At 36.7% G+C, this 72089-nt stretch overlaps 2 protein-coding genes and 2 pseudogenes across 2 annotated transcripts in view; 3 read left to right on the forward strand and 1 right to left on the reverse strand.

Moving 5' to 3' along the window:
• Positions 1 to 18028: 18028 nt before the first annotated feature.
• LOC116105592 lies at positions 18029 to 24857 on the forward strand (annotated as a pseudogene).
• A 1506-nt stretch (positions 24858 to 26363) lies between these two features.
• LOC116105604 (legumain-like) lies at positions 26364 to 29532 on the forward strand. The gene is made up of 9 exons (XM_031392013.1): positions 26364 to 26692; positions 26780 to 26944; positions 27620 to 27776; positions 28015 to 28100; positions 28182 to 28381; positions 28553 to 28601; positions 28686 to 28895; positions 28981 to 29184; positions 29266 to 29532. Exons 1-9 carry the CDS (start codon positions 26498 to 26500, stop codon positions 29449 to 29451), a joined length of 1452 nt encoding a protein of 483 aa, XP_031247873.1. The 5' UTR covers positions 26364 to 26497; the 3' UTR covers positions 29452 to 29532.
• Positions 29533 to 37153: 7621 nt separating this feature from the next.
• LOC116105597 lies at positions 37154 to 37635 on the reverse strand (annotated as a pseudogene).
• Positions 37636 to 70403: 32768 nt separating this feature from the next.
• The window catches only part of LOC116105603 (NAC domain-containing protein 7-like), a 5493-nt gene continuing 3807 nt past the window's right edge, over positions 70404 to 72089 (forward strand). The window contains exon 1 of the mRNA XM_031392011.1: positions 70404 to 70719. The gene's annotated coding sequence lies outside the window, so the exon portion shown is untranslated. The remainder of the gene's footprint in view (positions 70720 to 72089) is intronic.

The following is a 72089-nucleotide window of genomic DNA, read 5'->3' on the forward strand; positions in this document are numbered from 1 at the left end:
TTTCCAAGTCGATTTCACGCGATTTGGAGCAGGCTAGCGGACACGTGGGAGCACCAGGGCGTTTGGCAGGCCTGACGTGCGCTTACCGTTCTGACGGAAGCAGGCCACGTTTCATCACGCAACTCCACGTTAGCCTTTGATTTCTTAGTCATAACAGTTTATATATTGATAAAGTGATATTATGTTAAGGTTATTAACGTATAATTCATTAGAAGCCTTTTTTGGTTTATTATGTTGTTCAATTATTATTCCATACTATTGTGTAGCAATTTGAAAATGGTTTGCGATACTTTGGGTATAAAAAAACTGCTTTTCTTTGTTTCTTGACATCTTAATGTAGGAGAAATGAAGCGTCTTCCAAGGATTGCTTACATTAATTTTCTTTGTATTTTTGAAAAAGTTAAGTTAGGTTGTTATTACGGGAATAGTATTTAAAAATTAATAAAAATATTCTCTATATTTATTAATTTAGCTAAACACCACTTACAATAAAACATTAAAAATTAACAAAAACACATCCACCTACTCATTAAATGTCGACAGTTGACCACCACCGTCGGAAGGTGGTTAGAAGTCGGCAGAATGATGCACGACCGGTTGGATCTGGTCGGTCGTGAGCCATTTTGACAGATTCCAACCACCTTCCACCGGTGGTAGCCGACTATCGGGAATATGTGGGTGGGTGGGGGTGTTTTTGTCAATTTATAAATTTTTATTGTTGAGAGTGTTTAGTTAAATCAACAAATCTAGGGGGTTTAAAAATCTAAATATTTTGAATTAAATAGAATAGGATTGGATTTTGAGAATATTGAAACAAATATGTATTTTGAGTAGGTTATGAATAGGATGTGATAGGAATAGTCTACACAAAAAATTTTCTACTATCAATTTTCTTGAATAAGTCACTAACACTTCATAGAAGAAGTGAAACTATCGATTTTTTTCATCAATCTCTCTGAATGAGTTTCCCTATAAAATAGGAGTTCATTACAAGAAAACATATCTTTTACGGCTGTAGTTTTCTATTGTAAAAGGCCTTTCATGACATATTTAAATTGTTATATTAGGGTGGATAGTAAGAGTAATGCTACACTTATACCATTTTTTTACATCATTTTTATTACATCATGATGTGTCATAAACCACAACTACACAAATTCTATTATAATATTAAAAATTAAAAATAATTAAAAATTTGTGTAATTGTGGGATATGCCACATCATGATGTAATGAAAATAGTGTAAAAGAGTGATGTAAGTGTAGCATTATTCTGGATCGTAAAAGGTTTTAGGCCCCATTTACAACAGTAAGTTTACCATCATATATATGTATTCTATTTACGACAATATTTATTACAATAATTACGGTCGTTAACATCCTTTTACGACAATTGAAACCTGTCGTATAAAACCTTTTTAGGATGATACAAAGCAGTTGTATAACCTAAAATAAATTGAAAAGCTTTTAAGAAGGTAATTTTACCATGGTAAAAAAGTTCAATCATATGTATTAGAATTTTGATCATATTTTACATGATTCTTTTTTTATTTTCCTTCATTTTCTATTTATAATTAACAATAATACAATTAACTACGTATTCCAAAAGGAATTATTCTTATGGAAGTATTAATTAAAGCACAATTAATAATATTTTATTATAAAAGGATAGGTGTATCTAGAGCTAACGGTGGGCCGACTTAAAAAAAGAATATCACGACACAAAAGAAAGTACGGCACGACACGATACGACAAGACCCACGATCATGCAGGCCGTGGCGTGAGCCTAAAAAAAGGCATGCAAGCCGACACGGCATGACACAAAAAAAAAAAAAATGAAAAAATAGCAATTAATAATGTTATTGAACAATGTTCTGGTATTTATTATCCTACAACTTATTCAGTCTTTTATAGTATAACGAAAATTAGTTTTATTTTTAAAGAATATAGAAATTATGCAGTTTTTAGATATATTGCAAAAAAAAAAAAAAAAAATGGAAAAAAATTAGAAAATATTGGGAAAAAAAAATGCCTATATTGTTTGTTTTAGCTATTGTGATGGATCATAGGGTAAAATTATTAGGAGTAAATAATATGATAGAAGAAATTTCAGCAAATCTAGAGACTCCTTTAAAAATTTCTTTACATAATGTTATAACTTTATTACTTCAAATGTATTTGAATTATGAAGTCAAATGTGGAAACACGACAAATATACATCCACCATTAAGGTCAAGTTCTTCCAGAGGTAAAGAGTGTATTTGGTCTATCATCACTAAAGGTATACAACCAGTAGGTGCAAGCTTTTCATATAGTGAAATTACAAATTATTTTACCATGGATCTTTTGGTTGAAATTATGATTCAAAATTATCAATTTGATATTCTTCGATGGTGGAAAACACATCAAAATATTTATCCTATACTTTCTATCATCGCACGTGATTTACTAACGTCTCTAGTTTCTATTGTAGTATCAAAATCAGCTTTTAGTGTAGGTGGACATGTATTGGACGAGAGAAGATCAAGTTTACATCCAAGTGCTGTTGAAACCCTTATGTGTATGAAAGATTGAGTGACAACAGATTTCAAGCTTCAAAATCGTGTTGTTGAAGATATATTTAAAGATTTTAAGTATTTAGAAATTATTGAAAATAAAGATGTATGATAATTCTTAATCCTGATTTCTAAGTTTGTATTTTTAATTTACAATTATAAATTATAAGTAATAAAAAATGTTGAAATTCAATTAATGTTTCAATGTTTCATTATTTTATTATATTTCATAGTGATTATATATTTGTTTAATTAATACAAATACAAAATATCACTAAATATAACATATAAAATATTTTTATAATAATTATTAATAATAAATCGACCACAATTTATAAATATTAAAAAAAAAATTATAGATTGGCCCACAAAGCACGCGGGCCGGCCAGTGTGCTAAGCCCATGGCACAACATGATATATAGCGAGCTGTACTGTGAACCTTCAAATTTGGTGGGCCGGCACAGCACGACAAGAGACAAATTTCTGCGGGCATTGGCACGACAAGAGACAAATTTCTGCGGGCATTGGCACGACATGACCCACGACACGACAGACCTTGAATTTTTAGGTACGGTACGACCTATCGCTAGCTCTAAGTGTATCAAATAAAAGAGTAATGTTATGCTTACTCACGATCTTACTAACCATTTTACTATCCTTTATAAATATAACGCATAGTACGGGTACCATACGCATAGCACGGGTACTATATGTAATTTGAACAAAGGTAATAAGGCCGTTAATAAACTTGTGAGTAAGCATAGCATTATTGTAAATAAAAATACCATTTTTATACCGCAACATAGTAACACCTAAATGCATCTAACAACCATAAACAAAACCCTATGAATATAGAAATCAAATCTACAAACACTACTCCAGAAACAATACAGAAATGTTTCCAAGAGACTCAAAAGCATATGTGTTGCTCTTCCTTACTTAATATTCGAATATCAAACCATTGCCCCAAAAAATGAAGAAACAAACTAATTAGTATAATTAAATTTAGTGCAATAATTAAATTAATGGGTTGGTGCTTCGAGTGGGTTGCCTTTAAATGAGAATAGTTAAAAAATAAATAAATTAAAGTATGGAAATAAGGAGAGAGAGACATCCAAAATGAATTTTGTCAATGTATTTAATGCACAAAAGTGTAGAATATATTGTAAAAATTTGTTAAAAAAAAAAAAGAAAGGGGAATTGAGAAGTGAGGTGGTGGAATTAGTGAAGCCACAAGTAGAGTGATATAGGTTAATAAAATTGAAAAAAAAAAAAAAAAAAAATTAAACCATAAGTTGAAAAATAGAGAATACGAGGTGTATACAGTTAGTAAAATAAATATTGAATAAGAAAAAATTAACTAAAATAATTCTTATTTAGGAAAGATCAATATACTAGGCCTAGAAAATTCCCAAAAACATTAACTTAAGGAATGAGATTGTTGTTTCACAAAAGTCATCTGTTTGTAGTTAGTAATTTATCATCTGTTTAAAGACTTGGTAAAGATCTTATTCATGAGAACGTCATTGTGATGAGCATGTAGCTCCCTCTTTTTAATATGAAATTCTACCTCAATTTCCAGAAGTTTAATCTAGAAAGTAAAATAGGGAACTAACAGTTTCTTCATGGTTTTGTTTATATCTTTTGTATATTCTTTCCGATTCCTTTTGAAGAGGATCATGATCAAGTGTAGAGACAACCAAGATGTTACCGGGGCTGCATTTGGTATGTTTGGAAGGAATCGGTGTTGGTACCGTCTATATCTAAAAAGTAATTACTAGTTTCATTACTGGTGTATTTTGTTTGCTGGAATATCAATACAAGAGTCTATTAGTTTCTGGGTTATTTGCCTACTGTTTAATATTAGTTTCTGGGTTTTCTTGATTGTTGCTAGCTGTTCTTATTTTGGTTGTTTGAGTTTGTCATATTTTACTTAGAAAACAACCATGGTTATCTCCATTAACAACAACTTTCGGTAGTGCATTGAACACAAAATCACAATTATTCCCTTCTTATCTGTTCACCATCTTAGATCATCTATCATTAAGGATTTGGAAGGATTTTTAGAACAAAAACCACATCAAAACACAAGAAGTTTTCCATCAAAATTCAAACGTGGAAAATTTTCTACATAAAATCATATCTTGGCCATCTTTCGGGTTAATATTTTTTTTTTGTTTTATTTTTGTTGTGTGTGATTTTTCTGCTAAGCTCGGGCCAACTCAAGGATGTAGCTTGACCTAGCATAAGCTCATCGAGATATAGCTCGACCCAGCGTAAGCTAGTCGCAAACAATTCGAGGAATCATTCAATCAGTCTCCAGATTACTTCAGATCCCAGATATTACGGGAATGACTCAATCAACAGCGATCACTGCACAATCACAACATCCAATCATGAGAATATTGAAATCGCGATCCAGATCAATTGTAATCCCTTTAATTTCGTTCTTTTCTTTGTACAAATTTTGTATAAAAAAACCCCTCAAACGATGAGGAAAGGGTTATGAATTTTTGACAAGAATTGCATTGTAAGCTCTCACAACAAGTACAAAAACACAGTGGATGTAGGCTATTAACCTCGCCGAACCACTTTAAAAGTCTTTTTGTTTTTAATTCGTTTCATTCATATTCATTACTGATTTTTTCTAACCACACACACATCGGTTCCGATCTTGACAGGGTCAATTGGATCACGCTGGTTGGTACAGAATTCTGTATCAAAATTTTGATGCTAGAAGGAGGGCCTCCACCAATATTTCAAAATTCTGGCAAACGTTCACCGCAATTTACCTGTCCTAGGACCAAAATGGTGTTCACCAGATCGAAAACTACCATTGGAAATCATGAGAACATGGAAATCACCCATTAAGAGGTGCAACAGGAGAACGCTGGATGTCGACCACCTATGCCGCTAGCCCAGCATGCCGCAAACAACCAGGGGACAAGGACGTCAAATCTCGAGAACGGCCGGCTAATAGAGATGATCAGAACAATGGTTGTGCAGGCAGTGCAATAGAATGTGGCTAAGCTAAGGAACTAACAACCAATTGTCCAGAACCTTGACCAGCCATGCTTCACCAACGCCATCCCAACAGGTATGAATTATGTAGGTGGACAGTCCCCGTTGTTGCCACCGAGGGGCAATTAATGCCTCCAACCTTGCAGGTAGCACTTCACACACGAGCGTGAGTCTCGCAGGCAAACAAACCCCGGGAGGCGACCAAGGAAGAAGCTGTTGAGGGAAAGTGAAGGCGACATACACACCCAAGAATCTCGACAATATCCCCAGCATTAGCGTGCCGGTTTTAACCCATGCCCAAGACAAGATCGAACTTCACAGGCTCGCGAAGGGAGCCATGTGTGTCAATCTAGCTATGACTGACGTCGCGAACAACGTACTGATGAGCATGATAGCATATACCAACCCAGCCATCATAACTCAACCTCGCGCATCAACACGCGTGTCGGAGGAGCTTCACAAGCAACAGACTTGCAAACTCATTTGCTCTAGGTACAACTTAATAGAGCCAACCAGGGTAATCAAAATGAAGACTTAGATCACATGCAAATGATGCCTAACGATCTAAAAGCTTGCTAGAACAATGAGGAGGAGGAGGTAGTAAGTTCCCCCTTTACGGAGGAAGTTCACCAAGCCCCGCTCCCATAACGGTTCAGGGCACTAGAGAGCAAGTTCGACGGAAGAGGGGACCCCAAGGATCACCTTGATAACTTTAATAACCTGATGGAGCTATACCAGGTCAGTGAATTAGCGAAATGCTGGTGCTTCGCAGTCACATTATTTGGAGATACCAAGAGGTTGTACAAACGGCTTAAGGTGAATTCCATTAACTCTTGGCAACAATTCTCTGCACTGTACTTACAACAATTTCAGGCAACGAGACAGTTCACAATGCCGCTCAGCTACTTAAGCAACATCCGCCAAGAGCGAGACGAATCATTGATCTCGTATTTAACAAGGTTCCAGAACGAGCAAGCAAAGGTCGCTGATGCCCCTGAAGAATCCATAAGGACTTTGTTGATTGTAGGGATCAGACCTAACACAAAGTTGTGGAAAGAGCTCTAAGTGAAGACCATGTGAGCCTGGCCAAATTCTACTAGATAGCCGTGAAATACTAGTGAGTAGGAGCTTGTTAGCGGCACTAGCTAGAAGCTCGACACGGGGGGCCCTCGGACAAAAGACATGATCGCCCCTCGGATAAGCGTGGGGACCAAGACCGCAGCTACAGGGATCACAACAGATTTCAAAAGAAACAGAGACTAGATAATCGCAGAGACAAGCAGCCTTTCCCACGATATGCAGAGTACACCCCCCTCACTCAATACATTGCCCACATCTATAAAGTGTCCCGAGAGGCAAAGAGGCTGCCCGTTCCAGAAAGGATGAGAGGTGTGTTGCCAAGCAATGAGATTCCCGACTTTCGAGGGAGTCGCGACAATTAGGAGCTGCATCAAAGAATCTCGAGACTGTTATAATTGGGTTATAAACGCCGCACAGAAATGGTCGCACCCAAAGACAATGATCATCGCATAATCCAAGCTGAACCCTAGACCGCTAGAGGACACTATAGATCCTCGTATCCACAAAGAAGAGCCCACAGCGGGACCAACCGAAGAGCTACTAGAAATAAGTGTTAGCAAGGAGGATCCAACTCGCGTGCTGAAGATCGACAACAGCTTGACCAGAGAGATGGCCGATAATCTGGTTAGATTCTTGAAGAAGAACCTCGACGTATTCGCATGGGTGCACGCGAATATGGTTAGGATAAGCCCCGAGGTGATGTGCCACAAGTTGAACCTCGACCCAAAGGCTCGACCCATAAGATAGAAAAGAAGGGCCATGGATGCAGAGCGCTCTCAAGCGCTCAAGGATGAAGTCGATAAACTCATGGAAATCAACTTCATTAGGGAAGTCATATACCTGGACTGGCTCGCCAACCCAGTCCTAGTCAAGAAGCCGAATGACAAGTGGCGGACCATACCATGGATCGACCAGTTAGTAGATGTGATAGCGAAAAACGTACTATTTAGCTTTATGGACGCGTACTCGGGATATAACCATATTCCGATGTATCAGCCCGATGAAGAGCATACTTCCTTTATTACTGACCGTGAAATTTATTGTTACAAGGTTATGCCATTTGGCCTCATGAATGTAGGGGCAACCTACCAGCGCTTGATGAACAAGATGTTCGCCAACCAAATCGGCCATTCCATGGAAGTATATATCAACGACATGCTTGTTAAATCAAAGGTCACTGAAAGCCATATTGAGCACCTGGGGGAAATATTCGACATCCTCAGAAAATATCAAATAAAGCTCAATCCATTTAAATATGTTTTTGGGGTGAGCTTTGGGAAATTCCTAGGCTTCCTCGTGAACCAATGAGGTATAAAAGCTAATCCAGAGAAGATTCAGGCTCTACTCAACATGAAAATCTTGACTGGCATAAAATAGGTACAGAGCTTGACTGGATGTGTGGCTGCACTCAACAGGTTCGTTTCCCGAGCCAGGATAGGTGTTTACTATTCTTTGAGACCTTGAAGAGGGAAGAAAAGTTTCAAGTGGATAAAGGAGTGTGAAAGAGCCTTCCAAGAGCTGAAGAAACACCTCAAACAACTTCTCTATTGTCAAAGCCCATCTAAGGCAAGCCGCTACTACTGTACTTATCGGTATCGAAGTTCGCTGTCAGTGCGACGTTGGTATGTGAAGAGGAAAGAATACAATAGTTAGTGTATTATATGAGCAAGAGACTGCTTGACATGGAGACGGGGTATCTAGAAATGGAGAAACTCACCTACGCCTTCGTTGTTGCTGCCAGAAAGCTGCGACCCTATTTTTAGGCACACTCTATCCATGTGCTGACAAACTTCCCTTTGAAGAAGATAATGTAGAAGCCCGAGGCAACGGGTAGACTGATCCAATGGACAATGGAGATGAGTTAGCATAACATCAAGTATATCCCAATGACATCGATCAAAGGCCAAGCTGTGGCAGATTTTATATCTGAGTTTTCCTATCAGCCAGAGGCCGAATCAAGCCTGCCAGAGGCAGATACCTCGGGAGAGGTCGAGCAATAGAAACCAAAGAGTAACGACTTATGGCTATGGACTTTGTACGTAGATGGTGCCTCAAATGAAGAGGGACCAAGATCGGGCCTCTTGCTCGAAAGTCCAGAGGGAGATCCAATCAAAGCCGTAGTAAGTTTCGGGTTTAATGCCTCCAATAACGAAGCTGAATATGAGGCATTGCTCGTAGGTATCCGTCTCGCTAGGGAAATGGGGGCAGAGTCCATCAAGATCTATAATGACTCATAGCTCGTGGTCCACCAAGTTATTGGGGAATACCAGACAAAGGAAGATAGGATGGCATCCTACCACTAATGAGTAGAGACCAAGCTCAAACATTTTAGATCATTTTCCATTGATAAATCCCAAGGGAGAGAAACTCGCAGGCAGATGCACTAGCTCGCTTGGCCTTTACAATAAACAATGAAAATGTCGATTCAATCCCAGTTAAATTCCTCCCGAAACCAAGCATTTTCGCTCTACAAGCTCCGGTGTTAACCACAAGTTAAAGGTATAGCTGGATGGTTGCAATCACCGCCTACTTGAAGGACAACACATTGCCAGGGGACACAACCAAAGCTAGAGCATTCTGTATAAAGGCAACTTGGTACATGCTCATCAACAATAGACTGTACAAGCATGGATTCAATGTACCATTGCTACGATGTATTGACTACGAAGATGAAAATTACGTCCTAAGAGAGATACATGAGGGAATTTACAGAAACCACGCAGGGGGCAAATCTCTAGCTTATAAGGTGCTCTGCCAAGGATGTTACTGGTTAACAATTTATGATGATGCAACAGACTATGTTCGTAGATGTGATTGATGCCAGAGATTTGCAGATATTCCGTGAGCTTTTCTGCAAGAATTGACCACTCTGACAAGCCTTTGGCTATTCGCAATCTTGGGCATCGACCTCTTACCTTTGGGAAAAAAGGGGCGTTAAATTCACAGCTGTTGCCGTGGATTACTTCACCAAGTGGGCGAAAGTCGAACCATTGGCGATGATAACGTTAAGCAGCCTGAAAGATTTTATCTATAAGAGCATAATTTGTCGGTTTGGAATTCCCCATACAATAATAATCGACAATGGGAAGCAGTTCGACAATGAAGGTTTCAGGACCTTCTACAAGCGACTCGACATCAAAAAGAGTTTCGCAGCCGTCTACTGGCCTCAAACCAACAGACAAGTAAAGGTTGTGAACAAAGTAATCAAGCACACCATAAAGAAGAAGCTCGACGACCTTAAAGGAAGGTGGGTCGACGAGCTACTAGAAACTTTAGGTCTTATAGAACGACCGCCAGGAGCTCGACAGACGTGACCCCATTTTCTTTGTCTTATGGATGTGAGACAATGTTCCCGGTTGAAGAGGAATTAGTTCATTCTGAAGATAAATCTTTGACGAAGAAGCAAACGAAGTCCTTCTCTGCCTAAGGTTAGACCTAATCGAAGACCATTGGGCCAAACCTCAGTTAAGGCTCGCCTCGTATCAACAGCGAGCCAAGCGATACTTTAATACCAATGTCAAAAATAGAGACTTTGAAGTGGGCGATCTAGTCCTTAGAAAGGTCGTCCAAGGTACTTAAAACCCGAACTTGGGGGCACTTAGGCCCAAATGAAAGGGTCCCTTCAAGATATCGGAAAAGCTCGCATTAGGATCTTTTCACCTGGAATGCCACAACAGCGAAACAATATGTGAGCTTGGAACATCGAGCACTTACGAAGATATTACCAATAAGTAGCTCGGGTTTCACTAGTTCTTATGTTCAGAATCCATTGTAAGGCCATTCACGGCCAAAACACTTGATTAATAAACGAGGTACTATTCATTATTTTCTGCGATTCATTGTTAACATCTTAAGATTGTTAGCGTTTTACTAAATCACGACCTAAGCGATGACGTTCCAAAAAGAAAACTCGGACTCAAGAGTCTAGGAAAGGTAGTTTGTCTTGAACAAGCCAAGCCAAGCCAAAATCCAACTCTTTGAGGGCGAAACAACCTCGAATCGATGAAGATAAACTTGAGCTTTAAAATCAAGGAAAAAACACATCGAAGGAAATCGACCCTAAGCTGGCAACCAAAGAACTTGAAAAGGACAACAATTCTAAAACTGAAGTTTATCGTTACATTAGATTTCCTCGCAAAAATCGGGATTGAAAATCTCAAATCGACGATGTTAAACTTGGAAAAATCCAAGAAAAAGCATGTCAGGGAAATTTGACCTTAAGCTGGCAACGAAAGCCTAAAAAGGACGACAAATCTGAAATCGATGCTAAAAGTCGCAAAAAGATTTTCTCACAAAAATCCGAAAAGCTCTTAAAAGAGTGAGCTACGTACGACTTAAAGCAAATTCGGATCTCAAAGTCCGACTAGGACGAATTAAATGTGTCCGTAGAAATATAACAACCATTACTCAAAAAAGAAATGATGAAAAAATTTCTTTAATTAATTAAAGCTCAATTACAACTGAGCAATTACAAAAATAATATAATAAAAAATAAAAAATGAAAAGAATTTTTTAGGCTGATGGAGGAGCAGGAGCTTCATCCTCAACCTATCCAGGAAGGTCGTCATCGAGAGGAAAAGATGGCTCGTCAGCAGGAAGAATGGCAACTTCCACTCCAAGGTTGGGAATCTCGGTTGATGGGATCATGGTCAAAGGGGTTGGATCCTCGACTTGAAGTTGGGGCTGGGCCTTTTTCTCGCCTCTTTCGACCTCCCTTTGGTCCTTGCCCTCTTCCTCGGACTCGTTCGGGTAAACATAGGTATCTCCCCGGGCTTTGACCCTCATCTTTTCAACTTCCTTTTGATAAGCTCAGGGAAGGAAAGAGAAGTCGATTGAAGGATGGGCTTCCCACAGTTTTCGGACAAGGAAGACAGATGTTTCCGAAGCCCGAGTAGTAATGGCCTCATTCAGCTTGTCAATCCGAAGCCTGAGTTGTCTAGCCTCAGCTTTGGCCTCCTAGTGACCTGCCATCTCCCGGCCAAGGTCGAGCGAAGACTGTTTGGATTTGGTCTCCCAGCTCGTGGCAGCTTTTTGAGCCGAGGATAGCTTAGAGTTCAACTTATTGTTGGCACCCCGCTGTTGTGCCAAAGTCTTTGCGACCTCTGTTGCCTTAGCCTCCGCCTTGGCCCGAGCAGCCTCGCTCACTCTATGCTTGTCAGGGAATTCCCTTTCCTTGACCTAGAAGGTCGCGACTTCCCCCTTAAGCCGCTCGAGCTCAGCAAACTTGGCCTCTTTCTCCTTTTTTGCAAGTTCGGCCCTAGCTATAACGTCTTCCTTCACCGTCTCTGTAGCCTGCCATTTCCGGTGGTTTGCCTCTAAAGTGTTGTTGCATTCCTCGTACAGAAGTCTGCTCGCCGTGGCAACCTGAAAAGAGGAGACGAGGAGTCAGCAAGAAGTAAGAATAACCTGCAAAAGGAAAGGGGTGGCAGACTATCGATACCTTTGTCGCATAGTAGCAAGTTAAGGCAAACATCTACGAGGGAGACGAGTCCCTGACGGCCGCGAATGTTCATGGGGTGACACAATCCCTGGCCACCGCAGCCCCAACACTAATACCACAACTTGGGCCGCTTCGTCTGTTTCCTTGTTCTTTGGCTGGGATGAGCCATGCTTACTCCCCCCAGAAACACCTGCCTTGCTAGCAGGGACAAATTTCTTCTTGGCCAAGCCTTTGGCCGTTTCCTTTTGAAAGTCGTTGACTTGCGTGGCAACCTCTTTGCCTGAGTCAATCTGCTGCTTGAGTGCTTTATTTTTTCCCGAACCTCTAGTTGGTTCAAACGCTTTCTTCGCTGGTCCCTTTCGGAGCTCCATAATGCTTTTCCCACCAACTACCTTAGTAGTAGTCGTGGGCTTCTTCGCACTTGAGCCTCCCCCAAGCTCACCACCAACACGTTTCAAGTTGGCAATTTTCGCGGGTTGCTTCGTCTCCGAAGCAGCAGGAGCCTTTGTAGCGGCCACGGAGGCAGCCGTTTTCTTCTTTTTCAGTTTTTTGGCCTATATTTCTACAAGAAAAAAGGTAAGAGATTAGCAATCTATTTTGTGCTGGAAAGCAAGCGCTAGCAAGCAACAACTTAACATTTCTCCAAAAGTGCTAAGAAATTGGCCTCGTCCCGATAGAAATCGTACGCTTTCAGGTGAGAAAGCGTAAGAAGCTCATTGATGTTGCGTTGATTGTTTGGAAGATCACTAAAACATTGCAGCCTCTGTAAGCTCACGGCTAAAAGATAGTTCTACTTGACGTTAACTGCAAAAACATAATAGAACAGTCAGTTAGAATGTACAGCTTGAGAACAATCCTCACGCGTACACGAGAAGCCCGAGCCTTACTCGCTTCTACAACGAAGACACTAGTCTCCCGAGCTTCGTAGAAGAATAACTGTAAGTTCTAGTGTGGAACTTTCTTCGGGATGTCGATTAGCCCTTTAAAACGTACTCTCCTCGCTTTGGAAAGGTAGTACATCTGGTCTTGCCCTTCTTTGAGCCTATACAAGTGGATGAGCACTTCGACGGATGGCTTGCCCAATTCAGTGATCACGTACGCGATGTACATCGCGATGATGATCATGTAAGAGTTAGTCGTCAATTAGAGAGGAACAATGTCGAATCACCTTAACACGTTGTCGATGAAGTAGTGCGGGGGAATGGATACCCCACACCTAAGGAGAGTCTAGAAAGTTTCTACCCATCCAGATGGAGGGTTCTTTTGGGAATATTCCCCGGGAACTATTAAGGTAAGTTGCGACGCGTAGACCGCTCTTATGCATTCAAGATCCCCGATGGTGATTGACGATTATTGTTCTCTTTGCAGCCTGTGGGCTGGAGACGGCGAGGAATGAGCCAGTTGGATCGAAGCAGGATCGGACAAGCTCGCAACATCAGGGTCTAAACTTCTAGCGACGAATCCTTTAGATATCTCGGGGGACACATCCCCAAGGGCTGTCGAGCCTACTGGAGAATTAAACATACGATCTATTGTACAACTGCTAGACAACGACATGGTTGTAACTCGACTCTGGATACCTGAAAAAAGAAGTGAACATGTGTTAAAGCTCAAACAAATCGACGACCATTCCACACTTGCTTCTATTTCAAGCACCCGAGATAGCTCGCGCAATACAGCGAAAGTACACGACCAACCCGAGACTGCCAGAGACGCATAAAAAAATAAACCCTACTAGAACCTTAAAACATCCAATGTGGCCACTACAGCAACCACCCTTGGACACAAAAATTAGAAAAACAAAAGAGAATAAGGAAGAGAAGCCTTACTGGAATGGGGAAAGTGCTGAGAACTCATGAGAAAAACCATCGCGATGACAAAAGAGCAACAGTGGAGAGCAACAAGAGAGTTGGAATAACTTTCAGAGTGACTATTCTGAGGTTTTTCGCCACCTTTTATAGTGGTTTGCATGGGAGACGAAAGGGTGGGGTTTAATCGTGGCCGTTGACTTAAAGTCGATCATCACCCTTCATTTATCGAGCAATCTTAGCCCTTGGACATGGCCACGTGTCGACCATCCACGAGGAACGACGAACCTTCAGATTGTAGTAATGATAACCGTCATCGCACGTCGCCTCGACTTTGTACGTGAACAGCTGTCGTGGCCCACGCGCGATGAAACGTAACTGACAAAGGCTGCCACATTTAATGCAGCACAACCATGCAAAAATTACCTTTATACCCTAACTGTTCATATTCTGAGTTTTGATAGGAACCGTGAGGAATAAAGATCCAAGTGTTAGGTACGTTGGCCAAGCATAATGTTGATCATGGGGGCTCGGTCGAACACGCACTCGGAGACTCACTATCGAGGCAGAGCTTGACATCAGATCGAGCAATAGTCTTCAAAGCCTGAAACGAGCATCGAACATTAGGGGGCAGATGTTGTGTGTGATTTTTCTGCCAAGCTCGGGCCAACTCAAGGATATAGCTCGACCCAACATAAGCTCGTTGAGATATAGCTCGACCCAACATAAGCTAGTCGCGAACAATTCGAGGAATCATTTAATCAATCTCTAGATTACTTTAGATCCCAGATATTACGGGAATGACTCGATCAATAACGATCACTACGAAATCACAACGCCCAATCACAAGAATATCGGAATTGCGATCCAGATAAATTGTAATCCCCTTAATTTCGCTCTTTTCTTTATACAAATCTTGTATAAAAACCCCCTCAAATGATGAGGAAGGGGTTATGAATCTCTGACAAGAATTGCATTGTAAGCTCTCACAGCAAATACAAAATCACAGTGGACATAGGTTGTTAACCTCGCTGAACCACTTTAAAAGTCTCTTTGTTTTTAATTCGTTTCATTCGTATTCATTGCTAATTTTCACTAATCATGCACACATCGGTTCTAATCCCGGCAAGGTCAATTAGATCACGCTAGTTGGTGCGAAATTTTGTATCAACAATTTTGTTTTGGGAGATCGTTTTGTTCTTTAATGTTTCTAAGTTTCTTGGGTGGCAATGCATTCTAGGTCAAAATCACATTCTACAAGGAAAAAAAAAAAAAAAATTGAAGTAATTTAGCTAAAACCTGTAACTTTGAAATTTTACTGATTTGTTTCGGCAGACGCACTTGATACAACCTATATCAGGCCCTTATACACTGCTTCGCTTGGTTTTCTGCATCTTTGTGGATTTTACTTTTCTTTATTGTTTTTGACTTCTTTGTTTTACATTATTCACTTGAAATATTTTTTTCAAACATTTTCCTTGCACTAACTTATTGGATTTATGGTGGGATCATGGAGGTGTTTTTGTGTGTTAATTTGAGTAAGAATATTGTTGGTGTGAACTTATTGGTGTTTTTGCGTGTTGATTTGGATAAGGATAAGAAGATTGATGGTGATGCGTCTAAGTTTGAAGGGTTGGCTCTCTCTTATTTTTCTTAAAATAATTTATTTATTTATTTTTTTGCCTTAAACTGATTTTTCTTAAATGGATTTAAAAAAAAAAAAACTAATTCTTATTCTTTTTAGAAAAAAATTATTTTTGTCCTTTTAAAAAATTAAAATACTGGTTTCTGGCAAAACCCAGGGATGTCAATGGGAACGGGTTGGGTTGGATACTAAGAATCATGTCTATGTGACTATGCCCACCTCTTTAGCATTCCCAAATCTGCCCCATTCTATTCTAAAAAATGGGACGGCTTTGGTTATATACATAGTTATATATACAATATATGAATTATGAAACTATTCTTAGGATAAATTTTTGATAATAATAATTTTAATTATCTAATATAAAATTTATATTCAAAGTTTAATAATTCCACCACAAAAATCCAAACAAATCATAAACAAAAAAATAAAATAATATTGAACTTAATAATAACTTTTCTATATATCTAATCTAAATAACGTGAAATCATGATTCATATAAATATTCATAACCTAAACTACTTAAGTTGACAATATAAAGAAAAAAATTTACTATAAGGTTAATGTTCATACAATTAAAGTTGAAAAAACATATAATGATAGTAATTATATGTTAAACAAGTTAATTCATCCCTTATTTTCAGATTTGCAAGCGAATAAGGTGACAAAAAATCAATTGGAAATAGTCAATGGAGGAATAAGGTTGTAGTGGCTGGGTTCTCTTCTGTTTTGTTTATAATTTTTAAAGTAAATAATATAATCTTTAATAAACAATACTTATTAATTTTAATGTTAAATATTATATATAATTAGGAGCAGGTTAGGGTCAAAGTTAGCATTCCCATGCCCATTGAAGGATGAAAATGCCGTCATATATAAATAAATCCGAACTCATTCACCCATCTTCTTCGAAGTTAGACTAACCCTTCCCTCCATTGAAGAATTTGAAACCAAAGTTATAAACTGATTCTTAATTCAATTTAATGTTTAGGAAACATGTTAATTAAGATTTTTTATATTAGTGGGTCGTTAATATTGGTTGTTGGATTAATTTTTAACTATATTGTGAATCGAAGAATTTTGATTTTTTTAACGAAACCTATAACTATTATAGGTGGTACTGGTCACTTTTCGTTGCCCAAAGGTTGAAGAAAAGTGTCTGATACCATCTGATTGGGGGGTATCGGACATCTAGGGGTATATGTACTTTTTAAATAGTATTAAAAGTGCATATACCCTTAAAAGATGCTATTTAATATAATTTCTCAGGAAAAATATTTTTTCGAAATTTTTTTTAAAAGAAAAAACTGATTTTTTAAGGAAATTGCTATAATGCTCTTGGGTAGTTTAGGGAATGTTATATTATTAAAAGATAGAATTACTACTGAGATAAATTATCTTGAACATTAAGGGGAATATTATATTATATATGTTTGGTTATTGTTGGGTATAAATAATTAATATATTTGATTGGGAGAATAAAATAGTTACGAGAGAGCGTTTTACTGAATTGGCTTTCTTTTTAAATATTATTATAAACTATTATTATTATTTTATTATTTAGATTATTACTAGTAACCCTCTACATTTAAGAATTTAGGTAAAACACTCCAGTCATAATAAAAGTTTAAAAATTAACAAAATACTCCTAATCACCTAAGACGATTGTCGACTGCCATCGACAATTGTCAAAATGGCGCACGACCGATCAAATCTGGCCAGCTATGCGTCGATCTAGTTGGAAACGGCCATGGATTATTTGTGTTTAAGGGTATTTGTGTCTGAAATGTTAATTAATTATGGGTCCAATAATCTTAAAATACCACATTTTTTCAGTAATTAGATTACCTTCGTTATCACATACAATAATTGCTATTACTATTGGAAGGTTACTGAAATATTTTCTTACCTAACAATCAAACAAGGTCATGCCGGTTTAAAGGATATATTACCGGAATAATCTTTTATTACAACTAATTAAATGGCCCCTTGAGATAATTCTAGCAGGAAAAATTATTCAAGAAAACCTCAGAGGAAAAAAAAAATGTAATAAAACTGAAAACCCTAAATCTAACCTATGCCGTCTCCGCCCTGTTCAACAGCCGCCACCCCTCACTCCCTCCCTCACAAACAATGTCATCTTCACATACCCATACCACTGCAAACCCATATCAAGTCAATTTCCCACAACTGCCTTTCTTTCCATTCCTATCCCATCGTTGCCCCCTTATCCTTCACCAGTCGTCGCCCCTCTCTCTCTCCCTAACCCACAGCCGCTGCCTACATTAAACACAAAGCATCATGAACCTGTATATTTGGTGCAGTCTTCGTTCTCTACTCAATTCTCGTCAATTTGCTTTACCTATAAATATTGTTTCAAAAAACAGGGTTGTTCCCATTTCTTTGATTTAGATCATTATTTATTCTTCACATTAATGAAATGTATTACGCATATGTCGGAAAAATCACAAGAAGGACTTGATGAATGGTGCTTCAAGTAATTTACGTGCAGCAAGTGTGAAATTATGATTACCATCACTACCTCTGCCTCCTTGAACTCCCAGCTAGTATGCAGAAAGCTGCATTTGCACTCTGCGCCTTCAATGTTGAAACTTCCAAAGCTATTGATGTAGCTTCCGATCCAAGAATTGGTTTCATGCGCCTTGTCTGGTGGTAAGAAGCCGTAGACAAAATCTATACTAATAAGCGAATTGAGCACATAACGGCTTAGGCTCTTGCATCGGTTGTATCGGGGTATAAAGTATATAAAGGTCAAGCTCGGATTTATGATGCTAAAAGAGAGGTTACGGACATCCCAGACGATATTGAAGAGTTAGAGAAATATGCCGAGGACATTGTATCTAATATGACACTGCAAGAGGGTTGGTATAATATCCACTGTAGCAGATCATGAGGCATCTCATGTTGGTAAGGCTAGTGGTCTTCTTTTAGTTCTTAAGTCATTACCATACCATGTATGTACCGTCGAAAATGGCAGAAAATCATGGTTTGTTGGTTAAAGAAGGGGATTGGTCAGAAATTCGGTTGGATTCTCGTGAGGGGTTATGTGATGTTGTTTTTGAGATGGCATCAGTAGCAAATGTTCATTTGCTCAAGGCTCATGAATTAGCTGGAAAGGTGCCTATTAAGATTCTAGGTTTATAGAATTATCACAAATGGCTTAATAATGGAATCAAATTGACAAATCAGATCTGAAATCAGAATAATCTAACCCAAATCACTCAAAGCATATAAATCAAAATGAAAGAGCAAAAGGTAAGAGACACAACAAATTTATAGTGGTTTGGCTTTGCAACCTACATCCACTCTCTAAGGCTCAAAATAGAATATTATTAATCATAGTGCCAAGATGTAAAAAGAATTTTAACACAGAAGAAAACAAGGAAGTAACACACCCGATTGGAAAATCCAAGGCTCCTCAATGAAAATTGTATCTTCTTCATCATCCAACACGATTATAAATGCCAAAGCCCCTCTCAAGATCAGCCTCCACTTGTATTTGATTTGCCTAGAACCATGAGATGAACAACGACCTCGAATCTTCTTCATATCCATGCTTTAATCGAGGTGGATAAGAGAGAATGATAGTTTTCCGAGTTAGACGGATCAAAGGAAATGAAATGTAAGTTGTCTTTTATCAAAACTGTGTCACATAGCCCTCTTTTACTTCTTATATTAAAATTGACTCCATTGTGGCAAATAATAAGCCATATCATCACAATTCTCCACTTTGGCTTTTGATTTGACACCCTATATGACCTTGAAAATTTGCTGTTCATTACTTGACTTGGAGGAGGCTCATGCAGAGTCTATGTTTGTCAGCAGTCACAAGTTTGGTAAACATGTTTGCTGAGTTGTGAGAACCTTTCACCTTTTCAATCTTAATTTCACCCTTCTCGATCATTTCTCTAATAAAATGAAGTTGAACATCGATGTGCTTAGTTCTTTCGTGAAATACTTGATTTTTACATAGGTGTATGACACTCTGACTATCACTGTTAGCAACAACTATCCTCTGTTCTAAACCTAGCTCATGTACAAAACCCTTCAACCACTTAGCTTCTTTTGCTGCCTCAGTCAATGTCACATATTCATAATCAATTGAGGACAATGTGACCATATGTTGTAGTTTAGATTTCCAACTAACAACATTTCCACAAATTGCAAACACAAAACCAGAAGTGGACTTCCTCTTGTCAGTATTACCAGCATAATTTGCATCCACAAAACCTTCAACACAACAGTTCTCCTTTTGATTCCTTCTAAACACAATACTCATTGAACTAGACCCTTTTATGTACCTCAAGATCTATTTCAATGCAAACCAATGAACGTTTCTTGGATTACTCATGAATCTGCTCATTAGATTCACTGAGTATGTAAGATTAGGCCTTGAGCATACCACCAAATACATTAAACTGCCCAGTGCACATGCATAAGGAATAGACGCCATTTCAAGCTTCTCTTTTTCAGTTTGAGGNGTGTATGACACTTTGACTATCATTGTTAACAATAACTGTCCTCTGTTCTAAACCTAGCTCATTTACAAAACCCTTCAACCACTTAGCTTCCTTTGCTGCCTTAGTCAATGTCACATATTCATAATCAATTGAAGACAATGTGACCATATGTTGTAGTTTAGATTTCCAACTAACAACATTTCCACAAATTGCAAACACAAAACCAGAAGTGGACTTCCTTTTGTTAGTATTACCAGCATAATCTGCATCCACAAAACCTTCAACACAACAGTTCTCCTTTTGATTCCTTCTAAAGACAATACTCACTGAACTAGACCCCTTTATGTACCTTTAGATCTATTTCAATGCAAACCAATGAACCTTTCCTGGATTACTCATGAATCTGCTCACTAGATTCATTGAGTATGTAAGATTAGGCCTTGAGCATACCACCAAATACATTAAACTGCCCAGTGCACATGCATAAGGAATAGACGCCATTTCAAGCTTCTCTTTTTCAGTTTGAGGAATTTGATCATGAGAAAGCTTAAAGTGTTGGCCAAGAGATGTTTGAACAGCTTTTGCATCCTTCATGTTGAACTTTTGAAGAATCTTTTCAACATAATCGTGTTGAACTAGTTTCAGACTTTCATGAACTCTATCTCTAATAATTGAAATACCAAGTATCTTTTGAGCCTGACCCAACTCTTTTAAATCAAATTTGGTATTCAACATTTTCTTTAGCCGAGATAACTTAGATTTGTCATGACAAGCCACCAACATATCATCCATATACAATAACAAGAAAATATGTGTCAGATCAGAAATTCCCTTAAAATAGAAACAACCATCAAAATTGCATCTATTAAAGACAATTTTAAGCATAAAAGAATCAATCTTTTTGTACCATTGTCGTGGTGATTGTTTTAAGCCATATAATGATTTTTTTAAGAAAGTAAACTGTACTTGCTATACCATTATATCCCTCAGGCTGCTCCATCATAATATTTTCTTCCATATCACCATGCAAGAAGGCTGTCTTTATGTCCAATTGCCTAATTCAAGGTTGAATTGGACAACAAGGGATAACAACACCCTGATGGATGTATGGTTAACCACTGGAGAGAAAATTTCATTGTTATCTATGCCCTCTACTTGTGTAAACCCCTTTGCAACTAATCTAGCTTTATATCTAGGTGGTTCAATAGGAGTTAAGCCTGGTTTTCTCTTGAAAATCCACTTGCATTTGACAACTCTACAACCTTCAGGTTTCTCAACTAATGTCCAAGTTTCATTCTTCAAAAGAGAACACAAATCTTCTTCAATTGCCTTTTCCCATTGCAATTTTTTAGATCTCAAAATAGCTTCTTGAAAGGTCTTAGGTTCATCACTCATTTCTTGTTCAACTTGTAAAGCATAAGCAACCAGATCAACATATCCTAATCTGTTAAGGTCTGATTACTCTTCTAACCCTAACCCTATCCCTTAACAATTGGTAATCTATCAAGTCTAACTCATCATCATCATGGTTCACTTGTTCCACCTGATGCTCACCAGTTTGATCACCCTCAAGATTTCAGGATTCTCTTCCTCACCTTACATCTCATTGTTATTAGCTCCACCTTGATTCAGGGTATAGGCAGTTTTTGAGTTTTGAACTTCCAACTCTAGATGAGCTAATCCCAAAGAGTTCTCCTCTGATTTTTCAGACTCCTTTTCTAGACTAGGTAGAACATCTTCTCTAAAAAAAACATCCTTACTTACAATGCATTTCTTAGATTCTAAATTCCATAATTTATAACCCTTTGCCCCATCTGGGTATTCAAGGAATATGCATTTGATAGCTTTAGGTTTTAACTTATCTTCTCTAACATGGACATAAGCTAAACACCCAAAAACTCTAAGATTTCCGAGGTTCACAGGATAACCAGTCCATTTCTCCAAAGGAACTTTAAAACCTATTGCTAAGGATCGTGTTCAATTTATCATGTAGACTATTGTGTGTGCTGCTTCTACCCAAAACTTGATTGATAACTTAGAACAGGACAAGATACTTCTAACATTCTCTAAAATGATTCTATTTATTCTTTCACAGAGACCATTGTGCTGTGGGGTGTACCTTACTATTTTGTGTCTCACAATCCCATGAGTCTTACAAAAATTGTTGAATTCCTCATTTGCAAACTCCAAACCATTATCAGTCCTAAGTTTCTTCAACTTCTTTCCAGTTTGTGTTTCTACAATGATTTTCCATTCCTCAAATCTAAAGAATGCCTCACCCTTGATTTTAAGGAAGTAAATCCCCACATGTCTAGAAAAATCATTAACAAAGCTGATAAAATATCTACACCCCCCTGGTGAGAGTAATGTCTGGATGTCCCCCAAACATTTGAGTGAACATAGTCAAGTGGTGAACTTGAGTAATGCTAACCAAATCTGAACTTAACTCTACTCATTTTTCCAAAAACACAATGTTCACAGAAAGTCAGACTCCTAGTTTTATCCCCACACAACAAATTTTGCTTACATAACTCTTCTATGCCCTTTTCACTAACATGTGCAAGCCTTTGATGCCATAATGAAGTTTTATCTTGAACTTCTGTTGACCCTACAACAACTCTCCTATGCCCTTTTCACTAACATGTGCAAGCCTTTGATGCCACAATGAAGTTTTATCTTGAACTTCTGTTGACCCTACAACAGCAACCCCACTATCTGTCCTACCCTTTAACACATATAACCCATTTTTATTTTCAGCTTTCATAACTATTAGGGATCCTTTCATCACACTAAGACTACCATTTGCAGCCTTATAACTTAAGCCTATTGAGTCTAATGTGCCAAGTAAGATTAGGTTTCTCTTAAGGTCAGGGATATACCTTTCATCAATGAGTGTTTTAGTTAAACCATTATGAAGATCCAGCCTAACAGTACCTATTTCCTTAATATGACAGACAACATTATATCCTATCATAACTTTCCCACCATCTAAGGGTTGAAATGAGCTAAACCACTCCTTGTTTGGTGTCATGTGATAAGTACAACCAGTGTCTAAGATCCACTATTCACCAATTCTGCCCTCAGAAATAACTAAGACCTCTGAGCTTTCATATCCTTTAACTACTACCCCAACACTACCTCATTCACCCTCTTTTTCATATTTCTTTTTGTTCTTTCTCTCGGGACAATCTCTCCTAAAGTAACCCTCCTTTTGACAAAAGAAACATTTTCATTTCCTTATTTTGGGTTTTGACCTATTTCTAGTTTGTCCTCCATTTTTCCAATTTTTCTTCTCTGATCTCCTTCTAACAATAAGACCCTCTCCATCACTGCTATGCTTATCTCTCATCCTATTTTCAATATCCTTGGCTAAAATAGCCTCTACCACCTCCTCTAACTTCAGTGTTTGTCTACCATATTTCAAGGTTTCCACAAAATTAGAGTATGATTTTGGTACTGAGTTTAATAGGATAACTATCTGATCCTCATCATCAACCTCTATAGAAATACTTTCTACATCCTGAATTATTTTTAGAAATTCATCTTTGTTGTCTTTCAGTGATTTCTTCTCATCCATTTTAAAACCAAACAACCTCTACTTTAAAAACAACCTATTAGGAATAGTCTTATATTGATAGAGAGAATCTAACCCATTGCAGATTTCAGCAGCTGTCTTCTCCTTCTTAACCTCCTGAAGGACTTTGTCACCAAGTCCAAGGATCAAGGAGTTTTTGGCTTTATTCAGCATATCCTGCTTCTCAGACTTTGTCATGGTCTTAGGCAGTTCAGTCTTTTCTTTTAACGCTAAAGCCAGACCTTCCTTTATCAGCATTGCTTCCATCTTCATTTTCTATAGACCAAAGTCATTTTACCTTCTAAACTTTTCCAGTTCAGACTTAGCGGACATGTTTTTCAAAAGGTTCGAAAAACAAAAATTGCATTGTTAAATAACAACAATCGAGTGATAGACTCCCAAAATAAGCTGAATCAAGGACAACTCAGTAAAACCCTAACGAAGCCCTAAACTAGCTCTGATACCAATTTGTTAAGATTCTAGGGTTTATAGCATTATAAAAAATGGCTTAATAATGGAATGAAATTGACAAATCAGATCTGAAATTAGAATAATCTAACCCAAATCACTCAAAGCATATAAATCAAAATGAAAGAGCAAAAGGTAAGAGACACAATAGATTTATAGTGGTTCGGCTTTGCAACCTACATCCACTCTCCAAGGCTTAAAATAGAATATCTTTAATCATAGTGCCAAGATGTACAAAGAATTTTAACACAGAGAAGAAAACAAGGAAGGAACACACCGGATTAGAATATCCTACACTCCTCTATGAAAACTATATCTTCTTCATCAGCCAACATAATTATAAATGCCAAGACCCCTCTCAAGATTAGCCTCCACCTTTATTGGATTTGCCCACAACCGTGAGATGAACAATGACCTCGAATCTTCTTCATACCCATGCTACAATCGAGGTGGATAAGAGAGAATGAGAGTTTTGCAAGAGATACGGATCAAAGGACATGAAATGTAAGTGTTCCTTTATCAAAAGGGTGTTGCATAGCTCTCGTTGACTTCTTATATTAAAGTTGACTCCACTGTGGCAAATAATAAGCCACATCACCATAGTGCGTGCCTGATGAAGCTAGCAAAGTTCTTTTGGGGGCTGTGCCTGCCCAAAGTTCTTTTGGATTCCTTGCGTCGGGTACATTTTGATGTGTTTGATCCAAGGTTAGCACAAGGAGTTCTGGGTGTTTCTCCACTGTGGTACCAATTGGAACTGAAGTGGTATTCGTTGATGGGGAGATACTGAAAATTTTCATTAGTGGGTGATTTTCCTCAGATATGAACTGGAGGTTAAGAGGGTCTGTTTTTTAGTACAAGTCTTCACATTCTTAGTGGTTCAGGAGCTGTGAAGAATAATGCTGATTGCAATTTTTTTAATAAGAGAGTGAAATATTAGTGATGCACCAGAACCGTTAGGCTGAGTAGGCATAGACATGTGGTTTATTTAATTCACTCTCTGGGACGGCTAACAACTTGTGGCTTGATATACAGGAAAAAGTGTCTTTGTGAAGGGATTGCATTTCAGCCTTTTATTTTTTTTATTTTTTATTTTTTCTCTTCTTGAGTTTTGGTGGAATGTAGTACATTCCAGTTTATGAAGACCTTTTAGTTTTTGATACTTCTGGTGATTTGCATTTGCAAGAAGCTTTTGTGTTTAACTATCTGAAATTCTATGGAGGGTCTAAGAAAAGTCTTCTTCTATACAAATCAGTCACCTGTTGTTTCATGATTAATGGGTTACACGAATATTTCTTACACTTATATGAAGTTTTTTGTCCTTTAGCTGTTATCCATCGTGCAAAATTCACATGACTAGCATTGAGTTTGTTTAAGCTTAGTCTAAGCTTATAAGGTTAAACTAGCTTATAAGCTCTAAAATTAAGCTGATCATTTTGTTTATAACTTTTTTCAGTTTATAAAAAAATAATAATAATAATAATAATAATTTGGGGGAGGTATTTTTTTTTTTTCTTATAAGCTAGTTTGACCAAATATATTACCATATTATCCTTGTTTAATTTTAAAATTCTATAGTATTGTTTTGTTTAATATAGTATATTTTTTAGTCATTTTATAATAAAATATATTTATAAGCCACATTTTACCAAATACGTCAACTATTTATTAGTCACTTATAAGTACTTTAACCAAATACGTAATTGCTTAAAATTTCAAAAGCTTATAAGCTAATTTTCATAAGCTCAGATAAACACCCCCCAGTTTAGAACACGCTTGACAAGTTTTCAAGCAAAATGCTGATAGTCTTGGCCCATTTGGCCATAAGCCTCACTGATTACAAATAAGGATGTACGCTCTTAGTCTCGGCCCATTTGGGCCATCAGCCTCACTAGTTATCAATAATGGACAATCACGAAGTAACGGACAAGGAACAAGCGATGATTTGATCTTTACAAACGCAATAAAAATCATCAATGAGACAGCCGATGGCCTAGCTCATACTATATCATACATCAATCTCACAGAACGCTATAACACTCAGAAGTAGGAAACAGAAAACATAAAAGAATACCAACCTTTGCTCACGGAATTGGTGGCTTACTATAGACAAGCATCCTAAGCAACCAGTGCTCAAAACAATCAACTAGTAGCTAGCACAGATTCCCATGAGTAAAGTTAAGTAAACACCCAGTTGTCGACAGTAGAAGACATTTGGACCCACTTTTCTAAGTGGTTCAAACGTGTCAATCCCTTCTTTTGCATGACATCTTTACAAAGTTTAACACCTCCACTTAAGCCTTAACATATGCAAAGTTTCAACACCTCCACTTAAGCCCTAACATTTCTCTTTTAAGCTATCTCTCCCTTTCTCTACCTATACTTCTGTTTCTTCACCATCACTGATTTTCTCAAATCGGTTCAGTCTCTATGGCAACCCATCGTTTTTTATTATTTTTCTTAGTTTTAGCAGTTTTTGGAGGTGGTGAAGGTGGTCGGTTGAACCAAAGGGAGTCAGCAATCATAAAGTTGCCAACAGAGAAAGAAGAACCGGCGGAGGAAGTTGGAACAAGATGGGCTGTTCTAGTTGCTGGATCATCTGGGTACGGAAATTATAGGCATCAGGTGAGAACTTTAACTATAGTGATTAAACTGGCTAGTTTTGTGTTTTGGGTAACAAGTAACGGAGAAGTTGTTATATGTATTATACAGGCGGATGTTTGTCATGCATATCAATTGCTAAGAAAAGGAGGATTGAAGGAAGAGAACATAGTGGTGTTTATGTATGATGACATTGCTATGAATGAGCTCAATCCAAGGCCTGGTGTTATCATCAACCATCCACAAGGTGAAAATGTTTATACTGGTGTGCCTAAGGTAATGTTTATGATGATATAAAGTGTTGTGTTGTGAGACGGTGGATGCTTTTTTGACTCTGGTGTCACATATTGATAGTGATATAGCACTGTTGTGCATTAATTTCAATAAGATAAACCCATTAATTGTTGTTAGTCCAGGCGTGTAATCATTCATTCCAGGTGTAATATTCATATGATTCCTCGTGATTCTATAACAATTTAATACATATTTAAGTTGTTTTCAACTTTATGACACCTAATGGTTTCCACTTTACAAAAATAAATCTATGGGTTAGCTATTATATGGATGGTTTATATCCGCCGATTAGGAGTTCAAAATTTGGTTAAAGGTTTGAATACTTGTACAAAGTTTCCATTTTCAATATTCCCTATAAACAGTATGTTTCATATGGATGAGTATGTTACACTTGGCAAAATGTTAGTGTTCCCTTGTCAATATATATCCCTTCAGGCTTCAACAAGTCAATACCTATAAAAATCTCTTTATAATGCATTTCGGTTACCGAATCGAATTTATTATTGAAAAATCTAACTGTACTAACGAATTAAGTTGATGAAACCGTAATATGGAATGAAACGTTGAAGCTATTTATTTTTACTTTTTTCTTTCAAATCACTCGATTTTATAGTTCATTTCACCGAACTAAATCGTCAATGTTGATGATTATTATAGGATTACACTGGCGAGCGTGTAACAACTGAGAATTTGTATGCAGTACTTCTTGGTAACAAGAGTGCTGTGAAAGGTGGCAGTGGGAAAGTCGTGAATAGCAAGCCAGATGACAGGATCTTTCTTTACTACTCAGATCATGGAGGTCCTGGAGTTCTCGGTATATCTCAACTTTAACCTATCTTTTCAATCACTCTCCAAATATAGCCAAAATACCCTGTGAAGAAATAAAATCGTATTTTAGCTACATCATTACCGATGATGTTCCCCACTAAAAGTTTGATTGAGTTCTCATTTCCAATCTAAATTGAGGAAGATAATCCAAAGAAGGATAAGCAAGTAACTTCGAAAAATTAGAGAGCCATTATAGCTCATTTATTTTCTGGTTGTGATTGCAGGGATGCCAAACATGCCTTTTCTGTATGCAATGGAATTCATTGAGGTCTTGAAGAAGAAACATGCTTCAAAGGGCTACAAAGAGATGGTACAAACATTGTGCTCACTTTAGAAGATTAGTGATAAGATAAAATATATAATTATTGACAGATTTTTACCATGCACACAGGTTCTATACATAGAAGCATGTGAGAGTGGAAGCATTTTTGAAGGCATAATGCCCAAAGATCTAGACATTTATGTCACAACAGCATCAAATGCACAAGAGAGCAGTTTCGGGACTTATTGCCCTGGAATGGATCCTTCTCCACCTGCAGAGTACATCACTTGCTTAGGGGATTTGTACAGTGTTGCTTGGATGGAGGATAGGTATCCTTGTCGTTCCTTGAAATTAAAAAAAAAAAAAAAAATGATATCATTATTAAACACAATTCTCAGTTTTGATTAAAGGAAATAAAATCTTGTGTTATACTCACCGGCATACGCTGACATGTTCATTGTGACCTCTTTTTACTAAGCTAAAATCGTTATTTTGTGCAGTGAGACCCACAATTTGAAAAGAGAAACCATAAAGCAACAGTATGACATGGTAAGATGAACAAAATTCAGAATCTTCTATGTAGTTCTGAGTTCAAACCCACAATGGGAAATGGAAACATTACCTTTCATGCAGGTCAAGGAAAGGACTTCCAATTTCAATACTTACAGTGCTGGATCCCATGTGATGCAATATGGGAACACAAGCATCATAACAGAGAAGCTTTATCTATATCAAGGTTTCGATCCTGCCACAGAGAACTTCCCTCCAAATGAACTTCGGAGTGATACTCAAATGGGAGTTGTGAACCAAAGAGATGCTGATCTTCTCTTTATGTGGCATATGGTGCGATCGACTTGCTTTTTTCATGCAATTGAAGTTGTTTCTTGCTTAATTGTTTGATGACAGCATGAATTTGTTTACTTTGTAGTACAAAAAAGCAGATGGATTAGGGAAGAAATCACAAATACTGGAGCAGATTACAGAGACAATGAGGCACAGGAATCACTTAGAGGGGAGCATTGAAATGATTGGAGTGCTTCTATATGGACCAAAAAGAAGTGGTGGAATCATTAATTCAGTTAGAGCACCTGGTTTGCCTCTTGTTGATGATTGGCAATGCTTGAAATCAATGGTAATTTTCAGTCTGTTTTCTTGATTATGATTCATTTAGTATATGGAATAATTGAAGCGGTTGTTGTGTTAATTTAATCAGGTTCGTGTATTTGAAAGTCACTGTGGATCACTAACTCAATATGGAATGAAACACATAAGGGCATTTGCCAACGTATGTAACAGTGGCGTCTCACAAGGCTCAATAGAGGAAGCTTGCGTGGCTACATGTAGCTCCCATGACCTGAAGCAATGGCATCCTAGGAACCGGGGTTATAGCGCTAGATGAAAGTTAAATATTTAGAAACATTTTAATAATATAATACTTGTTTAGTAGTTCTACTCTTGTCTGTGGTGTAGCATAGCTTTTCTGTTGGACTGTCGTTGAAATCTACAGCTCCAAGTTGTTTAACAATAATAAAATAATTAGTACGTAAGATTTCGTTAAACTCTTATTTGCCTTAAATTTTATTCAAATAAATTAATGTTTAAAAACAACTGTAAAAATCACGAAGGCAAACAAAACAAGTAATTAGAAGTGGTTTACTTAAACCAAAAGTTTTATACAAAGGCAAAGAGTAGAAGTACTGGTTTACTTGAAGTAAAAGTTATAGACAAAAAAGATGAAACCTAAGGTAACAGATTTTGGAAGAGCTTCTTAAAATAATAATAATGAGAATTGAGGTCAATACTCTTTATTGATTCATTTGTTTAACCAACACAAAGAAAGTTGCAAGAAAATCCAATAAGAATTTCTTGGTTAATTGATGATTGTAAACAGTAGTAGACTATTAAGGACCAGATGATTATCGAATTGCAGCGGCTAGTAAGTATTGATCAAAGCTCAATCGAATTGCAAGAATGAGTATAGTAATCAATCAATAATTACGAATTAACGTACAGATAAGGATGATATTGAAAAACGAAAGTGATGGTAATTGACCATATGAAATGGACTGACGTCCTAACTTCTTTGTATAACATTATACAAATCTTTTTATTAATTTATCCAATGACGTGTGCATGGGTGGCAAATAGTTGGCGCTGTTTAACTTTCATGATCTTAGAATTAAAATTCCGTATTTCATTTTGGATTCAGTTATAATATATTTAAAAGAGTAATTTACAGAATAATAAAATGAAGCATATATAGACAAAACAAACACCGTGCGGCGGCATACATATGCTTCATGCAACTGTCGTCTTTAATTAATTATTAAAAAAATCTTCTTCTTCTAATAAAAATGCTTGACTAAGTTCAATTTATGTGATGCTCAAATCTCCCAATATTCTTGTTTGATTTTTCTGGGAAATTTAACTTGACCAAAATTCTTGTGCTTTATTTGTGTAGAAATTCAATATTGAGATGAAGAATCAAGAAAATTAAAGAAATCAAGAAGAACGAAATATAGAGCTGAGAAGAAAGATGAACACTCTGGAATTCATTAATTTTTATTAACTAAGTCTTTAACAGAAAACAAACATATTTATAGTTTGTTACACTGTATAAAACGACAGTGTATTACATTTTGCTTAATTGAAATTAAAGCCATCTAACTTCTAATCTTTGCAAAATAACCTAGCATACTTTGACATTCTTCTTAACATTTCCCGGTAAACAGAACACTCCTTCTATTCTTTATCATTCTTCCTTCACAATATTTCCCCGTAAACTACACTATCTTCCTCTCTAAACTCATCTTCACTTCTACCATGCTTTAACATTATTCCTACTCAACATTTCCTCGTAAACACACTATCTTCCTCTGAAAACACAACTTTCTGCAACATATTGACTTTAGTTTGCACAAGACTTAAGTAGTCTTTGATTGTAGCAACTAACGTTGGCAAAGAAGACATAACAGTAAGCTTTTCTTTAAGAACTTGAAACCTGTAAGCAGGAAGTGCCTTTGTTAATACATCTGCATTTTGAAATTCAGAGGAAACATATTGAACAGCAAGTTTCTTATCAAAAATCAGTTCTCTCACATAATGGACATCAATCTCAATATGTTTTATCCTAGCATGGAAAACAGGGTTAGAAGATAGTGCTCCTGCACTTACACTGTCACACCACAAAATTGGAATACTCTTGATTTGAATGCCAAGTTCTTGGAACAGATTTTGGATCCAAACAAGTTCAGTGGCTGCTTGACTAAGAGCCTGATACTCAGCCTCTGTTAAAGAAAGAGACACCAGTTTCTATTTTCTAGACACCCATTGTACTAAGTTGCCACCAAGAAATATGCTATACCTTGTTGTGGATCGCTTATCACCAACATCACCTTCCCAGTCAGCATCAGCATAGCCTTCCAGGGCAAAATTATGATGTTTTTGGAAGAGTAAACCATGTTGTAGGGTGCCTTTAATGTATTAAATTACTCGCTTGCAAGCAGTCTAGTGATTTGTAGTAGGAGACTGTAAAAATTGACTCAATCTGTTCACTGCAAAGGACATATCAGGTCTAGACAAGGTCAAGTATTGAAGACCTCCCACAAGAGTTTGATAAAGAGAGGGCTGATCGAAAGCTTCACTGTCTTCTTTCATCAGTTTTGTACCAGTGGCCATAGGTGTATTGCAGGGCTTACATTCTGCCATTCCAGCTTTGTTCAATAGATCAAGAGCATATTTTGATTGAGAAAGCAGCAAACCTGACTTGTCTCTTTGCACTTCAAAGCCAAGAAAATAGTTGACAGACCTTAGAGTCTTCAAAGAAAACTTGTTATTTAAATCTGTAACTATTTGAGTAATCAATGCAGAATCATTCCCAGTAATGAGAATATCGTCCACATACACTAGTAAATACACTATGTGAGACTTTTTTTTAAAGAAAAATAGGCTGGTGTCAGAAACTGAACCAAGAAAACCCCAATCAGTAAGAGCCGCCTTTAACTTGTCAAACTAGGCTCTTGGCACCTGTTTTAGGCCATAGAGGGCCTTGTTGAGTTTACAAACATGTTTGGGGTGTTGAAGATCAGTAAAACCTTCAGGTTGAAACATGAACATAGTCTCTATGAGATCTCCATTAAAAAATGCATTGTTAAAGTCAATTTGTTGGATATCCCAACTATTATGAACAGCAAGTGAGAATATGATCCTTATAGTGGCAAGTTTAATAACTGGAGAAAATGTGTCAAAATAATCCAAACTTGGGGTTTGTTGAAAGCCTTTAGCCACTAATCGTGCCTTGTATTTTTGAAGAGTACCATCAGACTTCAGCTTGGTTTTAAAAACCCATTTGCATCCTACAACATGCATATTGGAAGAGAAAGGAACTAATTCCCAGGTTTTGTTTCGCACCAATGCTGAAAACTCATCATTCATTGCTACCTTCCACTTTGGAATTAGAAGAGCTTTTGAGACAGTTTTTGGTTCAGCTAGAACGGATAAAGTAGAGAGATATGCACATCTAGAACAGCCCTGAGATTGTAACTTAGCAGGCTTCGAAAAGGTCTGGGTTTTTGACCTAGTAAGCATTGGATGTGTATTATGATGCTGATTGAAAGAAGGTTCCAGTTGATTAATGAAAACAGAAGGTTCTTCTGATGGAGAGATAGTAGTAGAATCCAAGATTACTGATCCTGGAGTAGTCTGAACTACATCAGTAGCTCCATACACATTTGTTTGAACTACATCAGTAGCTGTATCATCAGGTGAGCTTAAAAACAGTGATGAATTACCATGAACATCTGCTGTAGAGGAATAGGCTGAACTGCACCAGTAGTTTTAGACAAATTTATTTGAACTGCATCAGTAGCGATGTCATATGGTGAGCTTAAAGGTATTGATGAATGATCAGGAACATCTGCTGTATAACTAAAAGGAGTAACAGTTTGGACTGCAGCAGTAGTGTCAGACGATGCTGCCATAGTAATAGAAGAAACATTACTTTTGTTCAAGCAATGACCAAGATTCCATAAGGACAAAAAGCTATCTATATTCGTCTGAGAATTAAGCCCTCCTGCAGTTTCATCCTTAATGAGGTAACATTTGAAACCAAGCTTAAATGGAAAAACAGTCTCATCAAACTTTGCTTGTTTCACTATGTAAACCTTTCTTGTGGAGGAAAGGCACTTATACCCTTTATGTGCAAGACTATAACCTATAGAGACACACTTTTCAATGTGATAAGAGAATTTCTGCTTCTGGTATGGTCTGATGTGAGGGTAACATGAACAGCAAATACCTTTAGCTCACTGTACTTTGGTTCTTGCTGAAACAATTGTTGGTAAGGAGAGATATCCTGAAGAATAGATGAAGGGAGTTTGTTAACAATGTATACGACTATACAGAAGGCCTGCCACCAAAAACACAAAGGCATACTAGCATGTGCTAGCAGTGTCAATCCAAATTCGGTGATTGTTCTATGCCGCCTTTCAACTCTACCATTCTACTAGTGTAGATAAGGACATGGATGTCTAAAACCAATGCCATGCTCTTTTAAATATTTAGTAAAAGACCTGAATTCACCTCCCCAGTCAGTTTGCAGAGTCTTGAGTTTAGCATCCGACTGATTCTCAACATACTTATGGAAATGTGTAAAAACTTTGAATGCCTCAGATTTAAGCTTAAGTGGATATATCCACATGTATCTACTATAGTCATCCACAAATAATATATAATATTTAAAACCTTCGGAAGAGCAAATTGGAGCAGGTCCCCATAAATCTGAATACACCAACTCAAGAGGTCTTGTGGATTTGGATGCAGAAATGGGAAAAGAAGTTTGTGACATTTTGCCGAATTGACATGCTTCACAAAACATTTTATTATCAAAACAACCATGTATATGAATTTTATTCATAATATCCTTGAGAGTTTTAACTTGTGGATGCCCCAACCGAGCATGCCATAATGCTGTCAACAGTACATCATACTTGCTTATTGGAGATACACTCTTTTTATTTGAGTTACTAACTGTTGGTGTAAAACTGAAAAAATCAGGAACGTGACATGTCTTATCATCACTACTACTACTACTAGTACTTGTATTGGTGACAGCAGCAACATGACTGAAAGCTTTAGAACCAGCACCTCCAATAGACGAGGCCACAGATGAGCAAGAACCTTTTAGCTGATACAGACCATCATTCAAGAAGCCTTGCAACAGTACCTCTTAAATGCACTTATCCTTTACAAGACAATGATCAGAGTGAAATTCAACAATAACTCCATTGTCTTTAGTAATTTGTGATATACTTAATCAATTTTTTGCTATATGTGGTACACACAACACATTCTTGAGATGCAAGATCCTAGGAGAATTTTGTGAGTTGAGAAAAGACACACCTGTTTAGGAGACTGAAATTGTTTGTCCATTGCCCACTTGAACTGTAGAGCCACCTTGATAATTGTCCTTGATAACCAGGTTACTCATATCTGCTGTCATGTGGTTAGTTGCTCCAAAGTCAACATATCATGTCTGATCCATAATTGTATGAGGATTGGCAACTGGTATACTATGAGAATTATGTGCAGAGGACAGATAAGACTGACTTCCTTCAGATAAAGCAGTAACACTAGAGGATCCAACTGTGGGTGAAAACACTTGAGAGGTCAGATTTTGTTAAGGGTAACTGTTATTCTGCTGATAAATTCCAGAAAGTCCAGAACCATTGTAAGAAGTAGAGGCTGACTTGTTGTATAACTGATCTACCATAGTCTTTGTCATCAGAAGTGCTTGTGCTGAGTTGTTTAACTGAGGAATTTGAGCTAGGCCTTGGGAGGCATTAAAGTGGGAAGATCCTTGAGAACCAGATTCAACATTATAGCCAAGAGAATTAGTAGGTGAACCAACTCCAGCAACTCCAAAACTTTGGTAAGTATGATCAAATCTGTGGTAACACTGCAGGGCAGAATGTCCTCCTTTACCACAAACTTGACAGATCAGTTTGGGTCTAAAATAACCTCTTTCTCATCCCCTACTATGTACTAGTTGTGAGTTGTAAACCTGGTACTGGTTAAAAGGATTAAAGCCTTCACCCGTCGCTAGAAACTGAGAGAGTGATTGTTGATGTGGCAGACCAAAGCCTGATTTGGAAAAGCCTTGACTCATTGTTTCCAGTAAACTGAAAAGTATTAGGATTGAATTGTGAGAGAGATGGTTGAGGCTGGGAGTGTATTTGAGGCTGAGAGTTTGGGGTTAGGGTAGAATTGACATGATGAGGACCGAAAAAGGAGTCAGTTTGACTCTGCTGTTTTGACACCAAAAGAGCTTCATGAAAGTTAGAGAATGCATTATGTTGCCTTTCAAGCCTAATTTCATGTTTATGCAATAAAAATTGAGCCTCTTGCAGTGTCGTTTGACTATTGGTGGAGGTCAAATTGGCCACTACTGCGTCATATTCCGACCCTAAGCCATCCAGTATATAGAGTAACAACTCCTCATCAGTTATATTCACACCGCTAGCTATCAGTTCATCTCCCAACTCCTTCATTTTCAACACATATTCACTAACACTACAATTTTCTTTCTTAGTGCATTGTAACAAATTTCTAAGATGCAGAGTCCTAGCTTTAGAAACAGATTGAAAATGAAGCTCTAAAGTATTCTAAATCTCATAAGCAGTGTTACATTTGGCAACATGACGAAACATTGATTCTGAAAGTGTAGAATACAACCAACTCACCAGGAATTGATCGATCTTTTTCCAAGAGGAGTAGTTAGGGTTTGACTTCTTGATAGTTAGCCCAGACTCATCGGCTTTATTGAACACAAATGGAGGAGGACAGGTTCTTTCTCCGGTAACGAAATCATCGATTCCATGGGAGACCAGAGCTGGTAGGATCTGCGAACGCCAAAATGAGTAGTTTTTCTCCAGCAATTTCACTGAAATCGTTGGTAAAGAAGGTGTAATGTTTGAGGTAGTAAAGTTGGTGTTAACAGTATCCATATCGGTTGATTGTGAATTCAAACTTGAAGATTCAAAGCTAAGATTAACCATAGACGATTGTCTAGGGCTCTGATACCATGTAAAAATTCAGTATTGAGATGAAAAATCAAGAAAATTAAAGAAATCAAGAAGAACGAAATGCATAGCTGAGAAGAAAGATGAACACTCTGGAATTCATTAATTTTTATTAACTAAGTCTTTAACAGAAGACAAACATATTTATAGTTTGTTACACTGTATAAAACGACAGTGTATTACAATTTGCTTAATTGAATTAAAACCATCTAACTTCTAATCTTTGCAAAATAACCCAGCATACTTTGACATTCTTCTTAACATTTCCCCGTAAACAGAACACTCCTACTATTCTTTATCATTCTTCCTTCACAATAATTTGTAATCTTTTTCATCAAATCTTTTCATGTCGATTCGTCCGTGATGCGTTCTGTTTTATTATTATTTCCACCATATGTGGGTTTGGTAATTATTATTATACATATGATTAATAAGCAACATCTGTAGCTGACATCAGTTCCACAGAATACAGCTTTTAATCAAATGGAAAGGGAACAGAAATTTGATATTTACGCAACAATAACACAAGTTGGGATTTGTGAAAAATTATTAGTTGCCCCAATTTCTTATAATAATGTTTAAAATTGATCAAATATAATTTTTCAAGTACACCGACACTAATTTTATTTATATTTTCTTAATCCATTTTTAAAGGTTTATGAAATGAAAATCTATATGAAAAGAAGTGACAAGAAAAGTGTAATATGAAGATAAGGTTATTATTGTCTTTTCTTGAGATTACGGGATCAAGTTTAAACGAATTAGTGAAAAACTCTGCACCTAAATCTCAAGAAATTTACAAAGGTTGATTTATGGTGAAAGTGAAATCCAACGTTTTGACTTCCAATTCTTTTATGTCTTAAATATTAAAATTAGATAAAATAAATAAAATAAAAAAATCTCGAAGATTATCAGTATCTTCAAAAATTATATGCAACTTTAATTCATTTACAAAAATTTGTGGAACAACGTCCACAGAATAAAGGAAAAAAATAAAATCAAAAAGTGGTCCCAAACAAACTATCACCAATAAGGAGGTTGTTTACGTCTCCGGTAATGATCCCATGCGGGAATCCTCATCTGCACCTTCTCAAACTCCGAAATCCTACATGGTATCGTGATTCCACCCGGTGGATTGAACCCGTAAACCCGCTTCGCTTCCTTTAATAATTCCCCAAACAGCGGGTGATTAAAATACATGACAGGCACCAACACTCTCTTCGTCACGTCATTTGATTCCCCTACGTACACTGCCAAATGTCCCTTGGGTACCTCCACCTCCATGGGTTTCGTTGACCCAATTGGATATAACCCGAATTTGAACTACCAAAACAAAGCTTTTTAGCTCCATGTCGAAGATGGGAGAAAAGCCTTGACATGGCGTTGTAGTTTCTGGTCCTGGAGTCACCAAGGTGATACCTTGAGCGTTTTCTTCTGGGTCGGATCATCCATTTGAAGACCTTCACTATCTTGCACCCTAGCTTGAAGCCTCTAAGTTTGCTCATGGCAGATGGGTTATTTGTAATGTTAGTTAAGTTTGTTGTGTGGTTAATATAGAGTTAAGAGTGTGAAGAGGAAGTGGTGATGGTTGCAGTAGTGGTTAGATTCTGGGATCCCAGAATGAGAATAAGGCTCTTTTGTTCGGGGATTTTCAATATAATCTTCAAGTTTATGTTTATCTCGGGGAGAGAGAGATTGATATATGCAGAGAATTGGGCCTAATGGTCGGCACGTGGTAGAGATTGATATAATTAAAAATGCTAAATTAAATAAATTTTCTTTTAGGAATATTGATTAATGTGCTGCTTCCTATTTAATTAATTAAAAAAAATGCACTAATATTTGATAATCTATAGACTGCATGTGAGATTGCTAATCTATAGCCATGTTAGTGCAGTGGATAATTTTTGTTAATATTCTCGCACTATCTTCCAATTTGTTCCCTTTTTATTTGTAATCAACTAATCTTTAGAAATAATTAATAGAAATTAGATGAAAAATTATAAATGGGCGTTGGTTGAAGGTCAACTATAAGGAGTAATTGATGTTTGATATATAATATTAATAGGTTTCTTGGGTGTTTAGAATTAATAAAGCTGTGCCGCGTATTTTTCTGAAGTGGTACTTCACAATGCTACGGACGTTGACATTTCTAAAATCAAAGATTATACAAAAACGTCATTTTGTTTGTTTAATTATAAACGTTTATGTTTTCATATTATACTCTTATATTTAAGAATGTTTAAATTTTAATTAATAAATCACATAAAAAAAATCTAAATTTAAATTTTATAATGAATTAGGAATGAGCGATAAAAGAACGTGTCAATAATGTAACTTTTCCTGTATTAATTGTGGAAAAATCTGATCAAAAAAGGTTTGAAATGACTTGGATATTGATCTCTTCATTAGAACCACACACACGTTCCTTGATAAAGAAAATATTGTAAGTGTCTAATATTTGATTATGCGTAATAATAAAAAAGAGTAAAATATTTTCTATGATCATGACCTCGTTATGACAAATTATATAGAACTAAATGAAGAGTTTCGATCATGTAGAGATAATTAGAAGAAAAGAACAAATACGGAATTTTATGTTGACATAAAAATGTACTCCATCCAACCAGACAAATTTATGTATTATTATTTCAATTTACAACTTAACCTTGACAATAATAGCTAATTGGTCTTGCTCTTGCCACTGAAGAAAGGAGCTAAAGCTTTTGTTGTCATTTTACTTGCATGATTGTGTTTTATAAATGAGAATTATACTAAAGGTAGGATCTCTAACTTAGCTGATTAAGGGGGTGTTTGTCTGAGCTTATGAAAATTAGCTTATAAGCAACAATTGCTTATAAGCTAAAATTAACTTATAAGCATTTGAAATTTTAAGCAATTACGTGTTTGGTTAAAGTACTTATAAGTGACTGATAAGTAATTGACGTGTTTGGTAAAATATGGCTTATAAGTATATTTTATTATAAAATTACTAAAAAAGGTATTACATTAAATAATGGCACACTATGGAATTTTAAAATTAAATAAGGATAATGTGGTAATATACTTGGTCAAACTAGCTTATAAGCAAAGTGCTTATAAGCCAAAAAAAAAAAGTACCTCCCCCCCAACTTATTTTTTTTAGCTTATAAGCTCAACTTATAAACTCAAAAAAATTATAAACAAACAGGTCAGCTTAATTTTAGAGCTTATAAGTAAGTTTGACCAGCTTATAAGCTTAGACAAACACCCTTTGTAATTATATATTAATACAAAATTTGGAGTCCTTCAATGCTGTTTGTCACACTATTAGCTGAGGAATGCGACAGATGGAGACTTGCCCGCAATCTTCCTTCATTAATTACGTTTTTGGGTAAATACAAAATAGAGAAAAAGCCAGATTTTTTTTTTTTTGTATTTAAAGCCATCAGCCAACCAAGTATTGTCATAGTATCAGTATATAAATTATGGAACATTTTCCCTTAATATATAGCTGCATAAGCTTAAGACTTATTAGCGTCTCAACATGTATAATATACCTCAAATCTTCTGATTAGATTAGATCACGATCCATTTGATTAGATCCAACTACCATCTGATTTGCAATATTTGCTATGTCACTATCATATCAAAAGTGGAACCGACTCACATGTTGAGCTGCTTTACTGCCCAATAGGCCTTATGCTCAAGTTTTACTGACAAGTGACATGCTTTCCCATAAACCATCCTGAATGGAGACATTTCAGTCAGAGTCTTAAATGCAGTTCGATATGCCCATAATGCATCATCCAATTTCCGTGACCAATCTTTCCTAGATGCATTTACTGTCTTTTCTAAAATTCCTTTCAGTTCTCTGTTCGACAGTTCTACTTGTCTGTTGGTCTGTGGATGGTAAGGTGTTGCAACTCTATGTTTTGCCCCATATTTTCCCAACAGGGCATCAAATTGCCTATTGTAAAAGTGTGATCCTCCATCACTAATTATTGCCCTTGGTACTCCAAATCTTGAGAAAATATTCTTTCTCACAAAATTAATCACTACCCTAGCATAATTAGACGGCAATGCAACTGCTTCCACCTACTTTGATACGTAATCCACTGCTACCAAAATGTACGTGTTCCCAAAAGAATTTGGGAAGCGCCCCATGAAATCAACTCCCCACACATCAAACAGCTCAACTACAAGGATGTTGTTCAACGATATCTTATCCCTTTTTGAAATATTACAACTTCGTTGACATTGGTCGCATTCTTGAACCATCCTAAAAGAATCCTTAAAAAGGGTTGGCCAGTAAAACCCAGATTGAAGAACCTTGGCTGCTGTCTTAGCTCCTCCAAAATGGCCACCTACTTCCCTCTTATGACAATGCCTTAGAATACTTTCCATTTCCTCTTCCGGCACACACCTACGTATCATCTTATCAGCGCAATGTCTATAAAGGAATGGCTCTTCCCAGAAGTAGTATTTCAAATCTAAGAAAAACTTCCTCTTTTGTTGGAATGTCATGCCAATGGGGAGTACTCTCGTTGACAAGTAGTTTTCAAAATCTGCATACCACGATGCTTTCTCTACTCTCATCAATTTCTCATCCGGGAAAATTTCTCTGATTTGGGTTTCTTCTTCATTTCCCTGAATTGGTCGTTCAATCCTTGACAAGTGGTCTGCTTCCATATTTTCCGACCCTTTCTTATCTTGTATCTCTAACTCAAACTTTTGTAGCAATAGGATCCATCTTATCAGCCGAGGTTTCGCTTCTTGCTTTGCCAACAGGTGCTTGAGTGTTGAATGGTTCGTGTAGACTATCACCTTGGCATCTAACGAATATGAACGAAATTTATCAAAAGCAAAAACCACAGTCTACAATTCTTTTTCAGTGGTGGTGTAATTCAATTGTGCATCAGTGAGTGTTTTGCCAGCATATTGAATTACATGCAACACTTTGTTTTTCCGCTGTCTTAACACTGCTCCTAAAGCAAAATCACTAGCATCACATATCAATTCAAGTGATAGTCCCCAATCAGGGACTGCAATAATAGGTGCAGATACAAGTAATTTCTTTAGAGTTTGAAAAGCATGCATGCATTCATCATTAAAATCAAAAGCAACATCTTTAATCAATAAATTGCAAAAGGGGTTTAGAAATCTTCAAAAAATCCTTGATGAACTGTCTATAAAACCCTGCAAGCCCTAAGAAACTTCGAACTGCTTTAACATTGGAGGGTGGTGATAGCTTCTCAATCACGTCCGTCTTTGCTCGATCCTCTTATATTCCGTCTTTAGAGATTCTATGACCAAGCACTATCCCTTCCTGAACCATGAAGTGGCACTTCTCCCAATTGAGCACCAAGTTCGTCTCTTGACATCGCTATAAAACAAACGAAAGATTAGATAAACAATGATCAAAGGACGAACCAAAAACAGAGAAGTCATCCATGAAGACTTCTATAAACCTCTCCACCATATCACCAAAGATCGACATCATGCATCTCTGAAATATGGTTGGTGCATTACATAACCCAAAGGGCATCCTTCAGTAAGCAAAGGTGCCATATGGACAAGTGAAGGTCATCTTCTCTTGATCCTCAAGAGCAATGGTAATTTGATTGTACCCTGAATAACCATCCAGGAAACAGTAGTAAGCATGCCAGGCCAATCTCTCCAACATCTGATCAATGAAAGGGAGAGAGAAATGATCCTTCCTTGACGCTTCATTTAATTTCTAATAATCAATGCACACTCTCTAGCCGTGACCGTCCTAGTTGGCATCAATTCATTGCTCTCATTCTTTACCACTGTGATACCTCCCTTCTTCGGAACCACTTGCACCGGACTCACCCATGGACTATCAGAAATGGGATAAATTATTCCCACATCTAGAAGTTTCACCACCTCATTTCTCACCACTTCCTTCATCAAAGATTCAATCTTTGTTGTGGTTGAACTCTAGGCTTGATATCATCCTTCATGAGTATCTTATGCATGCAAAAATATGGAGAGATGCCTCTGATATCCGAAATAGTCCATCCAATTGCTGATCGATGTTCTTTCAAAACCCGAATCAATCGCTCTTCTTCCAAGTTGCTCAACTTTGAACTGATGATTATTGGGAATGTTTCCGATTCCCCAAGATACATGTTTTTGAGGTGGGAAGGTAAGGGTTTCAATTCAAGCTTTGAAGGTTCCTCATTTCTTTCCTTTGCCTTCTCTTTCTCATAATCAAATTCAAGATCTTGGTTTTCATCAATCGGCTGAAGTGCTTCCAACAATCTAGCACATTCATTCTTTGCCGATTCCTCTACCTCTATTGTTCTTGATTGTGCAATACATGCTTCTAGAGGTAGTTGTGGAGTATTCTCTTCAATGGTCTCCACTACTAGTTTATCCAGCACATCAACACTAAAACATGAATCTGTCTCGTATGGAAACTTCATAGCCTCAAGTACATTGAATGTTACTGTCTCATCCTGAACCCTCAACAGTAACTTTCCTTCTTGCATATCTATGAGTGCTCTTCATGTGGCCAGAAATGGTCGGCCAAAAATAAGAGGCATTTCCTTATCCTCCTCCATGTCCAATACGACAAAATCTACTGGAAAGATAATCTTGTCCACCTTCACCAACACATCTTCAACTATACCCCATGAATGTTTTATGGACCTATTTGTAAGTTGCAATGACATGGTCGTTGGCTTCATTTCACCAATGCCCACTCTCTTGAAAACAGAAAAAGACATTAAATTGATGCTGGCACCTAAATCACATAAAACAAGATCAAAAGTAATATCTCCTATAATGCAAGGAATAGTAAAACTTCCTGGATCTTTGAGTTTTGGAGGTAGCTTCTTTTGGAGAATGGCGCTGTACTCCTCCGTCAGCTTCACTGTTTCCTCATCCTCTAACTTCCTTTTGTTTGATAAAATTTCCTTAAGAAATTTCGCGTAGCTCAGCAGCTATTGCTATGCATCTGCAAAAGGAATGTTAATATGCAATTTTCTAATTATCTTAATGAATTTGGAAAACTGCTCATCCTGATTCTTTTTCTTCAGTCTTTGAGGAAACGGCACATGTGGAGTGTGATGTGTCAATTCTAGTGATATCTCGGGAAATGGCAATTTCTCTTTCCTTCTCTTTTGCCTCTCTTCCCGTTTTTGTTCTTCTTCCCTAGAAATAGATGGTTTCTCTTTAGCAACTATCTCTTCATCTACTTCCTCATCAGATTCTTCCTTTTCCTTTGGTGGCTTTTCTTCTTCTCTTGAATTTTCCACCTTTTCCAAAACTGTCCGACTCCTCAAAATTATTGCATTTGCTTGCTCACATGGGTTAGTCACTATGTTGCTTGGTAAAGACCCTTGTGTTCTTTCATTTAGCTTTTCAACTAATTGCCCCATCTGTACCTCCAAGTTCCGAATGGACGCCCCTTGATTTCTGAAATTAGTTCTCATCTCATTCAAAAACCTGTGGTCTCTTGCATAAACTTCCTAAACATGTCCTCCAATTTTGTCACTCTTGGGTCTCCTTGTTAGTTGTTCACCCCTGTTTGGTTGTTTAGCAATGCCTTTTGATTCCATTGATTGTTTTGCTGATTTTGTTGGTTTTGATTGCCCCAAGACAGGTTCGGGTGATTCAGGATTATATGTGTTGGAGTACAGATTGTTCGGTTGCCTTTGATTTCTAGCTAAGTAGTTAATCTGCTCCGATGATGACGATGTTGAGGCAAATGTGTTCCCTACTTGACATTCACTGCTCACGTGATTACCTACACAAAAATCACAAGTTAGTTGAGGAGCTTGAATGGAATTTACCTGCATACTTCCCAACTGTTTCTGAAGTGCTGTCAGTTGGGCTGAAATGGCTATTTATGCATCAACTTCAAAAAGACTCATAGATTTCTTCGGTTGCACCCTCTCATTAGGTCTTTGATAATTGTTGCTTGCCAGAACCTTAAACAACTCGTGAGCTTCTTCTGGAGTCTTATTCTGTAATGTTCCTGCCGAGGCATCATCCACCATAGTTTGCACATTCACCGTTAAATCCATTATAAAATGTTTGGACTTGCATCCAAATTGGCAACCCATGATGTGGACACCTTCTCAGTAATTCTTTGTATCTCTCCCAAGCCTTATACAATGATTTTGAGTCTTCTTGAATGAATGATGTGATGTCATTTCTTAACTTTGCCGACTTTGCTGGAGGAAAGAATTTGGTCAGGAACTTATGTGCTAAATCATTCCATGTGGTGATTGTTCCTGTTGGTAGTGCCAGTAACCATCCCTTAGCTTTATCCTTCAATGAAAATGGGAATAGTCTCAATTTGATTGCATCATCTGACACTCCGTTTGACTTGAAAGCATCACAAATCTCTAAAAAATTTACAATGTGTAGATTTGGATCTTCCTTCAAATCACCCCTGAACTGAACTGACTGCTGGATCATCTGGATGATTGATGGCTTTATCTCGAAGTTGTTAGCTTGTACCGTTGGTCTAGTAATACTTGACCCACTGCCTTCAACTGTGGGAACAGAGAATTCCCTCAGTGTTCTATTCTCTGCCATCTCTACAACCATTACTTCTAGTTCAACTGTAGCTTCTCTTTCTCTTCTTTCTCTGTTCATTCTTCGAGTGGTTCTTTCAATCTTAGGATCAACAGGAACCACTGGCTGACGTCTTGCTGTTCGCATAAACTACATAGAAAAATAGCAAGAGTGAACTCACACCAAACAAAGAAAAATAACGAAAATTAAACAAACAACAATTAAGTAAAAATAACACTCCAATCTAGCTAACACAAGAAAATTTTAATGTTAACACAAAACTCAATCCTCGGCAACGGCACCAAAAACTTGATGCGTTGAAACTACAACATGCATAAATAGCAAGTGCACTAGTCGCACAAGTAATAAAGTGATGAGTGAGTATCGTTCCCGCGAGGATTGGTTGCTAAGCACTAAATTTTTCTACTGTTTTCAAGTTGGAGCAATCGAGTTGTTTGGATTGAAGGGAGAAAATTTAAACTTAAAACAAAACAAAATTTCTAAATATTCAAAACTAAATTATGAAAGCAAGATTAAAAACAAGGTAATATCAGTTTAAAACAACGGGTAGGGTTTTGATTTTATTCGAACTCTATGGATTAAACCTACAGATTATGTTATTCCCATATTCACATGCATTGATTGTAAATCGAATTCTCTGAATTGTAAACAAATCTTCTGAGGCTATGTTTTTCTACTTTTCCCTATTAAACTTCCACACCCAACAATTTGAAGATTAATAGTTCTAAGGTCATTAAGCACCTAGAATCCTAGATTGATTTCATTGATTCTTAAATCCATCTCTAGCATTTAATACTACAATGGTGATTACTCAAGAAGCTTAACATAATTATTTATCAATCTCATCATGTTCATCACTTAATAACATTAAAAACAGAATAATCCCATAATCATTGCAACAGCATATGAAAATAATAAAAATCAATTGCTTAATCCATGAGAATCCGAACTACATCAAAACCCTAACCCAAAATGGGTTAGTTCATAGCTAAATCCATACAATAAGCAAGAAAAACCATAAACACAAAGTTCAATATAATAAAAATGAGAGAAAAGACAAGAGATCTCCCCTAATTGAAGAATCCACCGGAGTTAATCCCAAATCTTCTCACTTTTAACACAAATTCGTCCAATCCCAAACTAAGAAGATGAAAAAGCTATTCTAGACTAAGGAAAACGTGATTCTTCTCAAAATGGTAAAGTTTCGCTTTTATACCTCGCCCAAAAACCTAAAACTTTGCCTAAAATTGAAACTGTGCGTTTTAAAGAAACTGAAAACTGCAGAACGAAGTGAACTGGATTCTCGTACGTGACTCATTTCACCGCAGCGAAGAATAGACTTCATTGCGGCGAACCTCCATGAAGAATTCTGAAATTATAGAATTGCCCTTCGCTTGCTTCTCTGCTTGAATCTTCGATCTTCGATGCTCTCCCATGGGAACAAGCTTCATAGTGCTTCACTCTGCTTCAAAACTCTCCCAATTTCTGAGATCCGCTTACTTCTGAGTCCAGAAACTCCAATTCGCTCATTATTTGCTCAAAATGTCCATTTTAGCCTGAAATACAAAATGTAAAGAAATAAGTAGCAATTCAGGCATAAATGAACTAAAGAGTATCTAAAATCCAACCTAAAAGCCTAATAAAAACAATATAATTCTCGGATGATCAATTGAGGGATTTCAAAATCCATAGATTTTGTACAATCCATGGATACAAAATCAATGTTTTTGATAAATTTCATTGTTTGGTTTAAATATAAAATCTATGGATTGTTGATTCAAATTTTCATACACTTATGTTTGGTTAGATTAATACAATCCATAGATTTGATAAATAATTTCCAACTTTACCTTAATATCCAAAACCAACAAAAATTCAACTTTCATCTAATTAAATATAAGTTAATTTATATTTGATAAGGAAGTCCAATTATAATAAATGATTTTTTGTGATTTGGTAAAAAAAAAAATTCAAGTTAATATAATATATTATCAACTATCTTCATTCATGACAACTTTAATAGTTGAATAATTTTATATTAAAACATATAGCATAACCATACATATATAGAAAATTAGTGTCAATATAATGCACTAACACCATGTCCAAAAACATACAAAACTTGCTGGAACATTAGCAAGTTTCATCATAGCATGTTAGTGTCACAAAGCACTGAGCATTACAATCAGTAGCAAAAAAGCATAATCAATTGCTAGACATGTATGAAATTAAAAGAGCCAAAACAGATGTCTTCTTCGCTTCATCATCTAAGTTGAAGAAGAAATCAGTTTAAAAATTAACAAAAACACTCCCCAAAATCTTGTCATCAATGACTACTAAAACCAGGCCGTTGTCAACGACAATCTGGCTGTTGTCAACAACAATTTAGCCGTTGTCAAAGGCCAGATAGATTTGGCCGTTAATGGTTGATTTGACCAGATCTTTAGCTGTAAATCTGGTTATTTTTCTGAATTTTGATCTAGCTGTAGATCTGGTCGTTTCCGTCATTGCTAGTGGATTTTGATTGGCTAGACTTGGTCCCGTGGATGTAGTTTAAAATGTTTTTAGCCGAACCATGTAAAAATCTCTAGAATATCTTTAGAATTAGGAAATTAGATTAGAATTAGGCAGTTAGAGTCCTTCTAGAATTAGAATATTGTGTAAGACTATATAAAGCCTAAAACAATTAGGGTTTTGCAAGCAATAATCAATAAAAGTTCTCTTCTCTTAAACTCTCAATTCTCATTCTTCTTGGAGGTTTTGTTTCCTCATATAAAACATAAACACTATCCTATCATAAATCCCCTTTTTTGGGTGCCATAGCTCTGTATTCATTCCATACAACACGAAACAAACTCTGTAGCCTTCTTACAACTCCCATGGATGTTTATAACCATTGGACGATCACTTTTGCTTAAGCTTAAGTCATACTTTGCTCCAAATTGCTAGTTCTCATTTCTTTCTCTCTCTAGAATGAGATTCATTAAAGACATGGGAGATTTCCTTTATTTTCTTTATTATTAAGTCAATAGAAGCATCTAAAAATCATTCAAATGTCATATTATAGTTGTCCAATATCAAACTTGATACCTTGAAACATTAAAACACATCTCCTATTTGTTTCATGCATTAGCTTGAATGTTGCTCATGTTTTGTGACTTTTGTGCATGTTTGATTGCTTTTTGGGAAGGTATTTCTTGTGTTTTAAAAATAATTATATGTCTTGGCATGTTTTAGAGTATTCAAAGAATTTTTTTCAGAACTGATTTAAGAGCAAAAACTGTGTTTTCTATTAAAATAGTCGCATAAACCTCTGCATCTGACCGTCTGATGCGTTTCAAATAATAAAAGCCCAATTGTTTTATTTAACTGTGAAGAAATGGATTTTGGAATGTAAAATGAACTCGTTACATTGAAAGTGAAAAAATACAGCTTATATACATGAGCTTCATGAGTTTGTTTTGTAACTAACTGCAACTAATTCCTAACTAATTAACAAACTAATAACTGACTAATCAAGCTTAATATAACAGTAAAGCATCTAACTCTTAACTGATTAAACAAACTAATAACTGACTTAACAAATAAATTTTCAAGTATTAGGATTAGCTGAGAGCCCCTCGCAAGCTGGAGAATGGATAGACAACATTCCCAGCTTGAGAATTAATGCCTGAAATGGAGCACGAGCGAGAGACTTTGTGAAGAGATCAGCTAATTGGTTTGAAGAAAAACAAGGCATGAGATGTAGCAGACCTGCTTTAACCTTCTCACACACAATATGACAACTTATTTCTATGTGTTTAGTGTGTTCATGGAAGGTTGGATTGGCGACAATTTGAAGTGTAGACTGATTGTCACGAAAAATCAGTGCAGGATGAGGATGAGACACATGAAGATCTCGTAGCAAATAAGCAAGCCACTGGAGCTCACAAGTGACAGAAACTAAAGCATGATACTCTACTTCTGACAAAGAGCGGGACATCGTGGGCTGCTTCTTAACATGCCATCTAATCAAAGATGAACCAAGAAATATGTAGAAACTTGTGATTGACCTCCTCGTATCCGGACAACTAGCCCAATCGGAATCACTGAAAGCTTTCAGCGTTAATGAAGAGGAGGCATAAAAAATATTAGAAGCAGGGCAGTTCTTGAGGTAACGCAGGACACGATGCACAACTTGAAAATGTAAAGAAGTAGGCTTGTCCATAAACTGACTAAGCTGTTGGACATTAAAAGATAAGTCAAGGCATGTAGAAGTGAGATACAATAAACAACCAACTAATCTCCTATACATTGAACTATCTTCTAGAGGAACACCATCATCCTTTATTAACTTTGAAAAAGTGTCAAGGGGTGTCTTAGCAGGTTTGGATTCAAGAAAACCAGTATTAGCTAAGATATTAAGGGCATATTTACGCTGACATAACGCAATTCCCTTTGTTGTGCGAGCCACTTCGAGGCCAAGAAAGTACTTAAGATCACCAAGATCCTTGATTTTGAACGTGACATCTAAATAAGTCTTAACAACATCAATTTTATGCAAATCTTTACTAGCCAAAATAACATCATCAACATAAACAAGCAAGATAGTAATGGTAGTGGAACACTGCTTGATAAACAAGGAGTGATCAGAAGGAGATGAAGAATAACCCAATGCAACCAAAGCAGAAGTGAGCTTTGTAAACCACTGACAACTAGCATGTTTGAGGCCATAGACTGATTTTTGTAGTTTGTAGACTTAAGTGGGATTAGTTGAGCTAAAGCCTAAAGGTAAGACCATATAAACATCTTCATGAAGATCACCATGAAGGAAGGCTTTTTTTACATCAAGCTGCTTAAGAGGCCACTTCAGAGAAGCCGCCAATGCAAGAAGTAAATGGACAGTAGTTAACTTGACAAAAGGCGAAAAAGTATCAAAATAGTCCACTCCTTCAGTTTGTGTGTTGCCTTTGGCTACCAAACGCGCCTTATAGCGCTCAATCGTACCATCAACTTGATGTTTGATGCGATAAACCCATTTGCAACCTATTGTAGACTTATTAGAGGGTAGATCAGTGAGTACCTAAGTGTTATTCTGCTTAAAAGCTTGAATTTCAGTTAGCATAACGTCTTGCCAACACTTGTGTTTGATAGCTTGATTGTAGGATTTTGGTTTAGAGACAGCAAAAAGTGCAAGAGTAAGATGCAGGTGTGAAGGAGAAAGTTTAGAATAAGAGAGAAAAAGAAGATAAGAGATAAGGAAAGGTACCTCGTGGAGAGATATTGGTAGTAGATGTATCAGCCATCTTACAATGATAATCCTGCAAGTATGATAGGGGTTTTCTATTTCTGTCAGAGTGATGCAAAAGAGGTTGAGAAGAGGCATCAACATGTGGCGAATAAGAAACACCAGTAGAAGATAAAGGGAATGGATGTGAGAGGTGTAAGATCAAAAGATGGCAAAGAATTAGCCTAAAGTAAAGAAGCAGATTACTCTGTATGTGCAAAAGGAAAAATGTGCTCATGAAAAGACACATTTTGAGAGACAAACATTTCCTTAGAATGAATATCTAAAAGGATAAAACCTTTAGTATTACCTTTGTAACCAAGAAAGACACATTTACGAGCCCTTGGATCAAATTTGGTGCGATTAGCAAGTAAAGTTAAAGCAAAACACAAACAACCAAACACACATAAGGATTCATAATCTGGAATGGTGTTGTATAGCAAGTGAAAGGGAGATTGATTTTGCAAAAGAGGAGAAGAGACTCGATTCATTAAGTACAAGGCATGAAGGACAGCATAACTCCAATAGAGTTTTGGCAAAGAAGACCAAAAAAGTAAGGAGCGAGCAACATTTAATATATACTGGTGTTTGCACTCTACCAAACCATTATGTTGAGGAGTTTCTATGCATGAAGTCTGGTGAAAGACTCCTTTAGATGCATAGAATTGGGTCAAATTAAATTCACCACCATTATCTGTGCGAATGCATTTTATTTTAACACTAAATTGAGTTTCAATCAAATTAAAAAAAGAAGGAATTAAATGCTTGACTTTGGATTTATTTTGCAACAAATACACCCAAGTATAACATGTACAATTATCAACAATGGTGAGAAAGTAATGATGACCATGAATATAATAAGTAGAAAAGGGTTCTCATATATTAGCATGAATGAGATCAAAGCTTTTATTGGTTTCTGAATGACTTACAGGAAAAGGTAGATGCTTATGTTTTGCAAAATGACACACTCTACAAGTTGAATTATCGTTCAATTTAAGACTTGGAATAAGAGAAGATAAAAGCTTGATCCTAGAATTAGATAAGTGACCAAGTCGGTAATGCCAGAGGTCATGAAACTTAGCTGTAGATGCCAGAGAAACAAGAGAAAAAGGAGTAAACAATTTTGCAGGTTTATGCATTGCATACAGGCCATCAACCACCTTAGCTAAACCAATCGTCTTCCACAAGTTCACATCCTGAATTAGACAACAAGAGATTTGAAAAACTAGGCAACAAGGAGTGGAAGATGTAAGCCTAGTAACATATATCAAATTAAAAGAAAATTCAGGCACATACAAACATCAGCAAGAATCAATTTGTTAGAAAAACAAACTGTGCCTGAGGTATTTGTGGTGATTTTAGCACCATTTGGTAAAGTTATGGTAATGGGTTTGATACGTTTATAAGAGGCAAAAGATGACAAGGAATGGGTAATGTGGTTAGTGGCACTAGTGTCCACTATGCATAGATGAGTATTCGAGGAACAAGATAGTAGAAAATGATTACCTTGTGAAGCAGAGAAATTAGCAGAAAGATGATGCTTGGGATGAGATAATACTTGGTTTGTAGTGTGGGAAGATTTTTCAAGATTGGTAGATTGGAGTAAGGCAACTAGTTGATGATACTGTTCTTGAGTCAGAGTAACACCTGAATGCTCAAGAGTATCCTTCGACATGTCAATTTGTAAATCAGAACCTTCAGTACCTTTGGCATCATCACTAGTTACCACATTATGAGCAGTAGAATTAGCATTTCGAGGCTTGTATCTTGGAGGATATCCATGTTTCTTGTAATAAGTCTCAATTGTATGGCGTGGCTTGCCACAGAAAGTGCAAAATCTGTTATTACTATTACCATGACTATTTATTGCATATGAACCAGTAGACCTTTTAGGTTGTTGTGACTTGAAATTTTGTTGATTATTAGTCTTGTGGATGAATACCTTTGATGCCCTTAGATTCATCTGTCTTTCTTGTTGAACCCAAAGAAAAAACTTTTTTAATTGAAGGCAGTGGATCCATAAGCACGATTTGGGATCTTACATTGCAAATTGATCACCAAGTCCTTTGAGGAACCAAGTTTCATAATGATTGTGTTGGTAAATTTTGATCTTGCTCAAAGTGCCACAAGAACATGGACTAGCACAAGTACATGAAGGTAATGGTCTAAGATTTAATTGTTCATCCCAAAGTTTTTCAATTCAGTAAAATATTCTGTCACATTTTTGTTTTCTTGCTTAAAGGCATAGATTTCCTCTTGTAATTCAGAAATTTTGAAAACATCCCCCTAAGAAAATCTTTCTTGCAAATCATCCCACACATCACGTGCTTTATCAATCCACAAAATAGAATTTGTTATTGAAGAAGAAAGAGAATGAGTTAACCAAGACAATACCATGGTGTTACATCTTTTCCAAGCAGAGTGTAAAGGATCATTACTTGAAGGAATTTTAATGGTGCCATCTACAAACTTCAATTTGTTCTTTGAGAGTAAAGCCATCTTCCTCGATCTTGCCCAAGCATGGTAGTTGGTCCCCATGAAGAACTGGAGACACTAAAACTGCAGCGGCGTTTTCATTGGGATGAAGATAATGTGGACTAGTTGGATCTTGAGAAGGAACTGTTGATGAAAAGGTAGCCATTGATGCAGCAGAGATAAGAGGTTTGAGCTCAAGAAAAATAGAGAGAACACTGCTTTGATACCATGTGAAGAAATTTATTTTGAAATGTAAAATGAGCTCGTTATAGTGAAAGTGAAAAAATACAGCTTATATACATGAGCTTCATGAGTTTGTTTTGTAACTAACTGCAACTAATTCCTAACTAATTAACAAACTAATAACTGACTAATCAAGCTTAATATAACTATAAAAAAACTAACTCCTAACTGATTAAACAAACTAATAACTAACTTAACAAATTAATTATCAAGTATTAGGATTAGCTGAATTCATGTCCTTTGGGGTTTTGGTTAAAAATTAGTGTTTTATAATTATTTTTAACAAACTTTTCATCAGGATTAACTTGGCTCCCACACGAAACTTATTTCCAAAGTTGCTCTTGGTTTCCTTTGATTGGTATTAGCTATGCAAGTCTGCGACGAGATTTTTCTTTGAGCTAATCTCTGGAGAAAGATAATTGGCTGACCTTCTGAACTAATCAAAATCTGTGGTGAAGAATTCAAGAGAGAAAACAAGAAGGAATTGATGCTCTCGAAGCAAATGCATTCGACGGCCTATTTGAAGAGGACAATATTTTCATTTATATTTGACTATTTGTATTTTGATTTAAATTGCTATAATTTATTTTTTATTCCAAAACACCAACAACAACCTTTTAAACGAATATATTTTAAAAATGGGGTTTCTTTAGTTATATTTTTGTGTCAATATTGTTATTCATTTTAGAGTAAACAACATTTTCCCACCCAAGGTTTGGCGAATCTGCAAGTTCCCAACCATGGTTTCATAAATTACAGATTTTCACCCTTAAATTAACATCGTTACTTTTCTCTCAAAATAACCCCCACATTTCAAATTTCTCTCAAATAACCCCCAAGGGAGATCCCAACCAATCCCAAAATCAGGGAACACCATTGGACCTCCTCGACACCACCATCAGCATCCCCTTATCCTCCTCACCAAAACCCTTAACTTTTTCACCCGATTGTACCTCGATGAGGTGTCGAAATTTGGCTGGAAAGGCATGACAAAAAGCAAAAACCTAAGGGAGAGGCAGCGGCGATTGGCGGGCAATTGCGATCGTTGATGTTGGGGGTTTTTTTTTTATGGGGGGAAGCTGTGATGCTATTGGTGTTGTTGGGGGTGGTTTCCGATGTCAGGACCTGCCGAAATTTGGATGAAACGCCAACTAAAACTAAGAGCGGTGACTGACGATTGGGGGGTTCAATCAGGTTGGGAGATTAGGGGTTTTGATGTGCATGTTGAGGGAATTATAATGGTGGTGTCGACAGGGGTCGACTGCGCTAGGAACAGGCCAGAATGACCTGAAATCACTGGTGGCGAGAATTTGAGAAGTTTAAAGTTATTTTGAAATTTTTTGATGGGGCGAATTTGAGAAGTGAAGAGTTATTTTGAAATTTTCATCTTTGAAATGACCATTTTACCCTTTTAACTGTTAGATTAAACAGTTTTCTGTTAATTTAAGGGTGAGAATCTGTAATTTATGAAACCATGGGTGGGACCTTGCAGATTTGCCAAACCTTGGGTGGGAAAATGTCGTTTACTCTTCATTTTATAGTTAATCACTAATATTTATTCTAACAAATAAAAAAATTAATAACACTGTCCTTTTAAGCCATCAATTAAATCCCAACTAGCAGCCACTTAGGGTTGTCAATAATTTCTGCATGCTCTGTTTGAGTTTTTTCTTAAATGTCTTTAAAAACATCATAAACTTGTTATGGTTGTTTAATTACATACTCATTCATAGTATAATTAAATATGATATTGAATACTTCTTATAACGTATCTAGTAAATTAATAGTGATATCATATATGCTCCTTTAGTTGTGAAGCAAAAATTCAGCTAGCCCCACATTTTATTTTTAAAGCTATCATTTAAATTATAGAAGGTTAGCATATTCATTCCCTTCTACATGATTAATTACTATGTTTTGTATTGTTTTTTATTTTATTTTATATAATTTTAGAAGTGTTTTTAATTATTTTAAATTGTTATAGTATATACAATTTGTTTTTGTTCAGCTAATATAGACGAATTTTCTTTTTTTTGTCTAAAGAGTAGTGTTGTGTATACAAAATTTAGATATCTCAAATGGTGTGCTTCCTGTTACAAAATTACAGGGAATGATAACTGATAAGTTTTTACAACGAAATTATTACAATTCAATCCTTACAACCAGATTAGGAAACAAAATAAAAGACAGTGAAATAATGTAATTAAATTGTGCAACAAACTGAAATGCACAAGGAACCATAACCAGAAAAGTCGCGTGAATGTAAAATAGAACTAAAACTTTTAGTTTTTAAAATATCTAGTCTAAGAAATAAAAGGAAAGGAGAATAGAAATTTTGTATAATTAATTTGAGCTATGGTGTCGGTGTGTTTCCCAAGTTGGTAGCTGGTCATAGCATGTTCAACATGTTTAATAACACATTATCCATCAACCATAATAAAACCCAAAATTGGTGGGCTTGCATCCCCTTCTGGTAACGGTGCACCCAGTTAAGCAGTTTCCAAATCAATTTCTGAATTGGGTTTGGGTTGCGTACACGTGGGAGCCAACTTGTTACAAACCACTTAAGTGCTATTAAACCACACGTGGATAGGATGTGGAACAACGAAACTCTTGAGCTAAATGTGAACGCAGTAGTGGACAGAGCCATAGAAGGATTCTTCATTCATGACCTGATCTTTATATGCCCCATCTTGATCTTTAGGAGGATTACTCCTCATCTACTATTACTTCTTGCGGGACAAACCAACATTTTTTAATTTATTGAGGATTGAGAAGGAAATGTATATCAACCATTTCTCCCCCGTAAAAATTTCATATTCACCTAAAAATAAAATAAAAAATGGTCCCTTAAGGAAAAGCAACAGACATGGCAACCTGGCTTCTGATTCACTATTTGTGGTTGATGGACCACCTTTAAAAATTTTTCATTTTCTTTCTAGATAAATGATAAATCAGTGGTGAGGTTTGTTCCTTTACATATTCTTTAAGAGCTAAAGAGGAAATCCTCGCCTCTTCTCTACGTATTCCAATACGTTGCTCCCCAGGTGCTCATATTGTTTGATAAAAACAGTTCTTTAATTTTCCAAATGCAAAACATCAGCATCGCCCAATAAGAAGTTTTGCTTCAATTAAAATATCATCTTAACTATATAACTGTAATAGTTAAGGCTCGAAAATTAATATTTTATAAATTATAATCTGACTAAATAATATTTTTGACTGATCCAACGTGGATCAATCGCTAATATAATATAATACTTAAAAAAAACTCATAGGGACTGCTTGATAATAAATTAATAATCCTCTTATATTCAAAATTATAAATATAAATGACTCAATTAGAAGGCGTTTGTAAAGTATTACTTAATATTATTTGTTTTCTCTTAAATTGATGCTTTCGGAACTCATCCTTAACTTTCTTAGTGCATTAGAAACTTGATGTATATATTCTCGTATTATAAGAGAAAATTATGCAATGTGATTATTGCGTTGAGTGCATGTTTGCGTGAGACAGACCAAACACAGGACTATCGTCTTCAACTTCATCTTCTTTGTCATGTCCTAAGACATTCTCACATAATTTGCTCCTGGGTAGTTCAAAAAGTACTCAACATCCATTGTATCACGATACCTCAACTTTTGATTAGCACCTACAATTGTTGAACGCCTCCACCTCTGATGTGTGATCCAAATTTCATAACCCTCCAAAAGATTTCGATAAAATACGACGACGATAATGCATCTTGAAAGCTCGTACGATCCCGCATCACAAGGCTGGATCTTTGATTTGTGTTGAGTGCCAAGAAAACAATTCATATTTTTCAAACCTTCAATAGTTGTTGGATTAGCGAGAACAATTATCAACAAGCAAGAGAACTTTTCTACCATCCATTTTTGTCAAGTGCTCGAACATATTCTGGAAAAATCCAGTCATCATGCTCATTGCTGGCATGATACTCACAGTTCGTACTGCTCAAGTTCACATTTCTAAACACCATGGTTTAGCATACTTGCCAATGAAACATAGGAATTTTCTCAGAACCCTCCATTACAGCAAACAACAATTATAAGTCTTTCCTTATCTGTTTCTTACCTTCAAGTTGCTTTGTTGCAGATAAGATCCGGTTGTTGCCTGTAAAACAATCTTGTTTCATCCAAATTGAAACATCTTTCATGAGAAATTGATTTATTTTCTCTCTATGGACTGAAATTATTTTCACAAGCTCTATATCAACTGATGCACTTTCTTCTAAAACGACAATGTGTCTTGATGCCATGTCTTGATTTAAAGCGCTCGAGCCAACCTCGATAAATTAGTAATTTATAATTTATACGATTAATAATATATCAATTAATAAATCCCAAAGATATTAATTATTTAAGATTAAATATATATATATAACATAAAATTGGAACGTTGGATATCATATTTTTCTTAATTATACCCATTTATTACCACTGATTATCGTTAAAGATGCAAATTTTGGCATCATAATGATTATAAATTTTTGTAAAATAATATAAATCGAATTAAAGACGAAATATATAGGGATAATTTATATTGATAAGACTTCGGAAACTTGATAGCAGTAATTGATTAGAGTGAGTTGATAGTGGTTTAAAAGCTTTATGGATATAACATATTAACCAATACTCTTAAAAATCAGAAAAGTTCTAGGTCCGCTGTTATTATAAGACAGCATTCTGTTCACTCCTGAATTCAGTGAAATGTGCCACCCACCCACTTCATTGTGGCCATGGTTGCAGAATGGAGATGCATGCTTCAGTTCCAACATCTCTTGTAATTTTATGGGGACAATCAAGACCCAATTTCATGCATGTTCCCATCCCGCAAGTAACTCCGTTTTTAGAAATAAATCCATCTTTGTGTTAATATATATATATATATAGGGTGGTATGCATTAATAAGGCCTAATAAAACTAAAACTGAGATTGTCTTTGTCCTCTAGTTAATGACTCTCAGACTTTGTGAACATTTAGTCAGGTGCATCAGCTTTTCAGTCAATACGCATTCACTAATGGCTGTACTTCAATTATAAGCCGCAAGAATGGTTCACGGTAGCAAATGTCAAGATGATATACCAATTGCATTAGCTTATTAATGCTTCTTAATTAGATTCATTAATGTCTATGTGATCACCTTGAGGCAAATAAAAGTGCACATGATAAGTTTTTCTACTTTCTGTCTAGATTGTGCCTTATTGTAAAATTTGGTCAGATAAAATTGAATATGATGGTAATCATTCCAAATCACTCCCTTCCCCTTTGTTTGTTCTCACTTCTTAATCTTATTATTATTGCTATAATGGTATTATAATTTTGAAGAAGACATATAAACCAAAACGTAATCATATGTACTCTGGTTTAATTTGTTACTATATTATGGGTTCTTATTTCATTTTCATTCCCAATTAGCAATCAACACCGCAAAAAAGAGCCATAAGCCACAACCCTAGAAAATGACATTAAAATTGCCATTATAGTCATACCGCCTTAGCCCACAATAGTAAATCATGACATGTTCTGCATAATGATATAATGGTCTTTGGAGAAACAGTTGACCTTCAAGTCAACAGTCATCACCTGTATAGCCTATTCTCAATACATGAATCAAGTATTACTTTTTTGGTCTTTATATATTGTTAATAGGGAATTAATTGTTATTTAAGAGGGTAAAGTTACCCCTTTCAAACTTTGAATCATCATTCGATCACTCGGACCATCATCTAAAGATATAGATTTGAGAATGGTAATGCTACCTTCTGTGTATAATATATATTGTTATTTTTAATTTATAATCACCAAATTAAAGTTGTGATATTAGGTTGCATTTTAATAATTTGCATATACAATCTGACAAAACAAATATGAAAACCAATTTCTGTAAGTAAATAAAAGAGTAAAATTTCTCGATTCTAGTAGGTTTTGTTACCCACTAGCACCATGGAATTGTGGAAGTAGCACTAATTATTTGCTAGGTTAGTGGAATTAGAACTATTGGCGCATTTAAATATGTTGGATGATAATTAATTTTACAGTAATTATGGCTATTAATTCCATTTCATGCAATTTGATGATTGTAAAAAACAATTATGGCTCACAAGTCTTTTACAAGAAGTATGGACTCCAATTGGAGGGGTTTAATTAGGTCTGTTTTTTTGCTAAGCTATGTTCTAGATTGATCACCTCAGTGGGTTGAGTAGTTATGCTATAATGCAGGTTGTGGGAAGCAATAGTTGTGTTGTGTGTGATTTTTCCACCAAGCTCGGAGCATCGCGAGGATATAGTTCGGTCCAGAACTAGCTCGACTCCACCGATTGTCCAACTCAGCATAAGCTCGTCGAGCTATAGCTCGACCTAGCACAAGCTAGTCGCGAACAATCCAAGTGATCGTTCAACCAATTCTGAGATAACTTCAAATCCCATATATCTCGGGAATAATCAGATTGACATCAATCTTTGCGCAATCACAACGCCCAATCGCGAGAATATCAGAATTGCATTTCAATTTAATTGTAATCCCTTTATTTTCACTCTTTCTTTTGTACAAACTCTGTATATAAACCCCCTCAAACGATGAAGAAGGGGTTGGAAAATATTTCTAGAATTACTATTGCAAGCTCTCACAGCAAATACAAAGAATAGTGGACATAGGCTCAAGAGTTCATCTCGCCGAACAACTTTAAAATCCTTTTTGCCATTTACTTTACTGTATTTATTATCCATTCATTGCTGGTTATCTGTAATCACGCACACACTAGTTCTGATCTTGCCAAGTCGATCGGATTGCTCTAGTTAGTGCAGATTTCTGTAAAAATATTTTGATGCTAAAAAGAGGGCTCTGCCAACATCTCAAAAATTTCGGCAAGCAACCACATCGATCTAACCACTTCAGGCCCACGATGGTGCGTACAAGATCAAAAACCACAATCTGAAACCACGACGATTGGAGACCACCCATCAAGTGGTGCAACAGGATGTCGCTGGGTGTCGACCACCATTGTCGCCATCTCAGCATGCCACGAATAACTAGGGGACAAGAACGTCAAACCTTGAAAATGGTCAGCTGGTGGAGATGATCAGAACTATGGTTGCATAAGCGGTGCAACAAAACGTGATTGAGCTGAGAAATCAGCAACCATCCACCCAAAACCTTGACCAGCCGCGTTTCACTGATCCCACCCTGACGAGTCGGACTTCAGCCGGGGACCAGTATGGCTTATCGGCCCTGAGGGGCGACCGACACCATTGACATCAAAAGGTGCACTCTGCTCACGAGCATGAGTAACGCGGGCAAACTAACCCTGGGAGGCGGCTAAGGAAACAACCAATGGGTGAAAGCAAAGGTAATGGTCGCCCATGAGACGCTCAATCTACCCGACGGAATCCATAGCGTTAGTGTGCCGGTCTTAAACCACTCCTAAGACAAGCCCGATCCTCGTAAGCTCGCGAGACGAGTAATGTGCGCCAATCTGGCAATGATTGATGTTTCAGTTATAACCGACATCGTGAACAACACACTAGCAAACATGATAGCACTTATCAACTGAGCCATCATGACTCAACCTCACACATCAATGCGCGTAATGGAAGGGGTTCACAAGTGACAGATTTGCGAACTCACTTGCTCAAGGTAAGGTTCAATAGAGCCAGCCATGGTAATCACAATGAAGACTTGGATCGTGTGTAGAAAATACTTAACGATCTAAGAGCCCGTTAAAACAGTGCGATAGAAGAAATAGTGAGTTGCCCTTTCACAGAGGAGGTTCGCCAGGCCCTGCTTCCACAAGGATTCAGTGCGTCGGAGAGTAAGTTCGACGGGAGAGGAGACCCTAAGACCACCTCGACAAATTTCAATGACCTGATGGAGCTGCACCAGGTTTGTGACCTAGTGAAGTGCTGTTGCTTTGCGGTCACATTGGTAAGGGATGCCAAAAAATGGTACAAAAGACTCAAGGTGAACTCCATCAGTTCTTGGCAATAGTTCTCCTTGATGTACTTGCAGCAATTCTAGGTAAGGAGACAGTTCGTAATGCCGCTCAATTACTTGAGCAATATTCGTCAGGAGAGAGACAAAAACCTTGACTTCGTATTTAACGAGGTTCCAGAACGAGCAAGTAAAGGTTGTGGATGCACCCAAAGAGTTAATCTGAACTTTGCTAATTGCAGGCATCAGGCCGAACACGGAGTTATGGAAACAGCTCCAAAGCGAATATCACATGAGCCTGGCAAAGTTTTCTCAGATGGCTGCAAAGCACCAGCGAGTAGAAAGCTCGTTAACAGCCCTAGCCAGAAGCTCGCCATAAAGAGCCCCAAACAGGCGACGAGATGACCCATTAGATAAGCGGAGGGGCCAAGACCGTAATGATAGGGACCGGAACAAGTCCCAAAAAAGACAAAAAACAGATAACCGTAGGGACAAACAACCCTTCCCGTGATATGCAGAATATACCCCCTTCATGCAAGACATAGCTCACATTTACGAAGTCTCCTATGAGGCAAAGAGACTTCCCGCTCCAGAAAGGAAGATAGAGGCTCCAGGCAGAAGAGATCAGCAAAAATATTGCCAATACCACTGGGACATCGGGTACAACACCAATGAGTGTCAGACTTTGAAAGATGTCATCGAAGACCTAATGCGAAGGGGCCATCTAAAAGAATTTGTAAAAGAGGCACCAGCTTGCGAAAATACTAGCAATAAAAATAACCAGGTCTAGTAGGCCCTAGCTAACGCCAACCATGAGGTCCTGGTGGGTATGATCCACGGGGGGCCTGACATAGCGGGAAGCTCAAGGCGCGCCCGTGAGCCAAAACAGATTCGATCCCTTGGGTAATGAGATACGAACAAAAGTTACCAAAGCGGCCCAGACAAGAGAGTGATGTGGTAGGATTCACTGTTGAAGAATGCAAAGAATCCCCTCGCCATAATCATGATGTGATCATAATCGTAGCCAAGATCGCTAATGCCAGAGTGTTGAGGGAAATGGTTGATAATGGAAATATAGCGAAAATCATCTTTTTAGGAGCCTTCCAAGAGATGAGGTTCATAGAGAGGGACTTGAGGGCTTGTCCTTCACCATTCTATTGATTCATCGATGACAGTCTGGTCCCCAAGGGAACGATCGACCTTCCTATGACTCTAGAGGCAGAACCCAAAATCAGGACAATAATGGCTGAATTCTTAGTAGTAGATTGCCCAACCACATACAAAGTCATCCTTGGAAGACCGATCTTAGATGATTTGAGTGCAATCACATCAGTGCGCTGCCAAGTAATGAGGTTCTTGACTCCCGAGGGAGTCGTGACGATCAGGAGTTGTAGGAAAGAATCTCGAGAATGTTACAATCAGGCCATAAATGCTGCATTAAAATGGCCACTCCCGAGAACAATGGTTATTACAGAGTCTGAACCACACCCCAGACCTCTCGAGGATACCATAAATCCAACCACACCTCAGACCTCTCGAGGATACCATAAATCCAACCACACCCTAGACCTCTCGAGGATACCATAAATCCTTGCATCTACAAAGAAGAGCCCACGGTAGGGCTGACGGAAGAGCTGCGAGAAATATGTGCTAGCGAGAAAGATCCAACTTGCCTACTGAAAATTAGCAACAGCCAGGAGCTTGATAGGAGAAACCCCGTTCTCTCTCTCATACGGGTGTGAAGTAATGGCCCCAATCGAAGTAGGGATCAGTTTGTTCCGAAGGGAAGTTTTCGATGAAGAAGCAAATGAAGATCGTCTCTGCCTGATGCTGGATCTAATCGAAGAACTTCGGGCTAAGTCTTAGTTAAGGCTGGCCTCGTATCAGTAGCGAGCCAAGCAATACTTCAATACCAAAGTCAGATACAGAGACTTTGAAGTGGGTAATCTAGTTATTAAGAAGGTCATCCAAGGTACTCAAAACCTAAACTTGGGGGCATTTAAGCCCAAATGGGAAGGTCCATTTAGGATCTTCGCAAAGCTCGCACTAGGAACTTTCAACCTGGAACACCTCAACGACAAAACAGTACTGCGAACCTGGAACGCCAAGCATTTGCGAAGGTATTATCAATGAACAGCTCGGGTTCCACCCATGTCTTATTTAATCATTCATTGTAAGGCCGATTACGGCCAAAATGTCCTATCAATAAAAGAGGTATTATGAAAAAAATTTCTTTGTTCATCATTGTTACTTTTAATTGTTTAGCGATTATTATTCACTGCTTCAGAAATCGCGACCTACGTGATAACATCTTGAAAAGAACTTGGAGTTAAGAGTCCCAAAAACGACAACTTATCTCAATAAGCCACACCAAAATTCGACTCTATAAGGGTGAAATATCTCAAATCGACGAAGTTAAACCTAGAAAAGTTCAAGAAAAACACTTCAAAAGAAATCGGCTCTAAGCCGACGGCCAAAAATTGAAACAGACAATGGATCTGAAGTTGGAGTTGTCGCATAAGATTTCTTCGCATATATTTGAAAAAGCTCCTCAAGAAGCGAGCTACGCATAGCTTGCAGCAAATTTGGATTTTTTATAAGTCCAGTTAGGACGATTGAAATGACTTTGCAGGATTATAAAAAGAATTGCTTGATGAGGATATATTAAAATATCTTCTTTTCATTAATGAGTTCGATTACAAATTTAACAAAAAAAAAAAAAACTAAAAAGGGAAAAGAAGCCTTATCGGAATAAGAAAATGGAAAGAACTCGCCGGAAAAAGCACCGTGATGACGATGAAGTAGCAACATAATAAGCAAAAGACGTTTGAGAATTTTCACAAGTTGAGTGAGTTTCTAACGACTTCGCTCACTTTTATAGTAGCTTGCATGGGAGACGAAAAGGCGAGGTTCGATCGTAGCCATCGATCTACAGTGAATCCCGACCCTCCATTTATCGAGCAATCCTAGCCCTTGGATGTGGTCATGTGTCAACCATCAATAAGGGGCGACGAACCGTCAAACTACTGTAATCATAATCGTCGCCGCACATCGCCTCAACTTCACGCATGGACAATTGTAGTCACCCACGCGCGATGAAACGTGACTGCCAAAGGCTGCCGCATTTTATGCAACATGACTGCATGGTATTTACATAATTGTCCTAACCATTCATATTCCAAGTTTGTCAGGTATCACAGGAGAGATAAGATCCAAGTGTGGAGTACGTTGACCGGGCATGGGTTTGACCCTTGGAGCTCAACCGAACCTACGTCTGGAGACCTACTGATGATGACGAGCTTGATATCAAATCGAGTGATAGTCTTTGAAGCTCGAAACGAGCATCGAACACTAGGGGACAAATGTTGTGTGTGATTTTTCCACCAAGCTCAAAGCATCGCGAGGATATAATTTGATCCAAAACCAGCTCGACTTCACCAATTGTCCGACCAGCATAAGCTTGTTGAGCTATAGCTTGACCCAGCACAAGCTAGTCGTGAACAATCTTAGTGATCGTTCAACCAATTCCCAGATATCTTGGGAATGATTAGATTGACAGCAATCTTTGCGTAATTACAGTGCCCAATCGCGAGAATATCGGAGTTGCATTTCAATTTAATTGTAATCCCTTTATTTTAACTATTTCTTTTGTACAAACTCTGTATATAAACCCCCTCAAACGATGATGAAGGGGTTGGAAAATATTCCTAGAATTACTATTGTAAACTCTCTCAGCAAATACAAAGAACAGTGAACGTAGGCTCAAGAGTTCATCTCACTGTACCACTTTAAAATCCTTTTTGTCATTTACTTTACTGTATTCATTATCTATTCATTATTGGTTATCCGTAATCACGCACACATCAGTTCTGATCCCGTCAAGGTCGATTAGATCATTCTAGTTGATGTAGATTTATGTATCAACAAGTTGTGTTAATGATCAGTGCCTCTATATTTTAACGGGTAAGAGACGTAATATTAACTATAATTATTTGGGTGATTATATAAACCAGCAGATTTTAGACGATGGAATAAGATTTGCATATTTATATAGATTACGTTTAGGATTAGCCTCGCTCACTCTATTTAATATATTTGATAGTTGATAATTGATAGTTTAGAAATTTCAAATTGATGAGAAGCCGCCATGTGGGTTGTTGGATAGAGACTTGGATGACTGTTCAAATTGAGTTTGAAAAATTCCAGCATTGAGTTTGAAAAATTCCAAATTAACTTGGTGAGTTAAGCAAGTGAAAACAGGCAATAGATGTACATGGCGGAGTCACCAGTCACCAACCATGGGTGACATGGTAGTGTTGATGATGAGATTAGAAAATCTTGGGCTTGGGCAAGGGCAAATGGTCACGTGGTTAAATTAAGTTTGGTTCGTAATCATGTTATTCAAACATTGATAGTTAACAAATATTCATCCAGTCTGCCGCGTGGCAATGCGCATGTACTTACAATTAACTGATTCAAACACTCCTTTGTCAGCTCTGTTAAAGTTAAAAGTGCAGTCTAAATGTCTAATGTGACTAATTATCATTCATAAATTGGATAACATTAACTATTACCATAGACAATTCTGCAACCATCCTCACGCTTACTGCACTCTTTCTAAATTAATCCAACTTAATCACGATTTCAGTTCAAATTAAACAACCCATCTCACAATTTCTAACTATCCAATAATATGTTTTCAGAGAGAAGAATACGAAATTGTAGACCCATTACATATTTTTAAGTATAAAGCTGGTGAATAGACCTCATCAAACGTATGCTCTACTTGTATTCATACAGATATTGCCTAAACTTTACTCCATACCTTCTACGGGTATATAAAATCTCCAGCAAATTTAGACTTGACCTAGAAATAATTCAATAAAAAAAAAAAAAGAAGAAAAAGCATAAATTCGTATATATGGCGCATAATTATTCTACATAGTAAAGGCAGAGAGAGAGAGAGAGAGAGTATACATTGATCAATCTCCTATTATTTGGTGTTTCTTACTTTTCATGTTCAGTTTAGTCAATAAATACGGTTTTTACGCATGCTTACAGTGACCACATTTCTTCATTTGCTAGAATGACAACTCAATACATACGCTACCTAGATTATGATACAAATACGTATAAGAATGATAGTATCAAGATAATGGCCAGATTCACCAAATTGAAAAATATGATTCTTATTTAAAATGACATTAGGGGTGCGTTTGGTTCGGAGAATGTTTTATTGTTGAAAAGATACGATTACCTCTAAGATAGATTATCCTTAGGGGGCGTTTGGTTCAGGAATGTTAGATTACTGAGAATGTTGGATTACTGGAAAAATAGATTACCCTAGAAGATTACTGGGAATCTTTAGAAAAATGTGTTTAGTTAGTTGGTGGGTATATTATATTAATATGTTTGGTTATGGGGAATAAATTGGTGGGTATGTTATTTAAATTACTAAATTGTCCCCTTTTCAAATATTAATATAATATTATTTTTGTTATTAATTTTTTAATAATTTTTTTTAACCCCCAATATTTCAGATTTAGTTAAAACACCCCCGCTTATATAAAACTTTAATTTATTACGAAATCACCCCTACCTCCTGTCGCCGCTGCCGCCACCGCAAACCACCGTCGAAAGTCTTCGAAAGTCCCCTTTAGTAGCTTACCGTGACCACGAGGCTCTAATAGGGCCGTTTCTGGCCATATTAATGGCCGAAAACGGTCATATTAGGCCAAATCTGGCCGTTAATGGCCATATCCCTAGCCATTATCGGCCAGATCTATTCCGGCCAGAATAGATATGGTCGTTGACGGCCATGTCCGTGGTTGTTAACGGCCAGATTTGGCTTGATATAGCTATTTTCGGCCATCAATATGGCCAGAAACGGTCATATCGAAGCCTCTCACCGAATCTCATTCTTTTTTAGGGACTCTGGCGACTTTTCGGCTGCGGTCTGTGGTGGTTGGCCCGCTGTCAACGGTGGTGGCTGGGTGGCAATGGTGGTGGTAGCTGGGTGGTAGTGGTGGTCTGTAAATTGTTTTAAATATAAGGACATTATTGTCCAAAATTTTAATTAAACAAGGGTAAAATTGAAATAGGATATTAATGTAAATTTATTTCAAAATGAGGGCATTATTGTCCAAAACTTTTATTAATAAAGGATAAAATTGTAACAAAAAAAGATAACTCTGGTAATCTTAGAATACCTAAGAAAATGGAGGTAATTTGATTACCTCCAATATTACCAATAGTAACTACTGTTGGTATTTAAAGATTATCGAAATCTTATATTACTTGACAACCAAACGTGGTAATTAAGTAATATAAGATGACATAACCCCCATTATCTCACATTACCGCCAACCAAACGCCCCCTAAGATTACGAGGGAATGTTTTACCAATATGTTTGGTTAGATTAGTGGGTATAAATGTTTGATTGGGAAGAATAAAATATTATCGATAAAGGCTTTTACTGAATTGTCCTTCCTTTTTAATATCATCAAAACGGGGCACGACTAACGAGATTAGGCTAGTCATGCACCGTTTTGGTTGTTTTCGGCTAGATCAGAGGCCGAAAACAACTTGATCACTGTGGATATGGCTGAAAATGGCCGGATCCACGATGATTTGGTTGTTTCCAGCCAGATCCACACTGATCTAGCTGTTTCCAACCAGATCGAAGGCCGAAAACAACCAGATTGCCATGGATCTGGTCAAAAACGACCACAAATGGTTGATCTATTCTGGCTGTTTTCGACCAGATCCATGGAGATTTGGCTGGAAACAGCCAGATCTATACACGGCCGGCTAGATCTCGCCAATCGTGCGTCAATATGGAGACTATTGTCGGTGACTGACAATGGTGGCTGGTGGCCGACGGCTGGCGATGGTCTTTGGTGGTTGGGGTATTTTGTTAACTTTTAAACTTTTTGTGGTTGAGGTGTTTTAGCTAAATTCTAAAATGTAGGGGGTCTGGGTTATTATTATTTGGTAGACATTTGAGGGTAATTGTGTCTAGAATAGTATTTAATTAAGGGCAAAATGGATATAAAATTAAGATTACCCCGGTAATCTTTAAATACCACCCCTTGAGGAGGTAATTTGATTACCCCCTATATAACCCACATTAATCACTATTGGTATTGTAAGATTACTGTAATATTTTATTACTTGACAACCAAACAAGAGAATGTTCGGAATTAAAGACAGATTATTAGAGTTATCTTTCCAGAGCCCTAGCCAAATACACCCTAGATGTTATGGTGGAATAGAAGTAGATATTTTGTGGATCTATGTTTGATTAAGTTTTGAAAAATGGTTGTGTGGAAGGAATAGGATCTCGCCAAATTGACTTTACTCTACAAAATAAAATTTATGATAATGTAATGGGAAAATTTTATGTGAAAGAGAGAAGGCGGGCATGAAAACTTTTCCGGAATTTATTAAGAAGGGAGTTGCCCATTCTTGGTTAAACGTGGGGAACCGAGACAATAATGAATCTATATCAACAATCATTAAGCACAGCCCCACCATTAGTTGGGATTCAGCTCACCCACTTGCTTCTCGTCCCAAACCTTAAACATTCATTTTATTATTTACATCCCAACAAATTAATTGAGTTTATATTCCTTAAGGGACCACTCTTTTCTTTCACTTGTCAGCCTCTGAGCTCACTATACTACTACATATACATTTTACTTTAACATTAGTTTATAGTTTTATGATTTGTGTGCTTTAAGTAGTAATTTAGATGATAATCTCATCCCATTACATTCACCTAAGTATTAATTAAAGTTAGAGATGTTATGTACAATCTCCCACCTTTTAATTATTCACTTTATATACAAAAATTGATGGGTAATAATAAAACATAATTGAAATTAACGAACACCAATATGACTTGTAATAGGATGCCAATTGCCAAATAAGTGTAATGGTGGGACAAGATGACACTTGGATAACGTTTGAGACTTTTGCTTCACTTCTGTACTTGTAATTTCAACCAAACCAATTTAAATATATTATCTTATCTGACCCAGCTTTTATTCATTCTTTACCATCAAGTCCCTAACCCTAGGCGACGAACCGGCTGGGAATAAAGTTATCTTAACTCATCGGCATGCACCATCACTAAACAATTTTGTAAATGTCGCATTCACAGCAAATTAAATAAAGAAAGAGAGAAAGTTATAAATAAAAAATAAAAAATGGGCCCATTAATTAACAGGTGGGGTCCAAACGGGATAACGGGATGGGGCCCATTTAGACAACCAGCCTGCAATCAAATTTGTGAGCCTAATGATCATGGGCTAGCCCACGCCGGACCGTTAGCCACCACGTACTCAGTTCCATTTCCAAAACATCATTCCGTTTTTGTGGACCCCACTCTCCACCACCACAGCCCACACACAAATAGACCTCCAAAATATCGGCTTATGGCTTAGCTTAGCCGACTAAGCCTAACTGATTTGAGTTTTTTTTTTTTTTTTTTTGTTTTTAAGTAATTTATCGTATGTATTTGGAGAAGAGTCACCGTCTTGTTATTTGAGTCGGTTTGTGGGGTCAAGCTCTTCAAAAGATAAAAAAAAATTACAAATTGTAGACTGACCAACCAGAACCCGCGTGCAATTGCTGGTAAGGACTTTGAGTGTATTTATTACCTCAAATGCCACCAAACCTTAAACTTAAAAAACCTTTTTTTCATTAAAATATTTGCACTTTTCAAACAAATTGTACTATTTTTTTTTTTTTTTATTATTAGGCTCCAGCTTTGTTGCTCACCACACAACTTGGGTCTCTTAACATTTTCTTAATCGGGCTTGTTATGGATCCCGAAAGGACACTGTAAGTAATTACATGATTTAATATTAGTTTTGTGTATGCTAAATAATTTATATATAAATAGTTACAAAATATTAGTTAAATATAAATATTTGAAAGAGCTTCTTAAACTTCACCCATATGCATTGTTTATTAGTAAATCAGCCATTGGATAGTTAGACATTTAGCTTTGTCACAGAGAAATTGCAGGTGGGTGGTGTTACGTTTGTGCTGCTATGTTGACCTCAAAGAGATGAGATATATATGAATTTAACTGTAAACTTTGGTATATATAAATTTTGAAGATTAATGGTTGCTGAAATCATGACACTTTAAAGATTATAAGATTAAGGTGCACGTTAAAGGAAAGCAAAACAGGAGAAGATCGATCTAGAGAATGAGAGGTAAAAGGGTTGCCCGTATTAATTGTATGCTTCTCTATTATAGAAAAGGATTTGTTATTATTAATCTAATCGTGTACATCACGCGGTATAACTTTTGGCTGGGGGGTGAAGAATGTTGTTCACCACCAAAATATCATCCTTTCATCATATAAATTTCCTTCTTAATTATCAAACATTTAAACAAATACTTTTTTTACACTTTTTGAAACCCTTTTAAGACGCCCAAGTAATACCAACCGTCCGATCTCTGACATCATCAAATCTCAGTCTAATAAACATTCTCTTTCTTAGAGTCTCAATCAGTAGCTGGTGGGTGGAAGCAAGAGATAGAAGAGGTTGCAGCCTCTAAAACATTTTCTTGTTATCAATATCAATATCAATATCAATATCAATATCAATCTTGCGTGATGCATTGTCCCCGTCCTTTATTCGCGCAAAGCTTTTGCAGCAATCAAGCTTCCACTTAAAATTAAGATTAAAAGAGAATATTGAGAGAGAAGAGTATATTATTAGGGCATGTGTGTTCTCTAATTTCTACTGTATTCATTCTTCTTATTTAACCCTATCTCTTCTCTCTTTTCCCATTCCTCAATCTTACCTTTCTTTTCTTTTCCATCCTCGGGATCTGATCTCTTTCTCTCGACAACTACTAGACACTTCTTGAGAGAACACCACTTCAATTCCCGAGGATAACTTTTCATACCCAGTTTTGTTTCTTCTTCTCTCAATCTTTCATTTCTCGAGCTTTTCTGTCTGCTTATAATAGAACTTAAAAAGAGAGAGGCCAAAAGCAAAAGTTTCTTATCTTTAAGCTCATTTATAGCTAGCTGCTTAAAGGCTGGGTTTAATCAGATCTGAGCAGGAATTGTCAAGGTTGTGTTATCGTGAGCTTCTCCTCCTTCATAATCATCATCTTCTTCTTCTTTTCTTCTCTCTTAAGGTCTGCTTATTCCAATTTACATGTCTTAATTTTGTGATTTTTTTTTTTTTTTTTTTTTTAATTTTTCTTTTGAACGAATAGCCATTAGGTTAATGCATTGAGATACGGGATGCTTTTGTTATAAGCTAAGCAAAGATATTAAGCTAATACAACATATATTTGACGTTCATCACTACTTGAGTTTAAAAGATTAATGGAGTGTTGAGTTTGATCTGAACAATTTAATTCCCGATTGAATCATTCCATACATTTTCTAATGCTTATTTCATGTACACTATGGCAACTACTAATATTTAATGATATTCCATGTTGGGAATTAATTTATATAACTCTTTTTCATGTTTTTTTACTTTTCATTTTCCGGTTACATCTCTACAACTCCGATTCTTCTGTGCACCGTAGTTGGATTTATGATCTTTCATGACAAACAAATAAGAAGAATATGTTTCTCTGTCACACGTTATTCTTTTTGCAATAGTTACACAGATCTTTCACTTTTTATGAACTTGCTGCTATAGGAATTATGTGATAATTAATAATGGTATGAAGGACGTGATTGAGTTAGTGTGCTCCAAATAATTTTAAAAGATTTGCAAATCCATTAAAAAGATTACACATGACATGAATATTCATTAATTGTCTATGCTTTCATGATGTACATTATCCATTTCTTCGGATTGTTTTTCAATGCGTTACAGGAAAGTTGTATAAAGTATTAGAGAGTTGAATCAACAATGAGAAATTGTAAGGTGTCATTTTATTAATGATATACTACAGTGTTACATATTGTCATTTTCTGAATTCTTACTACTTCCCTTTATGCATGTTTCACAAAGCAAATCTATTGAATTTTTGATTCTTTACACCTACCCAACACTCACTTTATGAGTGGAGAAAACCCTTTTTTTGTTTTACTAGTTAATCCTCTTTCATCCTAATTATGTCTGTTGAATTAAGTAAAAGTAAATCTTAGTTTTGTCTTGTTTATTAAATCGTTTTATGATATTATCTTCCATGCATGTAGGGCAATCATATATAAACATCCATAAGTATATAAAGCCATGGTTTCATGTGAGTTGATGAAATGGTTTCTTTTAATTCTTTCTAATTTATTTTTTACTATGTATGATTAAATTTTCTTCACTTTTTAGTTATCTATACTAATCAAGATTAGCATTCCAAAAATTTGACTGATTTTAGCATTGACCTGTACAAATTTTTTTTTCTTCGCAAATTTATTTTAACACAGTTAATTCTCATGGCCGACATACCTTTTTTAAATCCTCAACCCTACTTGATCAAT

The sequence above is a fragment of the Pistacia vera genome, unplaced genomic scaffold (assembly GCF_008641045.1).
Source record: "Pistacia vera cultivar Batoury unplaced genomic scaffold, PisVer_v2 Contig500, whole genome shotgun sequence".
Lineage (NCBI taxonomy): Eukaryota > Viridiplantae > Streptophyta > Magnoliopsida > Sapindales > Anacardiaceae > Pistacia > Pistacia vera.

What these genes read in the sequence shown, in the direction of transcription:
- LOC116105604 (XM_031392013.1), top strand. Translation starts at nt 26,498, where the DNA reads ATGGCAACCCATCGTTTTTTATTATTTTTCTTAGTTTTAGCAGTTTTT. An exon ending in CAAAGGGCTACAAAGAGATG is followed by an intron (nt 28,101 to 28,181) that starts GTACAAACATTG and finishes CCATGCACACAG; the next exon opens with GTTCTATACATAGAAGCATG. An exon ending in TTCTCTTTATGTGGCATATG is followed by an intron (nt 28,896 to 28,980) that starts GTGCGATCGACT and finishes TTTACTTTGTAG; the next exon opens with TACAAAAAAGCAGATGGATT.